The sequence below is a fragment of the Panthera pardus genome, unplaced genomic scaffold (assembly GCF_024362965.1).
Source record: "Panthera pardus isolate Hobbes unplaced genomic scaffold, ASM2436296v1 HiC_scaffold_18, whole genome shotgun sequence".
In the NCBI taxonomy this organism is placed as follows: domain Eukaryota; kingdom Metazoa; phylum Chordata; class Mammalia; order Carnivora; family Felidae; genus Panthera; species Panthera pardus.
The window spans coordinates 23,027,407-23,097,897 of NW_026526743.1; the positions used below are offsets into that span (position 1 = coordinate 23,027,407).

At 50.3% G+C, this 70,491-nt stretch overlaps 2 protein-coding genes across 6 annotated transcripts; both read right to left on the reverse strand.

Moving 5' to 3' along the window:
• Positions 1 to 1,213: 1,213 nt before the first annotated feature.
• On the reverse strand, positions 1,214 to 38,880 carry PLEKHF1 (pleckstrin homology and FYVE domain containing 1). Of its 5 annotated transcripts, XR_002073580.2 has the most exons (3): positions 26,122 to 26,253; positions 17,770 to 18,846; positions 1,214 to 3,645 (listed from the first exon to the last, which is right to left on the reverse strand). XR_002073580.2 is itself a non-coding variant. In XM_019423284.2 (2 exons), exon 2 carries the CDS (start codon positions 18,827 to 18,829, stop codon positions 17,984 to 17,986), a length of 846 nt encoding a protein of 281 aa, XP_019278829.1. In that variant the 5' UTR covers positions 18,830 to 18,846; positions 38,622 to 38,880; the 3' UTR covers positions 17,197 to 17,983. The 5 variants fall into 5 exon arrangements, 4 of the variants coding, with proteins under 4 accessions (XP_019278829.1, XP_019278830.1, XP_019278831.1 ...); XM_019423284.2 differs by lacking the exons at positions 1,214 to 3,645; positions 26,122 to 26,253 and adding an exon at positions 38,622 to 38,880 and having other exon boundaries at positions 17,197 to 18,846; XM_019423285.2 differs by lacking the exons at positions 1,214 to 3,645; positions 26,122 to 26,253 and adding an exon at positions 26,788 to 26,973 and having other exon boundaries at positions 17,197 to 18,846.
• Positions 38,881 to 59,804: 20,924 nt separating this feature from the next.
• POP4 (POP4 homolog, ribonuclease P/MRP subunit) lies at positions 59,805 to 68,934 on the reverse strand. Its single transcript, XM_019423280.2, has 7 exons — positions 68,733 to 68,934; positions 66,711 to 66,763; positions 64,879 to 65,102; positions 63,376 to 63,453; positions 63,201 to 63,262; positions 61,494 to 61,595; positions 59,805 to 60,329 (listed from the first exon to the last, which is right to left on the reverse strand). Exons 1-7 carry the CDS (start codon positions 68,737 to 68,739, stop codon positions 60,193 to 60,195), a joined length of 663 nt encoding a protein of 220 aa, XP_019278825.1. The 5' UTR covers positions 68,740 to 68,934; the 3' UTR covers positions 59,805 to 60,192.
• Between the last annotated feature and the right edge of the window lie 1,557 nt (positions 68,935 to 70,491).

The window sequence follows — 70,491 nt, forward strand, 5'->3', positions numbered from 1 at the left end:
TTTATTTTTCAATAGGTAACACCAGCCTGGTACAAAACTTAGAAGATGTCAGACAGTACAAATGTAAAAGCAAGCCTTCCTCTTGCAGGGACCCCTGTTCCAGTCCTCTCCCCAGAGTATTCCTTAACTCTGTTTTTAAACAGTCTTTTAAAACCATTCATTTCCTTTTATTCGTTAGTGTTTGCTGATGAAAGCTTAGAAAAATCCAGAAAAGGATGATGTTTTACCGCCTAGATTATCACTCTTTGTTTTTTAATGTTTGTTTATTTTGAGAGAGAGAGAGAGAGAGAATCCCAAGCAGGCTCTGAGGTGTCAGCACAGAGCCTGATACCGGGCTCAATCGCAGGAACCCATGAGATCATGACCTGAGCTAAAATTAAGAGTCAGATGCTCATGGGGCACCTGGGTGGCCAGTTAGTTAAGCGTTCAACTTCAGCTCAGGTCATGATCTCACAGCCTGTGAGTTTGAGCCTCGGGTTGGGCTCTGTGCTGATGGCTCAGAGCCTGGAGCTGCTTCAGATTCTGTGTCTCGCTCTCTCTCTGACCCTCCCCTGCTCACGCTCTGACTCTCTCTCCTGCAAAAATAAATAAACATTAAAAAAAAATTCAGACACTCAACTGACTGAGCCACCCAGGCACCCCTCAGAATATCACCCTTAACAAATTTGGTGTGTTTCATGCAAACCTTTTAATGCTATCTGTGCATATTTCCACCATATTTGCGTTCTTACTGTTTAGGCCTCTTTGAACACTTTTACCAATTAACATTAAGTAACATTTGTGATATAATTTAAAATTCCTTGTAAATATGTAATGGCTGTATAACATTCCATCACACTTAACCATATCCCTGGTATGGTTTCCATTGCTGCAGTGAACATTTTTGTGTTAACATTCGTTTCATATTTTACATTATGATAGTCTTTCAGATATATTCCTCAAAGTGAAATTAGTGTATTAAGAAGTATGCAATAGGGGTGCCTAAGTGGCTCTGGCAGTTGAGTGTCCAACTCTTGATTTTGGCTCAGGTTGTGATCCTAGGGTTGTGGGACTGAGCTCTGCATCTGGCTCTGCGCGGAGCGCGGAGCCTGCTTGGGATTCTCTCTCTCTCTCTCTCTCTCTCTCTCTCTCTCTCTCTCTGCCCCTCCCCTGCTTGTTCATCCACACTCTCTCTCTGTCTCTCTCTCCAAAAAAAAATTTTAAGTATGCAATATATTTTTTTACATTTTAAATTTTATTTATTTTTGAGACAGAGAGACGGAGACAGAGTACTAGCAGGGGAGGGGCAGAGAGAGAGGGAGACACAGAATCCGAAGCAGGCTCCAGGCCCTGAGCTGTCAGCACACAGCCTGACGCGGGGCTCGAACTCGTGGACCGTGATATCATGACCTGAGCCAAAGTCAGACACTCAATAGACTGAACCACCCAGGCACCCCAGTATGCAATATGTTTTAAAGCTGTTATATCCTGTCAAAATTCTTTCTAGATAGTGTTAATAATCTGCTTTCCCCACAACAGGGTTTGGGGGTGCACATCTCACTGTATCCTCACCCAGAAATAGGATGATAAGTGTCTTAAACTTTATTTGTTGAGTGATTACTGACATCTTGGCTTGATTAGTTTTTCTTTGATAGTGGGGTTGACAAGGCTGGGGTGACCTCCTGGTGGCCGTCTTCCCAGGTGGTGTTGAAAGCCCCCGGGTCCTACGGCCTGAGCAGAGGGCTGGCAATGGGCTGGCCCCCTGCGGCTGGCAGGGCAGTAGCTGGCTGGGCGGTGGCAGCGGGGTGGCCAGGAAACACTAGGGGGCTGCCAGCAGGGTAAGGAGGCAGCTGAGGAAGAAGCCTTGCTGGTGGTGGGGGGGACCCAGTAATTATAAAAAGAAACCATCTGTTCTGGGCCGGTTATTAACCTGCTTTGGGTGTTGACATGACAGCGCCGGGCAAGATTTTTCACAGGCAGATGGTGTATTTTTAGCTAGAATGAACTTTTTTATTTTTCTGTTTTTTTATTTTATTTATTTATTTTTTTGAGATGTCTGGCTTGGAAGTAAACACGACTGGGGTGTGTTGCAATGCATGGTGGGGAGGCTGTCAGGAATGGGGCTGGAGGTTTGGAAGGAAGCAATTCTCTCCCCATTAGTTATTGAGAGGTGCCATCTAGTGGTCAAGTATGCACATCCTCTGTCAGTTTCCCTCCCAGCCTTCTTGGGTTACCTGACCGGCCAGGACGTGGCTCCACCAGGATGCCTGTTATTGAGTTCCCCTTGGGAGGGCGGCTAGGGTCTTCCTGAGGTTTTAATAAGCCATGAACAGAACATCAGCCATATCTCCTGCAATCTTTTTGCATAGAAACCAGAATGTGTCTCAATCCTGAACAATCAACATATGGCAATTAAGAAATGCCAGGATTCATCTAAACCACACAGGGAAAGGGGGCTGACTGATGCGTTTTCAGTTTGTTGGGAGGAGGTAAATGGCTTTATTAACCGGAGGAGGCTTCTTGGACTATTTGATAACGGTGGGTCAGGAGGTGAAGCTCGAGTCGGCCAGCTGGATTGTAGCCTCAGGGCAGCTGTGGGTATCCCAAGTGCTGGCACACAGAAGGAGCCAGAGGTGATGGCTACTTACTTAATTTGTATGAGTTTTAAGGGAAGGACTTCACTCATTCTCATTTGCAAAGCAAATGCCAGGATAATAGCTTCTGTTACATAACAATTAATTGGTAACAATAAATACAAATGATCAAACCCAGAACTGGCAGGGCTGCAGGAAGACACACACACACACACACACACACACACACACACACACACAGAGTGCTGGAGAAAATACTTGGTGATACAGTCTTTTGGGAGAGTGATTTGAAGAAAAAAAGTCACAGGAACCATAAAATTGTATACACTTTCCAGCCAACAAATTTCACTTCAGGGAAAACATTACAATAAAATAATTCAAATGGAAAAAGGATAAAGATATTCATAGCACTGCTGTTTATGGCAGCAGGAGAAAAGGGAACCAGCCCCAGTGCTGAGCAACAAGGACATAGTCAAACTGCATATGTGGGCAATATAATGGAATACTAATAGCCAATTTTAATAAGTAGTAAATGGGGATGGGTATATGAAATTCGGTAGAACTTCTCCATACACATTGTTTACCTTACAGCCGTTTCACCCTTCCATGCTTGGGGGGAATAAAGAAAAAGGCAAATTCTAACAGGTGCTGGTGACCCTCCAGGCTTCCAAAGCGGTGAAGGCATGGTTCAGAAGAAGCAGTGTGCAGCAGACAAGAGGCCCTGCGTTGTGGGCATCTTGTGCCCCGAGGCGTTCTAGTGTTACGAAGTGTGAGTGCTTTACCTGTCCCTAAACCACACAAGGACCAGCCTGGTCCCCAGCTCCCTGGGGCTGCCTCCTGGGCTGGACTCGAGGCTGAGTCTTCACGAGCGTGCTCCGGGGGCCCTACCTCCTCAGAGGCATGGCCCCACTGTAACATGAACTCCTTGAGCTCCACCCCAGGCACGTGGCACTTGTACCCACGGACTCTGGCAGGAAGGTCAGCCATGCCGGGAACCATTTTGGATGTGGGGTCTTCTCTCTAGTGTCTCACCAACAGAATCTAACACAAGCCACAAATGTGAGCCACATTTCTAAAAAGCAAGAAGAAACAGATGACATTCACTTAATAATGTAACTTAACCAAATAGACCAAATATTATCAACTTGTAATTGATATAAATGATTATTGAGATCTTTTCCTTCCTTTAAAATATTAAGTCTTTAAACCTGGTGTATAGTTTTTATACTTATAGCACATTTCCTTTCTGACTAGCCACATGTCAAGCCACATGTGGCCAGTGGCTACTGTATCAGGCGTCACAACTCTCTAAAATACATAATAGAAAATGTAAAGATGAAAGATTTTTCTTTTCCACTTGGGTCACCAGTGACATGGACATCTCCCTGTAAAGGGCCGGGAACCTCTTTCTGTCCCTTCTTTGTTCTGAAGTTCAGGATCTGGGCTTGTTTGAGGTCCTTGTTAGAGGTCAAGAGAAGGTTGGATGGTGTTGTGGGCTCAATTGTGTGCTCCCCAAATTCATAGGCTGGAGCCCTAACCCCCAATGTGATAGCATTTAGAGGTGGGGCCTTTGGGAGGTAATGAGGGTTAGATGAGACCATGGCCAGGACACCCATGATGGGATTAGTGCCCTTATGAGAAGAGACATCAGAGACCTCACTCACTATCTCTCTGTGAAGACACAGTGGAAAGACTGCAAACCAAGAGTTCTCACCAGAATGCAGCCACACTGGCACTGTCATCTTGGGCTTCCAGCTTCTGGACAGTGAGCAATAAATGTCCATTGTTTACATTAAGTACAAGCCCATTGTTGATGAGTACCCAGTCTTTGCTACTTTGTTGTGGCAGCCCAAGGCCACTGAGACAGATGGGGCACTGGAAGGTTGAGGACTTGCTGGTAACTCCCTCCTCACCCTCTCTAACTAGATTTAGGGGCAAGGGCATTTTCTCTCTGTATCTTGGGATAACAAGCTGGTCTGGTGTGTGGCTAAAGACCTTCTCCCTGGATGAACCTGACCATCCTCAGCAAGAGGGCTGCTTGCTGCAGCCACTAACAACCAGCCTTGTCCAGGGGCACCTGGGTGGCTCAGTCACTTAAGTGTGCAATTCTCAATGTTGGCTCAGATCATGATCTCATGGGTGTGGGATCAAGCCCCACATTAGGCTCTGCACTGCTTCGGATTCTCTTTGGATTCTCTCTCTTGCCCTCTGCCATCTGCTCACTCTCAAAATAAATAAATAAAACTTAAAAAAAAAAAAAAAAGAACCAGACTTGTCCTTCCACCCTGGTACAGGCAGCCCACAGAGGCCTTCGATCCCTCCACTCTTCCCACACCCCTCCCAACCCCTGCCCCCGCACCTGCCTAAAGAACATCTGAACACAGACTGGTCTTACTTTTGGTTCATCATCGCTAAGCTCAGGGAGGTGGCAGTGTTGCAGGCAAGTATCCTGTATTCTCCCAGACCACTTCCACTCCTGCTAACCTCTTCTCCCAGCTCCCACCCCTCCCCCTCTGCCTTCTCTGCAGTGTGGCATGGTGCCTGTTTCACTACAGAAAGGGAAGTGTTTGGGAGAGAACGTTCATTGCCCACACATCTCCTTGCCCTTGACTTGCGCCAGCCCCTCCTCTGCGCACCCCTCTCCCTCTGGAGGCTGCTGCTCCAGTCTTTCTTCTCCTTCCCCTTCATCACCATTTCCCACTCTGTGCAGGGTTTCGCCCATAAGCATGTACACATGCATTTCTTCCATACTAAAAAACAACAAAAATTTCAACAAGGGTACCAGGACAATTCCATGGGGAATAACTGTCTTTTCAACAGATGGTTCTGGGACAACTGTATAAAAAATGAAGGCGGGCAACCCCCCATCTGATACCATATAAAAAATTAACTCAAAATAGATCATTTCTTAAATAAAAACATGGGAATAACTCTTTATGATCTTGTATGAGTCAATGGTTTCTTAGACATGACACAAAAACACAAATGACAAAAAGAAATTGATAAATGGGACTTCATCAAGATTAAAAACTTTTGTATTTCAAAGGACACCATCAAGAAAGTGAAAAAAAATAACACAGGATGGGAGAAAATAATTACAAATCATGTATCTGATAAGGGACTAGTATCTAGAATATATAAAGAGCTCTTGGAACTTGAAAATAAAGAGACAAACAACCCAATTAAAAAATGTGCAAAGGATTTGAATAGACATTTCTCCAAAAAAGATATCCAAATGGCCAATAAGCACATGAGAAGGTGCTCAACATTATTAGTCATCGAAACAACAATGAGATGCCACTTCTCCCCTACTCTGATGGCTAAAATAAAAAAGGCAATAACAAGTGTTGATGAGGTAGGGAAGAAATTGGAACATTTATATATTGCTGGTGGGAACATAAAATGGTGCAGCCACTTTGGACAACAGTTTGGCAGTTCCCCAAAATATTAAACATAGAGTTACCATATGACCCAGCAATTCTACTCCTAGGTATATACCCCAGAGAACTGAAAACATGTCCACACAAAAACCTGTATGTGAATGTCCATTAGCAGCATTTTTCATAAGAATCAAAAAGGGTTAACAACCTAGGTGTCTGTCAGCTGATGAATGGATACACAAAATGCGGTATGTACATTGTCTGAAACATGCGATGGGATGTTATTCAGCAATAAAAAGGAATTATATACCGATACATGCTACAACAGGGATGAACGTGGGAAGATGCTAAGTGGGAGAAGCCAGTTGCAGAAGACAACATATTGTACGATTCCACTTGTGTGGAATGTCCAGAATAGAGACTGAAGGCAAATGGGTGGTTGTTAGGGGCCGGGGGAGGGGAGAACGGGCAGTGAGCACTCATGGGTGTGGGGTTCCACTCTGGCATGGTGAAAATCTCCTGGAATTAGATAGTGGGAACGGGTGCACAATCTTGTGAATATACTAGCAATCACTGAACGGCAAACTTTAAAGGGCAGATAGATTTTATGGGATGTGAATTATATCCCAATAAAGCTGTTTAAAAAGCACCTCTGGGAGCGGCTGGGTGGCTCAGTCGGTTAAGCAACCAAATTCGGCTCAGGTCATGATCTCACGGTTTGTGGGTTCGAGCCCCGCGTCAGGCCCTGTGCCGACAGCTCGGAGCCTGGAGCCTGCTTCGGATTCTGTGTCTCCCCCTCTCTCTCTCTGCCCCTCCCCCACTTGCGCTGTAGCTCTCAAAAATGAATAAACATGAACATATATATATATATATATATATATATATATACACACACATACATAAAGCACCTCTTCCATCTCTAGCCACTGCTGCGTTTCTCTTCCCCTTTGCAATGGAATTCTTCAGATGACTTCACCAGTTTGGCTCTGTTCTCCGGGTGCTTTCCAGCGGGCCTCTGCTCCTACCACCCCACTAAATGTTCTCCTGTCACAGCAGCCACATTGTAGGCGACCACTTCACGTGACATCCACGTTACTGAACACAGGCTGGCTCTTGGTCCTCATGCCACCCGATGACCCCCGTGGGCAGCGTCTGGCACGGCTGGGCCCCCTGCCGGCTGCCGCGCTCTCCAGGCCCTCCTCCGGCCTGGCCGGCTGCTCCCCAATCTCCACCTCCACCTCCGCGGCTCTGGCCTCCGGTCTGTCCTATGGGGTTGTCCACGTGTGCAACAGCGTTTGTCAGCCCGGACTCTCGCCTGCGCTCTAGTCCTTCCCGTACAACTTTGCATTCAGTCTCCAACTTTACATGCCGAAACTGAGCTCCTGATACCCACACTCTCCGCTCAGAAACCATGACAGACAACCACCACTGGTTGGTGGCTGGCCCCCAGCCTTCTCTGTCTCACAAACCAGGAGCTTCACGCTTGCAGCTGCACTGACCTCTTTCTCTCACACCCTATATCCAATGCACTGGCAGATTCTGTTGGTCCCACCTGCAAATATATCGGCGTTTAATGTCTTAGCACCTCTGCACGGAGCCTGGTGCCAGCCATCATCACCTCCCACCTCCTTAGCGGCTCCCAGGTTGCCCTCCCGGCCCCCGTGAGTCCAGTCCATGGCAGCCAGTGGTCCTGCTAAAAGGTGAGTCAGGCGTGCTTCTCTGCTGAAACACCTCCCATGACTCCTGTTACCTCGCTCCACGCAAAGCCAAAGTCCTTACGATGCCTCCAGGGCCCTGCTCCGTCTCCCCAGCCTTGGACATCTCCAGCAGCTCTCCCCTTCTCTCACTCTGCCAGCCACACCGGCCTCCTCTGTGCTCCTCCACCAGCCTGGGGACATCTCCACCCCAGGGTGTTTGCACTTGTTGCTTCCTCTGCCCGGGATGTTCTTCTCCCAAATATCTGCCTCACTTCCTTCAGGTCTTGACCCAAGTACACCTTTTCAGTGATGCCTTGTCTGGCCACTCGATCTGAAATTGTAGCCACCCAGCTCTCACCGTCCCCCTCTCTGTGTTGTTGTTATCTGTATACTCAATCCTTCTCAGATACTCCATTATTACAGGATCGACATCAAGGAGAAGGGTGTTGAGATTATTTCTTCAGAAACCAAATGAAAAAAGGCTCGTCAACAGAGCTGAACTAACAAGGGGCAGGCCGAGTGCCTCCATAGTGCACCTCTCTTGGTTGGGAATATTCCTAGTGCTGGAAAAGACCCCAGAGGTATGAAAGAGTATATTTTCCAGTTGTGCTTGTGGTCTGTCTCTCTCTCTCACACTGTGGTCTGTCTCTGTCTCTCACACTTTTACGAGTGTGAGCTCTGCGAGCGGAAGGATACAGCTCCACAGCTGTATCCCCAGTGCTATAGGTACTCAAGGGGCTCTTGTTGAATGAATGAATAAAAATAACACCGATGGGCTTCCTTGGGGTTTCATTTTCCATCTCACGTGCAGGCCCAACACCAGCACCACCTCAGTCTCCCACACCGGCTTCTCTTGAGCACAAGGAAAGGCCACATCCCACGAGCCCGCCGAGGTGAGCTCCGGAGTCAGGCTGCGTTCCAGGTCACTCCCCAGAGTCGCTGCAGTGAGAGAGCCCTACGGAACGCAGTGCTGGTGAGGCTGGTGAGGTGTGGAGCGTCTGCAGCCCACATCTGCTGGGGGGTGCAAACCGGCTCAACCACTGCAGGGGACAGCCGGGCAGCATGTGCTAAAGCTGCACATATGTATGTCCTGTGGCCCAGCACTGCCACCCCAATCATACCCTTGACAGAAATGAGAGCTTCGTCCACCAAAGACGTCTACGGAATGGTCATGGCCCCTTTTTTCGTGACGACCTGGAACTGCAAACAACCCAAATGCCCATCCACAGTAGAGAGGACATATGGTTGTGGAGGGCCCACCAAATAGAATATTCCACCACAATGCAAAACACCAAGTACACACAGATGCTTACAACAACATGGAGAGTCCTACAGACAGAATTTGAGCAAAGAAGTCTGAACAACAACAACAAATCTTAGACTATGATTCTATCTATATGAAGTTAAAAAAAAAAAAAAAACAGAGGAAAACTTACGTGAACACCAGTCCCTCGGAGGCAGGGACCCTTGGAAGAATCTGAGGGAGGCTTCTGGGTGCTGGAGATGCTCTGTATCTTGACCTTGGTGCTGCTCCTGTGGGCCACCTGTGTGTGTGTGTGTGTGTGTATGTGTGGAGTCTGAGCTGAACACTTAAGATCTGCGCACTTTACTGGATGTAGCTTAGACTTCGATAAAAAACCCAAAGGTCCCAGTGGGTACCCAAGGTGGCCAACTGCCCCCACTTCTGAACTTCATGTCCCACCCCATGCTAATTTCCTCCTTGTACTGCTCTGAAGACATATCGATTTTCCTAACTGCTTACTCCTTGACCTTTGGAGAGGAGATCGATGTTCAACATACCCTGGACTGAACAGTGGAGAACATGGTACTCTCAGAAAGTACATCCTTGCTGAGCTCAGTGGCTCTGCGTCATTGTTGTCCTAACTTGATGGGGACTGGACGGGCTTTGTTTCCTCAAATCAGGTTTGCATCAGAATTATGTTTGTTCCTCAGAGTTTTGACTCATGTGATAATCAGCTTGTGAGACTTTGAGGCTGCCTGAGTGAGATGTCGCTTTGTCTGTGACTTGAATAAAGGAAACAATCACTGTGTCCATTGTGCTTTTGAATGCTCTGTTTTCATATCTCGGAGCTGTTCATCATTGGGTGGGTTTCTCCCTAATTGAATTGAAATCTGCACACTGTCTTTGCCACAGCCTCATTGTGGGATGAATATGGGCCCCATTCCCTTTCCCTGGGCCCTCCTGAGAGCCAGGCTGCCACTCCCTGCCACGTGACTCAGGGCCACTCCTCTCTGTGCAGGTGGGAGACGTGGATATGGACCCTCACACCCCTCAGTATGTCCCCTCAGGCCTCCCAATTGTGCTGGTTGTCCAGACCCGGGTCCTGTGCCCACTCCTAGAGCCAGGATGTGGATGGCTCAGCTGTACTAAAGCCCGTGGCCAAAAGTAAGGAAGAGGGCTTCCCCAGGGGTGTGTGAGAAACACGCCTGTGACCGCCTTTATTCTCATGGCCCTATCACACTCACAACACTTCTGACAGCACATGTGGGGATTCTCCCCCACACCGAGTGATTCCCCACAACCAGCTGGGTGTCCTACAATTCAATTCAGTTCTGACCTTGTCCCCCTGGAGTTAGTGCAAATGCCACGGACAAGACTGCCCCCACTTCCGACGTCGATCGCAAGTCCCAGGGTGTCACCTGGGTCAGGGTTCCCATGACCCCCCTCCTTGGGTTTGATAATTTGCCAAAACAGCTCACAGGACTCGGTGAAAAACATTTACTGGTTTACTATAAAGGATATGATAAAGGACACAGATGACCAGCCAGGTGAAGAGATGTGTAGGGCAAGTACGTGGGAAGGGGTGTGGACCTTCCCCCTTCCCCAGCGCACCTCCCGTCCAGCAGTTCTACGTGTTCACCAGCCCAGAGTCTCTCTGAACCCATACTTCCGGGTGTTTTATGGAACCATCATCGTGACTGATCATTAACTCAGTTTCTGGTCCTTCTCCCCTTCCTGGAGAATGAGGAGTGGGACCGAAAGTTCCAAGCTTCTAATCATGGCTTGGTCTTGTCCACTAAGTACTGCATTAGGACATAAGGCACTCCTGTCACCTGGGAAATTCCAAGGTATTCAGGAGCTCTGTGCCAGGAATTGGGAGTAGAGACCAATATATACAAGTGTATTACTTCACTCCAGGAAACACCAGAGTGTGAGCACCCGAAGGAGAAACGTGTGCACAGATGAGCCATGGGCGCCCACCACCCCATGAACCCACTGCAGCAGCAGGGGGCAAGGAGCTGTGAGCAGGCCAGTGTTTCAAGGTGAGGACACAAGTGCAGAACAGAAGATGTGGGGAGCCTGGGCCTGTCTTGGGGGTGATGACTGCATCCCAGCCCCTGCCCAGACTCCCTCTCACTGAGCTCCTTTGCCTTGACTCCACTCTTTTAGACCAGCTCCAGCCCAAGCCTGGGGAAAGAGATTAGCAAGTGGCTGGCTTGGGCCAAGGCTGAGAGGGTTCATCTACTTCCTGGGTGGGGGTGGGGACCCCAGGAGGCTTGGTTGGAATACAAAGGAAGGCATTTTGGCATTTTAAGAATGTTGGCAATTTGCAAACCGCATAAAGTTTCCTTTTGTACACACAAAGGAAGACTTGTGGGGTGTGTGTGTGTGTGTGGTTCCAGAATCCTGGAACCCTGGGTTTCTACAGCCCTGGGTGTTGCTGTGGGCACCCAGGGGTCCTGTTAAGCCCAGCTGTGCAGAGAAAGAATGGGCAGCACCAGCACTGGCTTCAGGCACCCGACTCCTCTCCCTCCCAACTTGGAGCCACAGTGGGCAGAAACCGTTCTCCGGAAAGTCTGTTATTTGGGGTCAAAACATTTGGCTGGACCCCCTGAAGTGACACTCCAGGGATTGAAATTTCCCCTTGTTTTTGCCCAGAAATATCTGGCTTGGTCTTCGCCCACCCCTCGTCTCTTCCTCCCTGCCTGCCCGCCTGCCTTTCTGTTTTCTGCATTGGAACATTTCAGTCAGAGCTGGGCTCTGTGGTGGTGAAGGGAGCTGGCAGGAGACAGGACTCTGGGAGGGACATGGGATAATGCTCTGGCCACAGCCTCTCATCTGGCGCTGACTCTGACTCGTGTCAGGGGTGCACCTGCCCCTGGGGCCTCAGATTCCCTGCCCCAACAGTGAAGGAAACATGAGCTGCTCCTGAGAGCCTCCCTGGGTTTTCACTCTCCTTGTGTGACACCCTCCCCGCAACCGTCCTTACTCCCTATTCCTCCCTTGCACACTGCTCCAAAAGCTAGTCTGAGGCTTTGACATGGGGAGTCTGGGAAACTAGGAGGGAGGCTGAGAGGAGCGGAAGGTGTGTGTGTGTGCACGTGTGTGCACAGGGCTCCCTCTCTGCTGGGATAAAGACTATCTTGTGGGGTCTGGCCCATGCCCCTCTGTGGTCTTGCCTGAACTACTCCCCCCAGGGCCCTAAAGGAGCTCCTTCTGTGCCCGCTGTGCACCACAGGCTCCCTCAGTTTGGGCCCGGCTTGCCTGGAAAGGTACAAGAGTGGGGGGACAGGAAAGGGAAGGGTCAGGAGACCCCCCAGTGTCTGTCTCAAAGGCCTGGGTGCGGGCACCAGTGGAGACAGGATTAGCTGGTTAGGGGAAGCCGGTGGAGTCAGTTTCAGACACAGGGGCTCTGAGGCCCCAGTGACCCCAGCATCTTGCCATCATCCTCCATGAGCTAGGGGAAGTCTCAAGGCCACCTTCAAAGAAAGGCATCTGCAGAACTCTGCCGAGAATGTGAGGGCTGTAGGTGAATGGTGAATGGTGAATGAGTGGTCCCCCTGCCCTCAAGCAGCCTGGACTCCAAGGCCAGCTTTGGTGGGCACAGGTCTACTCAGACACCTCGTGACAGGTGGAGGGTGGGAGCCACAGCAGAGGCTGCAGGTGTTCTGGGAGCACGGATGGGACAGTCAATGCTGCCCTGGGACAACCAGGAAGGCTGCAGAGCAGAGGTGGCAGCAGCACTGGGGTCCACAGGGAGGCCCAAATTCATGGACAAAGGCAGATGCTGGGTTCAGAGTCGGCAAAGTCAGAGAAGAGAAGCCTGGGGTCTGGCTCTGTTGGGTTTGGTGACGCAGAATTCCTCCTGTGGCTCGTGGACCCAGCCCCAACATCTGAAATCCTGGCACAGGTCTCTGAACCTGCTCAGGGCTAAGGCAGAGCATATGCGTCGAGGGGGTGGGCCCCTTCGTGGGCTCCCTCCCCTCAGACATGGGAGCCTGGGTGCAGAGACAGGCAGGAAGACAGCCCAGAGCCTCCTGGTGCCAGGTGTGAAAAGCCCGACTCAGAGGCGGCCTCTCCCCTGCCCACAGCCCTCAGGAGGGTTACTTCCTGCAAGGCCGGGTCAGAGGCAGGCCAGCAGAAGTGGCTGCCTCAGTTTGCAAGAATGGCATACGAGCTCCAGGATCCTGGCTGAGAACTGGGTCAGCCTTGCAGTCACTCCTAGTCTGCCCGGTAGCCGAGTCCAGCAGTGGCCCTGATGTCCCCTGCATCCTCTTTCTAGCTGAGTCCTCAAGAACAGGCTGAGGCAGGGGAGAGGCCCGGCCAGCTGAAATCCTCTGATATCAGCCTGAATGATGTCCCCCTGCAAACTGGTCTTAACATCACGTCTGCAGAAAGCTCTGCCTGGAAGGGGGTGGAAAGGAACTTCCTGCCCCTGCTGACAGGGCAAAGGTCAGTGTTTGGGGCGAAGTGCTGGTCCCCAATCCTCCAGAAAGAGGCCAGGGCCAACAATTCTCATCCAGCACCTTGACTGGAGGCTCCAGAGGTGAGGCTCAATGAGCATTTCATCATCATCCCTTCTGCCCTGCCTTCAACCCCATTTCTTACTTGATTCATTTATTTAACCAACAAATGTTCAGTGCCAGGGACAGGAGGGCAGTTAATAAAACGACCCAGAGTTCCAGTCCTAATGGAGATTACCATCCTTTCTGATAAAGTCATGACTTCCTTGAGGCTCAACCAAACACCACCTTCTCCAGGAAGCCCTCCCTGATCACACAGCTGTTCTGGGAGCTCTGGCTCCTGGCTTTGTCTATCCTTCTTTCAGGACTCAGGCCACATCCCCTTCAGACTCAGGATGGCCTTATGTAACCTGGCTCTGCCTTCCTGAGACTGATGCTGATAGATGGCTTACTGAGAGACGGCTCTCAGAAAGTGGCACGTGCTGTCACCACCAGCACCAGTACCACTGCCTCCACCATCATCAAGGAGGGATAAGATTCCTCCGGTCCTGTCAACCCCCTGCCTGACTCCCTGCTTCTGGTAATTGCGCCCAGCACCCATACAGGTGGGCCCTATTTAAGAAGACTCAGCACCTAAAAATCCCAATAGTCAAAACTTCCAGGGAGGGGTCACTGGCTTACTGCCCGCAGAGGCCGCCCTCAGTATCCTCAGAGTCCTTCGGGAGCGCCGCATCCCTGCCCAGGGGCAGGTCAAACTCTAAAGGGCCTGCCTGTCAGTCAGTCCCCAAATGCCATGAGGTCACTGCTGAGACTCCACTTTCCACCTGGAGCAACTTCTGTCGGGGCTGATGCCACAAGGGCGCTTCAGGCAATGCTGAGGTGGTGGGGGGCTCCAGTGCCCTTCATAGGCGTGGGCCCGGTCCTTAGAACCTCCCCTGGCCCATCTCCATCTCCCAGGAGGAGGGGCAAGAGAGGCCCCTCCCCGGGCTGAAGGATCAGCCTCTGGCAGGCAGGAGTCCACGCGCAGCTGGGAGGAAGGATTCCCAGGCGGTAGACGGGAGCACTTGGCTGGCAGGACAGCCGGTTCCCGTGCCCTTGCCAGGCCTTGTAAGTGAAGCCCCAGGAGACAGTGAAGGCTAGGACATAGGCCCAGCAGACCCAGTCCTGCAGCCAGACCTCAAGCTTCATTCTGGGGAAAGGGAACATTGTGAAGAGCAGAGGCATCGATTCAGCCTGAGGACTCCTGACCTCCTGCATGTGTGGGGGTGGAGTGGTAGCCAAGGGCGAGGGTCAGTTGTGCGGCCTTGGCTTGGGGCAACTCCAGAGCTTTTCAGGACCACACCTGTTGGGGAGGCAGGTGAGAGAACGCAGAACCCAGCAGCCTGGTGGACAGCGAGCCCCTTTTCAGAACAGCCTGGGGCGGGGGTGGCTGGAGGCAGGGCCTGGCCTGACCCTTGACCCAAGCCAGGCTGACAAGGTTGTCTCTGGAGGGGAGCAGACGTAAAAGAGTGAGAGATGGGGTCTCTTGAGGCATCCCCTTCTCTTCTTGGGCCCAGATCTTCTTTTCTGAGAGGCCCTGCTTCCTCCCAACACATTCCCCTTTGTGCTTTAGTGGCCAGGGGCACTGGTCATCACTCGACCTCACACACTGGCCCAGGGCAAAGTTCAGCCCATGGCATTTATTTAGCTTCCTGGTGCACCATCTGCAGTCATCTAGAACATCCTGTAGAACAGGGGAGGGGCCAGCTCTTTAGGAAGAGATGGAGACAGCCAAGGCCAGCCGTCTGCCACCCACCACCACAGGCAGATGAGGCCTCAGTGGAGCCTAGTTCCTTGTCTCAGGGATCCTAGGGGCCTGGGGGGCTATACAGCCCCTCTCTCTGCCTCAGCCATCTGCACACAGCTATCAGGGCAAGCTCTTGAAAGTCAAGAGCAGACGTGCTGCCCTGCTGAAGGTTCCAGTGGCTCTCGGCACATCTGAGCTGGTCCCGCCACCTCTCTGGCCTCAATCCAGCCATGCTGATCCAGAACACATGGACTCCTCTCCTCCTCAGGGCCTTTGCACTTGTCATTCCCTCTGACTGGAACACCATCTCCCCAGATGGCATTGCTGACTCTCTCACCAATCACAGGGAGTTTGCCTCTGTGGCGTGCTGCCCTCCACCTGCCCACTATGTCATACCTCAGTCCCTGTCCCATTACAGCACATACTAGGACCTACAGCACCAGCTTCTGTGCCTGTCTCCTCCGCTGGAGGAGAAACCTTAAGAGTGGGGACCTTGTGTTACTCACAGCTGTGTCCTCAGCACCTGGCATGGCACAGAGCAATGAATCTGCATGAATGAAAGCCCTCCAAAGGTTGCTGGCCACTCGAGCCTTTGGGTCCTTACAGGCTGTACCTAACACCTTGGGGCTCAAGGAAGCAGCCACCCTCTCCCAGTCCTGGGTGGGGGGAGGTACAAGGAGAGCAGGTCTAAGGGTCCCAGGTTGAGGGACAAGGCACCACTTGCCCAGCCCTGGTGAGGAAGTCATGGACCTTGGTTACCTGCCCTGCATGCCTGGGTCTTGTGCTCTGTGCCCCCATGTCAGGCATCTGTAGAGAAGGCTGGCAGTGCCCAGGATCCATTGCAGGCATCCTTCCTGTCCAAGTGAATGCTGCCCCTGCTGCTTCTACTCCCCTCTACCAGGCAAGGGAGGCTCCAGGAGAGTGCGGCTGTGATCGAGAGGCCAGTGGCTGGAGCTGGGCACTCCCCACCCCCCCCCCCAGCACCAGCTCTGGGGTGAAGGGATGGGGCTGCCTGGCCTGGCTGTGAGAGGGTATCTGATCTGTCTTCAGGAAGTTGTCTCTCATCCTGTGATGTGTCCTGCCCTGAGCCCTCCGCCCAGGCAGAACCAACCTGGACCAGTTTGTGTGGCTCAGGGAGACCAAGGGCTTGAAAACCAACACGTTCTTGGAAGTACCTCTGACCCTCTCCCACCTGCTCCCTCTGCCTGCACAGAAAGGCCATAGGCAGGCCCCGGTGCCTCACACTTTACCTCTTCTATCCTCCCTCACTGGGCTGGAGGCTTGCCGTCCCTGGGATCCAGCGACCTGCCAAATCAGAGGTGGCATTCTAACCAGACCCTCAGGATTCTATTTGCATGTGAGGATTTGAGAACTGGCAGAGGGCAATTCTTCACCTAGGGCCTGGAGCCCAGATAATGGGGTTGAGACCTCCGATCCTGGCCAGAGCCCACTGTGCCATGAGGGTAGGGGATGCTTTCCTTCCCCCAGAGTCACTACTTCTAGCTGACAGTGATCTTCCCCTCTTCTGCCACAGGGCAGAAGCAAATGCAGGAGACCATCAAAGGACCCATGACCCTATGGCCAGCTGCAGGCCAGGCATCAGGAGGCTGGCCTTCAAGCTCCAGTCCCAACACACTCGCTCTGAGTAAGGCCAGTCGCTGCACTTGGGGCTCTCCCACTCAGTGACACGACCCCCAGGAGCAGGCCAGGCAGGAGGCCGCATGGGAAAGCTTTGAGCCTGGAAGGCCCAGGCAGAGCTGGACAAGTGGCTCCGTGTTTATTCACTGTCCATCCACTTAGATGACTCACACCAAGTGAGCAGGGCTACAGGTGCTGGGCCATGGTTAGAGTACCCAGATGGATGGCGAGGTTTCCTTGGGAACCAGCCAAGAACACATCCACGTGGTGTGAATGTCTGACCCCACTATGCTGCCAGTGTTCCCAGGAACACCCAGTGTGGTATACAATTGTTGACATTTGCCACCCAGCATGGTTTCAGCCCCTCACGAGCCATGTCTGAAGCAAAATCCTCCTGAACTTTTTGACCACGCAAGTCCATAAATGTTCTTTTTATTGTTAAATCAGTCTAGGTAGGGTTTCTGTCACTTGCAGTGAAGAGTCCTAACAGAAAACGCTGCCTTCCCCAGCCACAGGGAGAGAGGAGGGCTGGACTGAGAGGCATCAGACTCTTGGACAGCTGGACAGAGGTGAGATGGGGCCAAAGGCCTGGGCAGACTGCCCTGGACCCCCAGGAGTCAGGCTGCACCAAGCCTGGTGGGTACTCGGAGCATGGCTCTCTTGCCTGGCTCAAGGTGAGCCCACATGCCTGGCCTGACAAGGCCCAACCACCCAGGCCAGTGGGCCTCAGCAAGATGCACGGGCAGACGGTGGTTTCTAGGGCTCCCGGTCTTCCCTGGGGGTGTGCTTGTCCCAGGGCCAGGTGCTGTGGTGCACCTCCTCAGAGAACAGGGGACCTCGCGCCAGTCCTACCTTCCCTCTGGTCCTGACAGGTACCCGGGGTTGTCTAGTTCAAGGGGTCATCTGGGGCTACAGCTCATAGGGCTGAGAAATAAATTTGTTCCCAAGAGGCCGAAGTGTTTGGGTTTGCTAACTGGAAAGAGAATTACCTGAAGTGGAGCAGAAGGCTGCCAACGTCCAGCCCAAAGGCACTGGGGGCCGAGAGAGAAAGAGCCATTCCCACTGCGCCTGCCACCCACGGGGCAGGGTCCTGGGGGCTGCTGGGCAGTCTGGGAACTCTGTTCTCTCAGGAGCACGGGCAATGGAGTCTGACTGGGTGCAGAAGGGACCCGGGAGGCCCTCCCGCACAGCTGCAGATTCGGGTCAGCTGTGGAAGGACGACCAGGAGACGCCGGAGGCATAGAACTCCACGCGGCTGGGCCAGTCGCCGTCCCCACTGCCCTCCTTGTCCTCGTCAGAGTCATCATCGTCCCCGCTGGATGCTCCGCAGATGGCCCCGGCCAGGTAGGCCGGCTGCCGGGGGGACCCCACGCTCTGCTCCTCCTCCTCCTCCTCCTCCTTCCGCTTCTGGGCGGCCAGCTCGCGGTAGCAGAGGCTGCAGACGCGCAGGGGCTTGGGCGACAGGCGCGGCAGGAGGAAGCGCTCTCGGGAGCACTCGGCACAGACCACGAAGCCGCACTTGCGGCAGTGGTGGCGCCGCGTGAGGGCCGAGAAGCGCGTCTGCGTGCAGCGCATGCAGATGTCCGTGGCCTTGTCGGGGATCCAGGGCGCCGCGTGCTCCGTGCTGGGCTGGCGGCCCGTGGCCAGCAGCTGCCGCCGCACGCACTCCTCGATGTGGCTGATCCACTCCTGGCGCTCCGTGGTGGAGGCGGCCGACACCACGAAGGACTTCTTGGCCGTCTTGATCATCCAGCGGTTCTTGGCCTGCAGGGTCTCGGGCAGCGGCTCCAGCGTCACCTCCTCCAGCGGAATGATGTGCTGGCTGCGGTACTTGCGCTTGTTGAGCACGATGCTGCCGTACACCAGGATGTCATTGAAGAGGAAGAAGATGCGCGGTTTGGCCTTCTTGCGGCACTCCTTGGTCAGCACGCCCTCGCCCAGCAGCACCCGGCCTGGCAGGGCCAGGGGCTGCCCGGATGCCCCGAAGCAGCTCTCGACCGCGGCGATGCGCTGGCTGTTGATCTCCGTGTTGGCCAGGTAATCCACCATCTTCTCTGGCAGCCTGGCTGTGGGAGGAGCAGCAGGTGAGGGAGGCATCAGCTTGCCCGGCACAGCTGGGGGTAGGCAGGGAGCGGGAGGTGGGGGGGCGGGGGGGAGTGGTGGTGGGACCACACTGCCCACCCCGCCAACTCACTGAACCCACCAAGCCAGACAAGCCACTCATTACCCTACTGCGACCCAGAGGGCCTAGACAGCCACCCAACCAAACAAACTCGGTGTCCCAGAAGCCAACTCTTAGCTATGGAGAGATGAAGGGGGATTCCCCCGTGAGGGGCATGAGGAAGTCGGCTGGGGATGGGACGTGTGGCTGCGCCAGGCTACCACTGTGGGCAGTAGGGGCTCGATTCCCTGGGGAGCCTTGGGATACAGGGTAGAACGCGTCTCAGCGCTGACCACCCCAGTTGAGCCCCAACTCCCATCAGGGGCTTCCAGGGGCACCGAGGACCTGGCACGTTGGGCCTGCCCCAGGTGGAAGGGCACAGGTGCATGTACCAGGACACCAAGTGCCAGGCCACGGGGGTCTGCATACCTAACCCACCACTGACTCCCCCATCCATCAAGCCAAACCATCACAGACCTGCAACCCACTCACTCAGCCTGTGAGCTCAGTGGTCACCACTGCCATCATCGCAGGTACCATGTGCTGAGTGCTTTCTGCACGTCAAGCATGAATATCTTATTTAATCCTCACACCAATCCTAGGAGGTAGAATCCCGCATTGACAGGAGGGAAAGTGAGGCTCTGTGAGTAAGTAGGGGGCCCAGAGCTTGTACCCCGGGAGACAGTGCCTTCCTCCGTGGAGGGTGAGGCCCACTCTGTCCTCCCCTGCCAAGCACAAAATGTCAGTGGCCCAGGTCTCATGCAGGCCCCCTGTGCTCTGTCCACACATATTCCCCTGAGCCTGCAGACTCATTGCTTTGAAGACCACCCAAACACTACTGACTCCCCAGGTCAAGCCTCCGGTCCTGGTTTCTCTCTGAGCTGTGGGTGTCCACCTGCTCACGTGATTTCTCACCCGCTCATCTGAGAAAAGGTCCTCGAATTCAACATGCCCAACACAAACCCAGCTTTTTCCTCCAGCTTTTCTTCTTTTCCATAAACAGAACCATTCACCCAAATCTAGGACTCATCCTTGAATTTCCTCTTTCCTGTACCTCCAACATTCAGCCCATAAGCAAGCTCCGCCATTTTTCTCTCTCACACTGAGCCAGAGGCTGCCTGCTTCTCACCACACAGCTACCCCGTTGAATCTGCAGCAAGGCGCTATCATGCCTGCCTGAGATAGGCTCTCCCATGCTGGCTCCCTCCTGTGACCTCTCAGCTCTTATTTCCCTTCAGAAAGGGTCTCTGACAACCCCAGCTCAGGTAGCTTCTCCCCAGACCCAGGACAAGGTTGGCAAACTATGGCCTAAGGGCCAAGTCTGGCCCATGGCCTGTTTTTGTACATAAAGTTTTATTGGAACATGGTCACTGTCATTCATTTACAATTGTCTGTGGCTGCTGTCATGCTGCAAAGGCAGGCATGACTAGTGGTGACAGAGACTATAGGCCGTAAGGCCTAAAATATTTACTCTCTGGCCCTTTACAGAAAAAGTTTGCTGACCCTTTCTCGAAGATGTTACCCTGTTTTGTTTTGTTTTGTTTTGTTTTACAGGATTTATTAGGACTTTATATTTTCCTGTCTATCTATCACTTGCTTATGTGTTTTCTATTTTCCTCACTCAGTTGTAAGCTGCATGAGAGTAGGAGCCTTTTCTTGTTTGCTACAGTATCCCCAGTGCTTGGAACAGTGCTAAGTGTTTTGTAAGTTGCTAGTGAACGAAGGGACCTTTCCGAAGCTCCCAGACACCCACCGTGCATGAGTTAGCTCTTACTTCTGAAGAGGAAGCAGGTAACAGCTGATGTCACTGCCAGCACCATGTGTACAGGCACACACAGCATGACCTTGGCCAAGCTGATCACACATGTGGTATTTCTGGGTCACCACAGTGTAGTTCTGTATGTCAGACCGCTCGTGGGAAGCTAGAGCAGGGCCCCGTATGGGGGTCGGACACACTGCACAAGAGGGGTGCTCGGCCCCCTGAGTCACATACCACGTGCCCCCTTCAGACCACAAGGCATCCTGAGAAGCTCTGCCCACACCACCTTACGAAAGAACAACTATTTTTAGTTTGCTAATCTTGGCTGTGTGTTGCAAACCTAGCTGATTATTGGTGACAGCCTGGGGCTCTCCTGCCAGGACTGATTACTGGGTCCCTGCTGTGGATAGCCTGGCAAAATTCCAGAGGCCACCCTCCAGCCCTTGGGCTCCATGCTGGGACCCTGGGATGGGCTGGATGATGGCTGCACCAGAAGAGCTCAGTAGAAAGAGACCACCAAATGCAGTGAATGTAGTGCCTGCGGTGGAGACAAGAGAGATGTCTAGCAGCAGGGGAACAGCAGCAGGGGAACGGGTCCAATAGCCAGGTCCGCTCGTACAAGGGAATACTGTCGGCTGTAACTATGACCCAGCCAATCTATGTGGGTCAACATCAAACGGTGAGTGGAAAAAGCAACCTGCTGACTGGTGTGTGACACTATATAGGCAGACATCACACAGCATTTCAAAAGTGTTCAAGATCTAGATCTCTGAATAAAGATGGACAGGATGGAACTTCACACTCATGAGGGTGGCTTCTATTTAAAAAAAAAAAAAAGCCCCGAAACCCCAGGCAATAACAAGTGTTGGCAAGGATGCAGAGAAGTTGAAACCCTGGCACACTGTTGCTGGAAATATAAGTTGGTGGAGCACTAAGGAAAAGAGGATGGAGGTTCTTCGAGAAATTAAAAATAGAAATACCATATGATCCAGGAATCCCATTCCTGGGTGTATAGCAGAACAACTGAAAGCAGGGTCTCCAAGTGGTATTCACAATAGTCAAGAGGTAGAAGTGTCCATCGATGGGTGGACAAAATGTGCAACAGAAGACTGTTCTGCCACAGAAAGGAAGGAAATCCTGCTATAACATGGATGAACCTTGGAGACATTTATGCTCAGTGAAATAAGCCAGTCACAAATATACAGCATGGCTCCACTTACACGAGGCACTTCCAAGTAGTAAAATTCATAGAGACGCAAAGTAGAAAAGTGGTTGCCCAGAGTTGTTATTTAATGGGTGTAGAGTTTGTTTTGCAAGATGAAAAGAATCCTGGAGATGTTTCACAACAATGGAAATGCACTTAATTCCACTGAACTGTACACTTAAAAATGTCGAGGTTTAAAAAAAAAAATGATAAACCCAAACCAAAGTCAGCAGAAAGTGGCCTGGGGAAGGGTGACCTGGATGTGACCAGGAATGGGGGGGATCAAGTCGGACTGCACCTTAATCTATGATATTTTCTTTCTTTTATTTAGAAAAAGCAGCAGCAATGTGATAAAATCACAATACCAGCCAGTTCTGAGAAGTGGGAAGATGAGCTTCTTTTTCTTTCTCTAAATGTAAGGTCCTCAAAAAGAAAAGAGGTCAGGACAGTGTCTGCTTCAGGAGCTCTGAGCTTACTGGCTGGGAGCTCTGGCCTGCAGTGCATGCAGTGGGTCACCAGGTGGGGCCTCCCCTGACCACACAGCATCAGGGTCCAGGGACACAGGAGATGCCAGGAGCCCTGAGCAAAGAGTGCTACCTGTTTCCTCCAAGCACACCTGTGTGTCAGGCTGCCTGGCAGAACTGGATGAAAACCCAATCTTACCACCACAGACTGAGGCTTAACACATTTGGCAGCTGAAGCAGACAGACTTTGTGCTGGGACAGAAGACAGCAGATGGCTCCCACCTGGCTCTGTGGGGTTTGGTGAGCTCTAAGGGGCCAGCCTGCCCAGGTCCCCACTCTGACCTGGCGCTACCCAGGTGGGAGGCATGGAGGAAGTGAAGGGCAGCACCCAGGGAGGGGAGAGGTTCAGGCAGGGGAGGGCCTACAACTCTGTCTCCTTGTCCCTTGTAGGGGCACCAGGATGCCCCATGCAAGACTCCCATACTGCTTGTCCCCAGTCGATGATCTATAGACCCTCTCCAGGCCCTCGTGGCCCCTGTTCAGCTGCTGGCAGCAAAATGTGGCCCAGGAAGTGTGGGGGTGTTTGTGAAAGGGATTTGGGCCCTGAGCTGATCCCACACACTGACTGGGGCATCCAGAAGCCTCACATGCCCTTCTCCTCCATGAGCCTATAGTGGGTCCCAGGTTGGGTGAGGGGCTGGGCAGACAACATTCTCCTGGGGTTCTCTCCATATCTGCCCTCCCTTCCCACAACTGTAATGTCACACCTTGGTTTGACATGGCCTGGACATTTTTCTTGGTAAATATGGCAGCTCTTCACCCAAGCAGATGGGGAATCCTTCTTTTTACCATTCTCACCAAAGAAGTGAATCTCTCTCCTTTAGGACAGGGGAGGGGAGAGCTGACCCCATTCCTCTTGGGACTAGCCTGCCTCCGGACAGCCTCTGGCATTGGGATAGTGCCTGTGCGGCCTCCGCTGTGGTACCCAGCACCCAGGGTGCTGACAGAGGGGGGACATTCCTGGAGGGTTGGTCAGTATCTGACAGCAGGGAAATTAATAGACCTGGTTTTGTTGTTGTTGTTTGCTTGTTTGTTTGTTTGTTTTTGGAAGGTTTGGGAGGGTGCCAGGCTCCTGGGCTGGCCCTCTTGAACACAAGTGATCCCACCACCTGAGCTGGGCTGAAGGTGCTCAGTGAGCACCAGGGTCTGGGGAACCATGCTCCAAGTGTTGCTGGATGGCCAGGGTTCTGTGCATGACGGACGAGGTGTCTGTCAAACCTACCTCAAGTCTGACCCATTGCCGGCTTTTCTAAATAAAAGTCATTGGAACATGACAACAGAGGCTGGTTGCAAAGCCTAAAATATTTACATTTGGCCCTTTATAGAAAAAGTTTGCAGACCCCTGATCTATACTACCCCATACTATCAAATGCATAATACAACTCCTTCAGGGATGCACCTGACACAGGGCTGTGTCCTGAGGGAACTTGTTCTCTCCTCTCTTCTACTCAGAAACAGCCTTTGTGTTTTGAGAGAGATGTCTGGGGCCCCACCCTGGGAACCCTGGAAAACAGGACCTAGGAGGGACACCAGCTCCACCCTTCTGTTAGAGTTACAGTTGGGGACACTGCTTATAAGAGAGGGAGGAACCTGGCCAAGATCACAGAGAGGGGGAATAAGGATACTAGCCCCTTGGACTATCCTTTGGCTTCTGACTGGGGCCAGGCTGATTCATCACCAGCTCCTCTTCCCTCCAGCCCCAACCAGGCCCATTGGGCTTCCACACCTGCTTGATTTCACCTTCCAAATATTTACTGTAAGTCTGACCATGTGCCAGACACAGTCCTACTGTGTTTTGCACCAGGTTACAGCAAGGAACTAGGGACAGGTCCTCCAGTAACAGACTTCCTGGTGGGGCAGCCAGACTAGTAAGTAAATCAACAGGTAATTTCTGACTGTGAGTGCTAAGTGCCATGAAGAAAAAGACAGAGGATCTGCCTGGCACAGCAGGGGTGGGGGTGGGGGTGAGGCAAGGTCTGGTGAGGAAGTAACCTGGCACCAACCTTAATACTGTGAAAGAGTCAGTCATGCAAAGGCTAAGGAAAGAATGTTCTGGGCCTTGGGAATAGCTCGAGAATCTGACCCATGGAGGCTGTAGAGGACGGAGAGAGAGGTAAGACATAAGGTCAAAGGGACGAGCAGAAGCCAGTCCTGAAGGTCCAGAGGCCAAAATGAGGGTCTGAGTTTTTCTCCAAGTACACTGAGGAGAGTGCCATGATCCAAATGTCCTCTCCTTCCAGAGGGGGCCACCCCTCAGCCTTGTCCAGCCCTGTGCTTCCCCGAGGCCCTTCTCCATGAAAAAAATAGTAATAAGGAAAATAAACCAGAGGCACCATTAACTAAGAGCTTACAGCTCACCACGTACAAAAGTAAGCACATTATAAGTATTATCTCACTTAATCCTCACAAAAGCCCCACTGGGGAAAGTATCACCTCCATCATCAAAATTACTGCTCAACGGCTCAGCTCCAAAAATAACCATGAGCTGCGGAAGGCTGTTGTTGTTGACCGAAGACAGAACCAGAAATCCTGAAGTCCAGAGCGCAGGGCTCCTCTCCAAATGCCTGATCCCCTGCGTACACTCCAGCTCCAACCCAGGGATCCCTTGGGGGTGGTGTAGGCAGGTCCCTTAAGCTCAGCTGGACTGCCTCACCTCCTGTCTTGGGGCTGACGGGTGCAGGGACACAGGCTGAAGTTAGAGTCATCTCTTGGCCAGCACAGACCCCAGTGGAAATTATGTGCCCAGGAACACCCCAGTACTAAGTGGAAACTGTGTGCCAAGAATGACCCCAGCAAGGACAGTCCCCTCCTTGCTGGCTTTTGACCCTCTGGGGTGAGATAACAGCTTTGCTCAAATTGCAAATGATATTTTCCTTGGACTGTGGAGATAAAGTTTCAGAGTGACTCTGAACCTTGGAACCTTTAGAACCTTCATTTTCCCACCTGCAAAGAGGGCTGATGACACCACTCCCCTGCCTAACTCTTCCGTGTTCAGGGAGAGAGAGAGAGGGAAAGAGATTCCAGTTCATTCCAGGTTGGGACTATCTCTATGGGCCTGCCTCGGTGACTTCCTCTGTGAAATGGGAGATTAAGCCCCGCCATTTCCTTTGACAACTCCTGCCAAAAGTCACAAATTCCAACGCTTCGGGGTTCAGATTGTTCCTCAGTGAGAGAGGCCAGAGAGGACCTAGGCCACTTGGAAAACACTGCCACCTCCCCCACCCCCACCTCCCCAGTCCACTGGGGCAGTTGCCTTGGTCCACTTGTGCAGACCCCGAAAACCGGGACCAAGAAGTGAGACCACGACGATGGCGTCAGGCCAGGTCTCTCAGAACCATCACGGGAAAACTGGCGTGCAGAGATCACTGTCACCCAGGGGGCAGATCCGGGGGCGCCTCCGTCGCCCGTCGTGCATTCCCGGGGATCTTGCTTTGATTGCCCAGCTCTCTTACCTGCGCTCACCCCTCTCTCCCTGGAGCCCCTGGAGCCTCCACCCCGCGTCCAGCACCCCCAACCAGCAGTAAGCGCCCTTCTCCGCTCCTCTGCTGGGGTCAGAGTCCGAGATGGCCCTGGCTGCGCTCCCGCCCGGCCAGAGCCCCGGAGCCACCTGGACAGGGTGGCCCGGGGAGACTGGAGGCGGCGGGCACACTGCTCGCCTGCTCCGCGCGCCCCGGCCAGCCCGGGGGCACTTACCTCCTCCGTCTGGTCCCCGCGCGCCTGCACCCTGCCCAGCGCCCGTCTGCGAGCCCGCTCCCCGGCGCTGCTTTCCGCTCCGGGTCTGGGTGCCCCTGCCCCCTCCCGCGGCCTGCGCTACGGCCGGCCCACTCCAGTCAGACACGCCCCCCACCGCGGCTCCGCCAATCGGAGCCCGGGCGCGCGGGCGGGGGCGGAGCCTGGACGCCCCACACTCAGAGCCCAAGTGCGGAGGAAGTGTGCGCGGGCGGGGTGTCCCAAGTTAGAATCGGCCGGACCTGCATGAAATTACTTTTCGGAATCTCTCAGGGCTGGTTCTCCAGTCTAAATCCCCCAGTCGCCTGCCACCAGTTTCCCCTGCCGAACGCAACACCGCAGCTCCGCACCCTAGCTGCTCGCATCCCGCTGTGGACGCGTCTTCGCTGCGGGCCCCCGAACAGTGGGGGGAGGAAGGGAGGCGGTGGAATTATTGTGCCGTGTGCTGCCTCTGGCTGGCTTCCCTGCTGCTAGCTGACACAGTCATCTGCTCTCAGCCACCGGAAATTAATAATCATAATATTAAAAATCAGCAGCATTTAATCTGTTTTAAATTTTAAACTTTTTTTATAGTGGAAACTTGCAAACATACATTGATTGAGTCCAGTTTAATGGGATCCAGGTACTCACCACCCGCTCCAACATTTCCAGCAGGGACCTCCCCTCCCAGGCCATCGCGTGCCTTCTAGGACCCTGGACTGAAATTCCCAGCCTCACCACTCCAGGAGGTCCGTCTCAGACTTCCTCTGGTACCCTCCCTGCACTTCCATCTCACACTGGCTTCTTCCTGTTCCTCAAATCCCCAAGACTGTTCCCACCGCCAAGGCTGTTAGACCACTTCTGGGCCTTTGCGCTTCCCTTGCCTCCAGATATTCCCATGGCTGCATTTTTGGCATTCAAGTCTCAGCTCAAACTGCCATGTCCTCAGAGGCTTCCCTGGCCGCCCAGAGCAGCTTCCTGCCTCCACTCCATCACCCTCAACTACCTCACCCAGTTTTATTACTTTGTAAAGTATTTCTCCAGCCCGAAGGCATCTTATTAGATCACTTGTTTACGTGTTCATGGCTGGTCTCCCTCACCTAGGCTGAGCCTCATGGGCTGGACTATACTCCTCTCATTCATTCCTTTGTCTCCAGAGCTGAGATCAGAATTCAGCACTTAGTAGAAACAGTAAATGTCTGTGGGTCAGATGCAGTTTGTCTTGCCAAATAGGGCAGACCCTGGGCACTTGGGAGAGGAGCTGGCTCAGGCCCATGCAGGATCTGTGGGCCAGGACCGAGGCAAGAGACAGCAGCAGGAGCCAGAGTGGATCTTTGCCTGGAGGCTGGAGCTCGGAGGCAGGAGCTGAGTGGCGGTGACCTGGTGACCTGCTCTCCTGGGTGGTGTGGGCGGAGCCTGTGAGGTGAGAATGTGCCTCTCCAAGCCCAACAGGAGTGAGGCCAGGACTTGGACTAAGAAAGGAAGGGGATGAGGCAGGGGAGGAGAAGGGACGGAGAGGCCTGGAGAAAGAAGAGGGTGGAGGTGGTAGGCAAGTGAGGGGGCCACCGATTGTGGCCTTGGAGAGCCCACATCCCCACCTCTATCACCTTCTCTGCTATTACCTCCTCAGCAAAGACAGTGTTTACTGAGCATCTGACAGAAGCTATGGCCTCATAAACGTACTCAAACATTATAAAATGCATTGCCAACATTTCATATTGAGAGATTTCATATAAAAATCAGGATTTTGACCTTCTAAATCAGAGGATTTGAAAACACTGGTCCCCCATCTCACTGTGGAACTGTCCCCTTTAGATTGCGCACATGACCCCATTCACTACAGTCCCCACCTCTCTCTGTGGTTCCCCTCTTGCCCTACTTTACCCATTTATGTGCCTCCGGTTGAATAAGCACTTGAACTGATGAGTTCTGGTGGTATAGCCAGGCCTCCATACAGTACAGAGGAGGAGACAAGGCCCACCCACCAGAGGCTGACTTATAACCAGAGAGGTCGGTTGGGACTTTGAGACACTGGAAAATGCCATCCCAAATGTATGCACTGCTGGTTGCCAGGGGGTAGTGGTGCTGGAGGGGGACTTCGAGCAGAACCTTCAAGGCCAGGTTCCATGGGTGCTTCAGCACCAGGTCCCCCACATCCTAGCAAGAGGGGCCTCTTGGGGAAGATAGGCCCTGCCTGGCGTGAGGTAGCCATGGGAAGGGAGCTGGATAGCCTTTGAAGGCAGGGCTTTCTGGTTTGAGACAGCGCCCTGGCACCCAGCACTATGCCTGGCATGGAGCACGTGTCCAGGAAGGGACGCCTTTCCCTGGTTCTACAAAACCGGAGGGAGGAGGCATGCCCCGTAGGTCCTGCGGCTGGGAGACCCCAGCTAGCCTTGTCACAGTGCTGGTCCAGGGCCCACTGGGGCCTCAGTCTCCTGGTCTGTCCTTCCTTCCAGCATTGACATTGTGTGGATTTGGGTGGAGCTCTGGGAAATCCCCTGGAGGCGGCACAGACTCTGACCAGCTAGTCGTCCACCCCTTCCCAACTGGGACGAGCTGTGGGTGGAGAGGACCTGGGTGGAGGGCTGTGCTCCTCCAAATACGAGGAAAAACTCGTGACTCAGGGAAAGGCAGAAGTTGACTCAGCCAAGCCACAAGCTGTGGAAAAAATGAGGTCTCCCTGAGGCTTTTTTTGCTCCTCGGGTAAGAAGCCCTTTCTGAGGGAAAGCTGGCTTCCAGACTTCAGGAACCAGGCCTTCAGGAAACTGCCAAGGCTTATGATTTTCAAGCTAGCAGTTCCGGCAATCACCTCAGTGGAAAACACCAGGCATTTATCTTGGATCTTCTTCTCAAGTTTGTCTAAGTGCCAAGCACTGTGTGCTAAATACTTCATACTTCATATTCTCTTATCTGTCCTTAGGCTGGACCTGTCATTCCCCACTTTGAGTCTAAGAAAGTGAGGCAGACACAAAGCATTTAGGGCAAAGTATCAAGACCAACAGAAATGCTGCAGCAAGAGAGGGAAGCAAATGAGGCTAAGTATTAACAGGTGAGGTCTCTAAGTCAGAGGTCGGCAGGCTTTTTCTGTACAGTCAAATAGTAAATATTTTAGTCTCTGTGAGCCAGGATCCCTGGCTGCTGTTCAGCTCTGCTGTTGCACAGTGAGAGCAGCCCTGGATGGTGCTCAGGCCCATGGGCAAACTTGACCTAGGGACCCTAACGTTTGCTGTCCTATCAGGTTATAAAACATTATTCTCCTTTTGATTTTCTTTAAAAAAACTTTTTTAATGTTTATTTTTGAGAGAGAGAGTGCTAGCAAGCACAAGCTGGAGAGGGGCAGAGAGAGAGAGGGAGACAGAGGATCTGAAGCGGGCGCTGTGCTGAGAGTAGAGAGCCCATGTGGGGCTCGAACTCAAGAACCGGAGATCATGACCCGAGCTGAGGTGGATGCTCAAGCTACTGAGCCATGCAGGTGCCCTTCTCTTTTTGATTTTCTTTTTAGCTACTTAAAAATATAAAAGCTCACAGGTCATGCAAAAACAGGCCACAGACTGGAGTTTGCTGACCCCTGACTTACAGATGTTCATCATACCTTTCTTCTTATGGTTTGAAAATATTCAAACCAGTGGGGCACTTGGGTGGCTCAGTCTGTTCAGCTCAGGTCATAATCTCACAGTTCGTGGGTTTGAGCCTCACATCAGGCTCTGGGCTGATAGCTGGGAACCTGGAGCCTGCTTTGGGTTCTGTGTCTCCCTCTCACTCTCCCTCTCTCTCTCTCTCTCTCTCTCTCTCAATCTCTGCCCCCCCCCCAACTTGTGCTCTCCCTCTGTCTCAAAAACAAAGAAAGAAACATTAAAAAAAAAGAAAATATTCAAAACCATAAGTTGAGAAAACAAGAAAAAAAAGGAAACAGTGGTTGTCCTACTTACAATGGGCAGGTCATGAACTCGACTTCAAATTGGTTTGATTCCCATGATTCTGCATGCTGCTTTCTTTATCAGTAATACACATAATGCACCCAAGGCAGAGTCTCAAAGCTGTGGAAATGTGGGACATTTGGGAAAGATTTCTATTTGAATGGTTATGGAGATTGATTTTAAAGGAGGTGATCTTGAGAGGTTTGGAAACTGATTTCACAAGAAAATCTCTCCAGATTGCTGGATTTAGGATTGCTGAAGTATTGGATTTGAAACCACAAAAGAGCGGTGGCTTCCCGTCCGCCACACCCCTGCCTCTGCAGCGTCAATATTTATCCCTTTCTGTGTGTGTGTTTGCCCAGGTTTGACAAGTCTGCACGTCCTTATGTTTGCGAGCATTATTGTGCCTGCTTCCCATCCTGCGTGTTCCCATGAGGCTCTGACCAGGCCAAAGGCGAAAACGAGAAAAATGAGAAGAGAAACATAATCCCTTGAAAAATGCTTCAGGTGGATAAAATAAACGCTGCATCTAAAGACAACATTCAGAATGATCTAGACACACCTAGTTCCTAGAATAGGGTAAAGCAAGAGGCCTCTGACAGCACTAGTTTGACAAAGTTACCTCTGGGTCATTTATTCATTCAGCAAACAGTCATTGGACACTGTGCCATTGCCAAGCAGTGGAGCCAGAGATGGACGCAGCACTGCCTTTGCCCTTGGGAGACTCAGAGCTGAGCAGGGGGCAGACTTGTGAAAACATCTATCCATGAGGAGCGAGAACGCTCACCCAGGGCAGAGGACAGAGGTCATCTCAGGTGAGAACTGTCATAGTTGGATAACACAGCTTGGAGCACAGTTTTGGCACCAAAAAGTCAGCCTTTGGGGCCTTACTGGCAAAGAACTCTTCATCTGCTGCATTTAAGGCAAGAATGGGAATTTTAGGGAAGGAACTTGCAAGCTAGAGAGAGACAAGGGCCCAGCATGTGGTGTGGGGGAGGGCCAGGGGAGGCTTTCCAGCTGAGAAGTGGGGCTGGGGCAACCAGGAAAGGCTTCAAAGGATGGGGATGGCTGATATTGAACTTGAATTACTTGCTGAGCTGCCTGAGATGCCCCACATTTTTGGCCATTCCCCTTTGAAGCTTCATGAAATCCATAACTTTGCTGCCGGGAATGCAAATCGTTATATCCAACTTGTATGGTGGGCAATGTGGCGACATCTATCACACTGAGAAAGGCACAGATCCTTTTGTCCAGCTGATCCACTCCCAGAAATTTATTCTTACACATTATTGTGTGTTTGCAGAAGGATATATGCTCATATTTATTCATTGCAGCTTTGCTTATGGTAGGGAAATAATGGGCCGGCCCAAATATCCATCAACAGGGGGCTAGTTAAGTAAATTATGGCACATCCATACAATGGCAGGGCTTACCACAGGCAAAGGGAAGAAGGCAGGTCCGTATGTCCTGATGTGGAAGAATTTCCAAGATCTGTTGAGCAAAAAAAAGTAAGGTGCAAAAAAGTGTGTGTGTGTGTGTGTGTGTGTGTGTGTGTGTGTGTGTGAGACCTCCTGCGTGTGTGTGAAAATTATTGCTGGCAGAATTCACGAGAAACTGGTCAGAGTGGTTGCCTCTGGAAGGGCAAATGGGTGGCATGGACCCATGGGAGGGGGACTCACATTTTATACCCTTGTTTGGTTCCCTCCCACATTGGAAAGATGCACCTGTGTAACCAGCAGATATTGTGGAAATGACAGTGTGTGACTTGCTCTCTTGGATCACTCGCTGTCCCTAGTCATGAGGATGGTCAAGCAGCCATGTGGAGAAGCCGTGCCGTGAGAGACTGAGGCCTTCCTGCCAACACCAGCACCAGCTTGCCAGCCACGTGAGGGATTGTCCAGTCCCTGGGAAGCCCTGAGGTGGCTGCAGCCTAGAATGACACTTTAACTGCAACCTTCTGAATGACCTTGAGGCATAACCATCCAGGGAAGCCCCTCCCCAACTCCTGACCCGCAGAAACTACATGAGATACTAAACGTTTATTATTTCAAGCCACCCAATTTTGAGATAATTTGTTATGCAGCAACAGATCACTTATACATCTTTTTATTTCTTCTAGACTTTGTACCTTTTGCATTTGTGCATTTCCAAATAGTGGTGATTGATGATAATAATCATAATCATAACCTAGTACACACCATGGACTGTGCGTGCAATAATTCAGGAATGTTACCACTGGTGGATATGGGGTGAAGCAGCGGAAAGCAGTGCAGGGCAATGATCCCTGGACTAAGTAGGGCTCCCCATGAGTGGTCAAAGAAGATGAGGAGCCTGACTTCCACGTGTGTGTGTGCGGTGGGGGAGGGTGGTACCTGTGCAGGGCACAAACAGCCCTTAGGTGCAAAGGTTTCATACTAGCTGCCTGCAGGTTCACAGGCCCTTTCCGTTTGGTCAGCACACTGAATGTTAAAATCTGAACTTGATACCCACCAGAATTGCTAAAATTATAGATGGTGACAATGTCAAGTGTCGGCAAAGATATAGAGCAAGTGTGTTCTGGAGGGAGTATAAATTGATATAACCACTTTGGAAAACCATCTGGCAGAGTCTACTGAGCTCAACATAGGCCGTCCCATGGCCTAGAAATGCTGCTCCTAAGTGTATATCCAAGAGAAATGAGGGCATGTGTCCACCAAAGTAAATGTGTAAGAATGTTAGAAAAAATGTTATTTATAATAGCAAATTAAACGAAGCCAAGGAGGGGTTCATTGAAACCTCTGATCTCTAACCAATCAGCCAGGAGCACAGGGGACAGCCTGTACTTGTGCCTGATGTCTGCAGTGGGAGGGGTGGTCTTGTGGGACTGAGCTCTCACACTGTGGGATCTGATGCTGAAGGGTCATGGTGGACTGCTTTTCTCAATTCACTCCTTCCATGCCAAGGCCCTACTTCCTGTGGGCTGTTCCCAGCCAATGTCTGTGTGTGCAGGGTGCTCGTACTGGTCCGTGCCTGTGAGATGTGGGACCCTGGGCAATGTCTTAGTTGGGGCTGACCTAACGGGTTATAGACAGGGGAGCTTAAACAGTAAAAATTGATTTCTGACCCTCCTGGAGGCTGGAAGTCTGAGATTGGGCACCAGCACAGTTAGCCTCTGGTGAGGCTTCTAAGTTGTAGACGGTCTTTTCCTTGTGTCCTCACACGAGAGAGAGAGAGAAAGCTCGCTCGCTTTCTGGCCTCTTCTCATAAGGGCCGGAAGCCCATTCCCGAGGGCCCCGCCCTTGTGGCCTGTGTACCTCCCGGAGGGCCAAATCCCATCCCACTGGGATTAGGTTGCCACATAGGAATTTTAGAGGGGACACACTCAGTTCCCCACAGGCGGCCTTGGCTCAGAGATTCCCCACTGGCCTGGCCCACGCTCTCCTGGAACTGCTCTGCGGTTTGACACTCTCTACCCAGCTCTTCCCACTCCCTCTCTTTCCAGGTGTCCCAGGGCAGAGTAGCCCACAGGCTCTCCCCACCTTTTCTGGAAACCTCTTCTTTATCCTTCACCGGTCTTCTCTCCAGTTCATGTGCTTGCATGTCTGCTCTTGCCCCCCTGTCTGCTTCCTGGAAGGATGTACGGGTGGTACTCCCAGCACCTGAGACCCCAGCCTCCAGAGGTCCTGCCTCTGCTCTGCCCTCCCTTTACCCCCTGTTTCCCAAACCCTCAGCTCTCTCCTCCTTTCCTGCTGAGGTGACTGAAGAGCTTTGATTCATCCACTCTTCACATCTTAGGGAAGTTTTCTATTTCTTGTTTTAATTAAAAACTAAGAAAAAAATTTTTTTTTAGTTTTTAATTAATTTATTTCTTAATGTTTATTTTTGAGAGAGAGAGAGAGAGAGAGAGAGAGAGAGAGGCAGAAAGAGAGGGAGACACAGAATCTGAATCAGGCTCCAGGCTCTGAGCTGTCAGCCCAGAGCCCAATGCAGGGCTTGAGCCCATGAGCCATGAGATCATGACCTGAGCTGAAGTTGGACACTCAACCAACTGAGCCACCCAGGTGCCTCTTTATTTATTTACTTTTTAGTTTTAATATTATTTTTAATTGAGATATTGTTGACATTGAACATTAGTTTAATTTCAGGTATACAATAGAGTGATTCCATATTTGTATATATTGTGATCACCACAATAAGTCCTGCTTGTTTATTTTTGCTTTTGTTGCCTTTGCTTTTCGTGTCAGAAACAAAAAATCATCAGTAAGACTGATGTCAAGGAACTTAGCACCTGTGTCCTTCTGGGACTTTGGTGGTTTTAGGTCTCATGTTCAAGTCCTTAAGGCATTTTGAGTTAATTTTTATACATAGTGTAAGGTAGTGGTCCAGCTTCATTCTTTTGCATGTGGCTGTCTGGTTTGCCTACGTCATTTATTAAAGAGACTGTCTTTTCCTCATTGCGTGTTCGCAGCTCCTTTGTTGTAAATTAATTGGTCATATATGTGTGGGTTTATTGCTGCACTCTCGATTCTGTTCCACTTACCTATGTGTCTGTTTTTATGCCAATACCATACTCCTTTGATGACTATAGTATTGTATAGTTTGAGATGCGGGAGTGTGATGCCCAGGCTTTGTTCTTCTTTCTCGAGATTGCGTTGGCCAATGGAAGTTTTCTTGAAACAGAAAACTCATCATCTCTTCCATGATGCATTCTACTCCTGTTTCTTGAGACAAACTCCAGCAGCATCTTCAAAAAATGCTTCATCAAACCTCCCTGCTTAGACTCCATAAAGAGGATGAGGAAGGACAGTGTTTTTAACAAATGGTGCTGGAATAACTAGATGTCCATATGTAAAAAAATGAACCTCCAGGTAGATCTCATGTTTTATACAAAAATGTACTAACGATGGATTGGTGACCTAAATGTAAGACGTCCAAGTATAATAGTTTTAGAAGAAAACATTGGGAAAAACCTTTGGGCTTGGGTCAAGCAAAGAGTCCTTAGATAGACACCAAAAGCATGATCCAGAAAGGAAAAAAAAAAAAAGGAAAAATTGGACTTTATCAAAATTAAGCTTTTGTTCTGTGAGATACACTTTTAGAAGAAAAAAGCCACAGGCTAGGGGCATATATTTGCAAATCACATACCCGACAAACAGATATATATTCAGAATATGTAAAGAATTCCCAAAACTGAACAAAAAGGAAATAAACTGTTCAATTTAAAAATGGTCAAAATATTCCAGTAGGTGATTTACCAAAGAAGATATATGGATGGCAAGTAAGCACGTAGGAAACAATCAATATCATTAGACATTAGGGAAATGCAAATTAAAATTATAATGAGATACCACTGCACACCTATTTGAATGGCTATAGAAACCAAACCAAAACAAAAAGTGATAATACCAGGTGCTGGTGAGGATGTAGATCAACTGAGACTCTCACACACTGCAAAATGGTACAACCATTTGAGAAATGGTTGGACAATGTCTGAAGAAGCTGAACATACTCTCACCATATGGCCCAGAAACCTCACTTGTACTTACTCAGGGGAAATAAAGACTTTTGTTCACACCAAACCTGTTCACAAATGCATATAACAGCTTTATTCATAAAAACCAAAAATTGGAAACGGTCCAAATGTCCTTCAAGCGCTGAATGGATGAACAAAGTGCGGTATATTCATACAGTGAAATGAAAAGGAACTCAGTCCTAATAAGGAACAAACCACTACAGACCCAGTAACAAGGATGGAGCTCAAATGCGTTAAGTTAGAAGAATCCCAGACTCAGAAGTTCCATACTGAATGTTCCAATTTAAATGGCATTCTGAAAAGGTGAAACTGTAAGATGGAAAACATACCAGCATCGTTTCAGGTCAAGTGTGGGGTTACTACACAGGAGCAAAATGAGGGTAATTTTGGGGTGATGGAAATGCTGGTGTATTCTGCTCGTGCTAATGGTTCCACAGCACACATTCGCCAAAACACGTGGAACTGTACACTAAAAGAATGTGGATTTTACAAGTGAAAACAGATACATAGTTACATAGTCTGTAATTTAGAATCTCCTAGCACGTAGAGTATTTCCTACATTTGTTCTTCACATGGTTGTCAATTACACTGGAATTTGTGTGTGTTTCAAAAGCTTAATGTATTAGATTTAAGAAAAATGGCAAAGTCTGGGAGTTGGGGTTTGGTGGCTATCTAGGTAGGAAAGAAAATCATGCTGGAATAGACACTTGTCCAAAGAAGACATCCAGATGGCTAACAGACACGTGAAAAAATGCTCCACATCATGCATCATCAGGGACATAAATATCAAAACCACAATGAGATACCACCTCACGCCTGTCAGAATGGCTAACATTAACAACTCAGGCAACAACAGATATTGGTAAGGATGTGGAGAAAGAGGAACCCTTTTGCGCTGCTGGTGGGAATGCAAACTGGTGCAGCCACTCTGGAAAACAGTATGGAGGTTCCTCAAAAAATTAAAAATACAACTACCCTATGACCCAGCAACTGTACTACTAGGTATTTATCCAAGGGATACAGGTGTGCTGTTTCAAAGGGGCACATGCACCCCAATGTTTATAGCAGCACTATCAACACTAACCAAAGTATGGAAAGAACCCCAATGTCCACCGATGGATGAATGGATAAAGAAGATGTGGTGTATATATATACAATGGAGTATTACTCAGCAATAAAAAAGAATGAGATCTTGCCATTTGCAACTACGTGGATGGAACTAGAGAGTATTAGGCTAAGTGAAATTAGAGAAAGACAAATATATGACTTCAGTCATACGTAGAATTTAAGATACAAAGCAGATGAACATAAGGGAAGGGAAGCAAAAATAATATAAAAACAGGGAGGGGGACAAAACAGAAGAAGCTCTTAAATATAGAGAACAAACTGAGGGGTTCTGGAGGGGTTGTGGGTCGACAGATGAGCTAAATGAGCAAGAGGCATTAAGGAAGACACTTGTTCGGATGAGCCCTGGGTGTTATATGTGGAGATGAATCACTGCTTTCTATTCTGAAATCATTATTGCACTGTATGCTGACTAACTTGGATGTAGATTTAAAAAATAAAATAAAAAATAATTACTTTAAACTAAAAAAAAAAAAGAAGAAAATCATGCTGGAAAACTTGCAAGTTACCTATTGTTAGAGAGCAGTAAAAAAAAAAAAAAAATAAGAAAGCACGCTCAATTTTCCATTGTCAGGAACTCTTTCCCTAAATGCATTAGGTAAAGGTCTTTCTTGCATTCTGCTAGGAATTCTTTAGCTATTTCCTGACTGGGAGGCCAAGGTCAGAACTTCCCCTCCCCTTTCCAAAGCCAACAAGAGGGAATTTCCCAAGAGTCCCAGTTTCCCTCACCCACACCTTAATAAGCAGAGCTCTGAATAAATAAAATAAATCAGCAAAATCAAAGACATAACAACAATAACAACAACAAAACGCAAAACCTCTCACACCAAATGAAATAAAATACAGCTAGAAAGAAACAAACAAAACAAAACCAATCTAGGCATCAAAACAGCCTTACAAAGGCCCTGGGGAAAATATCATGCCAAAAATCTTTCTAAAGGGGCAACTGGAGTTAAGAGAAACAATATTTCTGAAATGAGCCTAGTTCTTACTGTTGCCCTGACCCCTAACTCCACCCCTGACGCTGCAGGGGGCAGAAAGGGGAGCTGAGGACAGAATCCTATGGGGACAGCTCAGTAACACCTTCCAATCAGAGACAAATAGATGGAGGTCAGGAGTGGCCTTGGGAAGAGACGTGGAAATTATTAGTGGTTTCCATGTCCCCATGGTCTCCAGGGTCTTATGGAGGCAGGTCAAACCACCTGGCCTTTGTTTTGATTTTTGCTGGCTGGGGAGCACAGCTAGACACAGGAGACAGAACAATCATGTCACCATTTCTCTAATTTGTCGAACCACAAATTCCAAAGGGATTCAGGAAATGGATGGCTTCTTCTGGGTTTGACAAAATGTAGGAATGTCTTCTCACCTAGAGTCGAACTGTTCTTTGAATTCCTTTGATTGCGATGAAAAAAACAACTCTAGACGCCAGAGGCAAAAAACCGTTCCTATTTCCCATCAAAGTCACTACTAAGCTGTACCTGGGACCCACATGCCCTTCTCCTGCCCGTGTATTGATGGGGGGGTATCTCATCATCCCAACTGCTTTGTGATCCAGAGTAGGCATTGTCTATTTGGTACCCAGGGGGTTTGTCTGGAGCCTATGGCCAGGTGCCTGCAGGAACTATGGGGCAACCAAATGTCTACTGACCCCTCCCCTAAGCCCCCTCTCGCCAGGCTGTCAGCTCACAGGGCTGTCCTGAAAGTCTGGTATTAATAGAAGAAAGTACAGAGAACTTGAAACAGCCAGCACGTAAGGGCCCTTTAAAGAGTGCATGTGAGTGTACGTGTGTGTTAACAAAACTTTAAAATACTTACTGTAAAATGAACAACAGCTCCTCCCCCCTCCAAATTGCAACAAAAACTCCCAAATGCTTCATCAAATTAAGTCTCAAGGTTTAAAAAAGCAAACAAAACAGCACTCAAAGGCTTACCTTGAATCCTTCCCTCCTCCTATCCTCCTCCAGCCAGCCACTTTGATCTCTTTTGGCTGATTTGTCTCCACCATGCAGGCTTTTCAAAGCGTTATAGTTAGTCTCAGTCGGGGGGCTGGGGGTTCCTCAGCACCTTGAGCCCAGGTACTGTGTGTGTGAGGTCAAAGACTGAATCTGCAGCTTCTCCGTGGGAGAGAACAACCAGCTCAGAGCATGTGGATTAGTGCATCAGAGGCGTTCCAAGGCAAGCACATAGCAGCTCTCTGCGCTGTGACCAGGGAGTGGTTTTGGAGTATCTATTTCCTGTTTAAGAAAGTGGGTCCCTTCTGGTTTTCATTCTCTGGTATTAAGACTGCCCTGAACCCCCTGTACCCTTCCCCCACCCCTCCCTGAAAGGAGCACTGGTCACATGGGCCTCTGGCTACCGTCAGTGTCAATTAGGGACAGGGTTTCACCTGGCCAGAGTGTTTGTCTGGAGTCCAAACTTTCTTGCTCAATTTACATTTTTTCCTGAATTCATCATGTAAAGCATAGAGCAGACTTTCCCAATGGGCAGTACTGCATCTAACTAAAACCCGGAATGTATTTATTTGCCTTTGGTTTGGAATATTTCCCAGTTCTGAGCCCAGAAGGCAGTTTTCCTCACAAGGTCATTGCATACAGTTGAGCAGGTTGTTCACTGCACAAAGTGGTCAGCAGAGATGAAAGAGAGCCAAAATCTAACCTTCACTCCACTTGCCAAGCTGTGCCCAGTCCAGAGGGGGCCCTTCTTTAAGTTGTCAGTCTAGAAAGGGAACTTGGAGATGATGGAGATTCTTTTTCGATCCACTAACGACAATACACCCCCGTTGAATTATTATAGGATCTCTCATCACATAAACCAACCCTTGATGCTTCTTTGGGAAGGTCAGTCTCCTGGGTCTCTTGGAGAACTGGGAGATGTTCTCCATGAGATTCATGCTTAAAATCCATGGTTCTCAATTGTGGGCAATTTTGCTCCCCAGGGAGATTGCACAATGTCTGGAGACATTTTTGGTTCCACAACTTGGGGTACTCCTGGCTTCTAGTGGGTGGTGACCAGGGATGCTGCTAAATGGCCTACAATGCACAGGACAGCCCCCATAACAAAAAATCCTACAGCCCAAACGTCAACAGTGCCACTGTTGAGAAACTCTATCCGAGATGAACATAGCAAAACCACCAACTCAAGCAGATTGTCCCGTTGCAGTTCTGTCGAGTGCCTGGCTCATTGCCAGCCCCAGACACGATGGCAACCTGGCAACCATCATGATGACTGCGTCTATGTTTCTTGTTTGTTCCTGCCCAGCTCTTGGGAAGGCCTCACCTCACTGTCGGGGCCTTGGCCTGCGTCCTTTCTCAGGTTAGAGTACAGCGGATGAGTCTGGCCCTTCCTTACTTCCATCCCCGCAGGGGTCAGTGAGGCCCTCCAGGGAACGGGAGCCCCGGAGCAGGGGCTGCAGGGTTCAGGGGCCTCCGCCCTGCTGGGCTCCTCCCCCTGTATCCAGGTTTGGGCAGTCAGGGAAAGCTGTGGTTTCTACACATACTTGTGGCCCCCAAAGCTGCTCCTCCCTGAGCCCTCAGAGGCTTTGAAGCTCAAAGGTCGGATTCTGGATTGGGGAGTGGTTCTTTGCCGTTAGCGTCAGCATCCGTTCTTTCTCAATGCGCAGGCTTCCGGCTTCCTGCCTACAGGTGGTCTGTCTTTCGTGTCTGCATTTTTGCTGTTTCCTGGAACACTCTTCCCTGTGACTGTCACCTGGGAAATCCAGTCTTCAGGCCTCAGGCTGAGTGTCCCCCCAATTGCAAGGCGCCCCTGGCCCCCAGATAGAGGCGGAGGAACGGCTACTCTTCGTTTATACCCCACAGCGCCCCCTGCTGGGCCCTGTTCCTGCTCTGTCGCTCAGCATCCTGAGTCCTTCTGTGACTCTGCCTCCCTAGAGACTAAGGGCCTGAGGACAAGGGCCTTGGGCTCAGTGCCCATGTGCACACGCACAGTGGTTGCTCAATACTTGCTTTGTTGATTTGAGTTTCCCCTTAGAAGCACAGCTAGAGTTAGGTTCTGAGGCCAACTGCCTCCGATTTCAGCCACACTTGCTACATGCAGAAGCTGTTCTCTGTAAGAAGGGTCTCTTTGGACTCTGGCATCACAGTTGCATTTGTAAGGGCTTGCGTGTGTCTGCTGTTTATGACCAGTTTCTCTTTAGGTTTTCTGATGGAGAAAGAAACCTAACATCCATACCTCAGTTCATTACACGTGCAGGGGGTCCTTGTTAACTGAGGACAACGACTCTCAAAAATCCCTGAAAGCAAATCAACTCAATCAGAAAATAAAAAAGGAAAAAAAAGTGACTTGACCTTCAAAAATGAAATAAAGTTGTGAGAGTGTTTATCTTCCATTTAACAAAACATAGGATACCCTTGCAACTGCCTGAACATTCTCAGAGTGAACAAAGCTTGAATCATGTTGGTTTGGAGAAGTATATGCTTTCAGACACAATGTCTGATCACTCAGTAAGATATCCTTCACTTAATGTTTGACTCTTCCTTCTTGGTCATAAGAACCAGTTCTGTGAAAACATTTAATTATTTTATCAATTTTCTTAACCCATCGAAATTCAAATCATTCTCTTTTGAAGCACCTGTTATTAGCCTAACTGATGTTCTCCAAATGTTATCTATTACGTTTTTTCTTGACGAATTGTTCATTTTATCAAAATGAGAAGTTAAAAAAATTTTTTTAAATGCTTGTTTACTTATTTTGAGAAAGAGAGATCACCAGCATTGGAAGGCAGAGAGAGGGAGAGAGAATCCCAAGCAGGTTCTGAGCTGTCAGCACAGAGCCTGATGTGAGGCTCTAACTCATGAACTGTGAGATCATAACCTGAGCTGAGATCAAAGGTCAGGTGCTTAACCTACTGAGCCACCAGGTGCCTCAAGACATTTTTTAAAAAAGAATTTTGCCTTGAATTTTATTTTTTAAGTTTATTTATTTATTTTGAGAAAGAGAGAGAGAGAACAGTGAGGGGAAGAGAGAGAGAGGGAGAGAGAGAATCCCAAGGAGTCTCAGTACTGACAGCGCAGAGCCTGATTCGGGGCTCAAACTCACAAACCATGGGATCATGACTGAACTGAAATCAAGATTCAGATGTTTAATCTACTGAGTCACTCAGGAGCCCCTTGAATTCTGTTTTTTAATGATAATATCATTACATCCACCCCTCATATCATTAGTATTTGGTACACAATCTTTAGGCACACAAATATTGCCAAAACAATCTTTTTCCATTGCTTTAATTTAATTTTTTTTCCTAGCATGAAAAGATACGGTGAATTTCTCATCTAAAATCCACCTTCTCTGTCCCCAGTCTCTGCCCTGGTACCACAGCGCACAGTATCAAGGAGAAAAGACTCTTCCTAAATCCATCCATCTTCAGGGGAGTCCTGAACAGATCTTGTGGCCTTAGAGGTCACATAAGTGACCTCTGACTTGCACTTCTGAGTTTGGGGCTCCTTAAAAATGCTATTTCAGTGGGATCATTGTAAGGCATGGGCAGCTTTCAGTTAACAATAGTAATACCTGTGAACACTTGCTGGGCATTTTCTACATGCTCAGCAGTGTGCTCAGCGCTCTTGTCCATAGTTCACTCAAGCCTGGAAATATCCCAAGAAAGTTAGTTCCACTATCAACCTCATATTCAGTCTCATTTTGCACGTGAGATAAGTGAGGCTCAGAGAGTTCAAAGGACTTTCCCAAGCCACCCTCCTGGAAAGTGGCAGAACTGACACTCTAATCCAGGGCTGTCTGGCTCCAAAGCTCTTGCTCTTGGCTATTTATGTGTATGAATGAGCCCTTGCCTTACCTGGGTCTGCCTCTGTTTCCTTCTGGCTGCGTCCTGTATTAGCATTCATGTCCCTTTGTACAGAAGCTGGTCCTAGGGATTCCTGTGTTTGACACTCTAATCCCTAGGTCTTCCAATTTGCCTTCAACCTTGTTAGTGTAACCCAGATGTAACTGGGGTCCCACGTGGCTCAGTCTGTGTGTGTGTGTGTGTGTGTGTGTGTGTGTGTGTGTGTGTGTGGCAGTCAAAGAAAGATGGAACCACATCCACAAAGTACTTTAGAGAACTTCTAAATCTGGGGTCAGACTCTTGAGGACATGTCGCAAGAGAAAACACATTCTTACGGTTCAGCAAATGTTCAAAACTCCTCTCCATCACCGCTCATTTCCACCTCCTAGTAGACAGTGGCAGCTCTCCAAGATTCCTTTCCTTCCCCACTCTGGTCTCCCGGCCCTCCAAATTCTCCCTGACATGCAGCCAGGCAGCTGTCTGTTCCTTTTCTTCCTCATCTTTTCCCATCTCAGCTTTTTATTATGTGGACCAGCTTCACTTCTCTGGTGTCTTTAGTTTTCTGTTTTCCTTTGTCTATTATCCAGGTCCAGCACATCCAGTCGTAGGTCAGCGTATGACTCAGAAAGCGAGAATCCTTTCCCCTGGGAAGCTACAGAGAGAGAGAAAGGGGAGAAAGAGAGAGAGATTTAGGAGGCCAAAAATGTGTTTAGTCTCTGTAGCGTGCATGAGATGCAGTGAGCTGCCCTGGGGGTGAGGACGATGGCATGTAGCTTCTGGCAGGAGAAGAGAAAGTATCTCAAAGCCACATTTCCTTGCATCTTGCCCCCTGGCTTCTCCGTTGAAACATTCCCTTCCCTGTGCACAGGGACCCATTTATTTTGAAAGATGCTAGCGTCCGCCCAGCCTGGTGGGCCAGCCAAGGCCTCTACCGTTGGAGCAGGTGTGTGTGGGGGACGGGCGCTCAGCCCCGATGGCTGTCCTGACAGCTAGAATCGGCGTTTTCATCTTCTCCAAGCAGCAAAGCTCCCCTCCTGCCTGCAGACTTTTTATAATGGCAATAAGACAACTCTGGGGAAGATCATCTTGTATTAACTCCGGGGAGTAATCATCTAATCACATTCCAGGCTGATTTGAGGCACTCATCTGGACCAAATGCCTCCCCACACCCCGGGAGCGGCTTTATGAGGCAGCAGCCAGGCCCCATCGAGCCTTATTGCTTAATTAAAAACAAATTCCTGAGTAATTTATTTTTTTGTTTTTTATTATTTTTTTATTTTTTGTCTTCCCATAAAACTGCCAGCCACACAAAGGGTGAGGGAGAAGCCCAGGAGTTGGGAGAGGAAGCTGAGATTTATGGCTTGGCTGCTGTGCTGGCCACCTTGCCACTTGCTCAGGGTTCACATTAAGTGAGAAACCATCTTGTGTGGCTGGACGCTGGCGGGTTCTTAGAGAGTGAGAGGGTACAGCACACAGGCCCACGGGCAGGACACCTGGGGTTTTTAAGTGATGTCAACCCTCAACCCCCGACCTGGGGTGTTGGTACAGCTTCTCTGGGCTGTGCCAGACCCTCCAAAAGGCCACCACCTAATTGGGGCCTTAATCTACCTGTCTAGGGCTGTTGGAGAGGCCAAGTAGTGCCACCTGGCCCCTGCTTTGGACCCTGTGAAGAAACGTACAATCTGCACCCTAGGATTCCCACTATTCCCAAGAGGAGTGTGGTCTTGGTTTCCTCACCTGAACTTGAGGGACAGATCTCCCCTGCATCACAAGGTGATGAGGGGATCAGAGCGGATAGTGGCGTCAGAGAAGCTGACAGTTCCCTCTCGCTTGCAGGGGATGGGAACGTGGTATTGGTGCACTTTCAGCTTCAGACCAGGAGACAAGAGTCCCAGCTTCCCAGGAGAGGCTGCAAGAAGGGAGGCATCCTCTGCCCCTTTGTATCAGGATTCACAGCGGGGGCAGAGCCTCGGGGAGAGCCAGCAAAAAGGAATTTGTGTGCTCGTGCGAGCGAGAGTGCAGTTGGCAGGTGTGTGTGTGTGGGGGGGGGGGGCGGGGGACGGCGTCAGTGTGTGTCTGCAGAGGCCCAAGGGTCTCCTGTGCCAGCGTATTTGTCACATACCCTCGGGCCAAGCTGCGGTTCAAATCCCAGCTTCACTCGGGCAAGTGGCTTAACCTCTCTTGGCCTCAATTTTCTTATCTGCAGCATGGAATGATAGCATTGATCTAATCAGGTTGTTGTGAGGATGAAATTACTTAATATGTGCAAAGCGCTCAAAATAGTGCCTGGCAAGGGCTTCCTAAGCATTCGTACACCTGTGAGCACGTACACGTGACTTCTTAAAAATTTCATACATATAAACTTCTTCAACTCAGTTCACGTTTTCCCATAGACTTTAACTTCAAAAATTAGGGGTGAGCCTTCTAGAAATAATTTTGTGCCTATGATAAACCCAGATCACCAAGAAACAGTGGCCAATCTTTACATGACAAGTCATGATTTCTGCGGGAATGGGTGTGGCTTATATTAGGGTACAAACCGGGGGTAAATTGGGCTTAGAACTGAAAAGAAAACAGAGTTCTTTTGCCTATTACAATTCTGATCACCTAAACACTGCCTCTGGAGTCACAGCTTCTACAGGGGAGCTGAGCCTCAAATGCGCTTCTTCTCACTTTCCTCTCCTCCCACATCCATCAACACCTCAGAAATAAGAGCCAAGTGGCCAAAATGAGCTCTGGGAAGATTGCAATTAGGAGTGAAGATCTTGAGCCACTTCAAATGAGGGAGGCTTTCCTGGGAAATGTAAGGGTCATCCATTAGCATCTGCAGAAAAACATTCCTGAGAAGACAGTCTGCAAGAAGCTGTTGCCTCAGAAGGGAAGGCGTGCCTGTTGACCACAGTGGGCACCCAAGGGGCCCACAATGGGGCCCCCAGAGAGTGACCATCACCAAAGGCGGGCCGCTGGAGGCTCTCCAAAGTGGCCTCTTGCTTTCCTTCTCTGAGAAGCTGCGGGGCTCGGCGGTGGCCTAGAATACCCTGATGGATTTGGGGGGGTTTGTGGGGAAAGCAGTGGCCCCGGAGCCAGTCTTCTGGGGTCCAAATCTCTGCCCTTTCATCTTGCCAGCTGTAGGCCTCTTCTCAGGGCTCCTTGGTGAATTTGGAGGTTGAGCGTTGCCTCAAGGGGGTTTTGCTAGGATTCGAGGTTACTCGTAGAGCACACGGTAGAGGCCTAATCATGTGAGTTCTGCAGCAGATGCCATTGATACGCTGCCCACATCGGGCAGGTCAAAGCCCAACAGCCAGTCTCTGCATCTGTTTACCTGGGGGCTTTCTCCAAAGCTCCAGAACTCACCTGTGTCCACCAAAGAGCAGTCCAGCCATGCCAGAGAATCAACTTGCTGGGATGGGCCCTCACCAGCCGGCCTTGGTGGACAAATGCCCCTACTTCCTCTCCCTTCAGAGGGCTACTCCGAGATGGGCTCCCCTCTCTTCCTCTGGTGAGAGATCCAGCTCAGTGCCCTGCAGCTGCAGCTTGCCTGGCAGCACACCCTTTGTTGGCTCCCTTCCCTTTTGTCTCACCCCATTTCGCCCCTCCCCCCCATCCTGCCCCATTGCCAGTGTTTATCTTCACCTCCCAAATAAACTACTTGCATTGTTTCTGGCCTTTACTTGGATGAACCTAAATGCAGACAGTTCCTCCCCCTGGCCTTACCCCTCTCCTCCTAGCTGCTGGACTGGCAAAAACTTGACATAGCAGTAATGTCGTCACCCCAAGCCCAGCCTTCTCACTGAAGCCAAGTACACCTTGTATACTTGTATACACCAAGTATACCTTGTATACACCAAGTACACCTTGTATACACCAAGTATAGCCAAGACTGCCTATGTTTACACAGCTTTATCTATGATTTTTGCCTGCCTGGAAACCTTTTTCCCTTCTGGCAGAAATACCTGTTTTCTTGGGGAACTATACCCTTCTCTCTCTCCATCCCTTTGATTCAGGGGGGACTGAGTCTAGTCTTGGCTCCCAAGATAGACATGAGATGTGAGTCTGGCCGGTCAGAGCACAATGTTCTCTAGTCATAGTGGTTTGGGGATGTACGCACGATCCAGGCTAGGCCAATGAGAACCCAACTCATGTCCTTTGCTTTGCTAATGGGAAAGAGATATCCTTGCACTGGGAAGCTCAGGCTGGTCACACGTGAACCAAATACTTCCCACCATCAGTTGGCAGGATGCTGAGTGACAGCAAGGCTGACACAGAAGAGAATATAACTGAGGAGGAGAAAGGTCAGATTTCTGACAATGCCTTTTGGATCCTTGAAACCAGCCATGTCTGAAGTTACAATTGCCCCCATCCTTTCCAGTCATATTCCAGGGTATTGGGCACAAACCAATACCTGCCCCCCCCCCACACACCATTTTTTATTAGGCCAATTTTGAGTTTGGTTTCTGCACTTCCAACTGATTAATACAGTTGACGCTTGAGCAATGCAGAAATTAGGGGCACTGACCACATGCAGTTGAAAATCTGTATGTAGCTTTTGATTTCTCCAAAACTTAACTACCAATAGCCTGTTGACTGAAAGTCTTATAGATAACATAGTTGATTGACACCTATTTTGCATGGTATATGTATGATACACTGTATTCTGACAATAAAGTAAGCTAGGGAGAAGTACACATTATTAAGAAAACATGAGGAAGAGAAAATACATTTATAGCACAATGCCATGTTTATGGGAAAAAAAAATCCAAATGTAAATGGATCCATACCAGTCAAACCCATGTTGGTCAAGGGTCAATCGTACAGAATTCAATCCTGCTTAGCTTTCTGATTGGGAGGAGAGAATGTGACACCTTGATTGAGACTGTGTATCTATATCTGTGGGATGTAGGTTCTTCATGGGCAAAGTTGGTTTAAAACCATCCAAGGGTTGCCTGAAGAAGAAGTGTGTCCACAACATTTATCAGTTAAGATGTTTTCATCCCTAAGCAGCAGAAACTCAAACCTAAATTGACTTACCAAGAAGGAATTTTATCTCATATAGCAGGAAGTCAAGAAGTAAAAAAATTAGCAGGGTTCTTCACTCAAGAATTTGGCCATACCCTCAAGGATCCTGGTTATCTCCATTCCTCTGCCATGGGTTCTTCAGGGTGGGATCTTTCCCTCAGACTGGCTTCTGGTCTCAAGATGGCAGCTGAGTTCCAGGCTTCCCATCTCCGAATAGCACCATCTAGAGAAAGAAAAGGGATTTATGGGCTGTCTTTCTATTCTTGCCTAGAAACAAAGAAACTGCTCCCTTACCACCAGTAAAATTGGGTAACAGGATAAATTAGATCACACCACTGTAAGAAGAAGGTCTCAATGTCTCTCAGTGACTTTAAAAAAAAAATGTTTATTTATTTTTTAGAGAGAGACAGAGCATGAGCAGGGGAGGGCACAGAGAGAGAGAGGGAGACACAGAATCCAAAGCAGGCTTCAGGCTCTGGGCTGTCAGCACAGAGCCTGATGTGGGGCTTGCACCCACAGACCATGAGATCATGACCTAAGCCAAAGTCAGATGCTTAACCAACTGAGCCACCCAGGCGCCCCTTTATATCTCAGTGACTTTAAAGGACAAAAGTTTATTTTTCATGTATGCTACACGCCTTAGCAGGTCAGTAAAGGGGCTCTTGCTAAACTCACTCGGGAACCTAGGCTGAGGCATCAGCTGTCATCTTGGATGTTGTAGGTGATTGTGCCAAAGGGAAGGAGGTCTGGAGGGTCTCATACCCGCAGGTAAACACTCTAGCTTAGAAGTGACACACATGCCTTCCGCTTATAACTCATCGGCTAGCGTTGGTTTTATGGCCTCACTTGACCATAAGGAGACCAGGAAATAAATATTTCCCTGCCCAAAGTGGGGAGAACTGGAAATACTGGGCAGACGGCTCTAATAATCACAACAACTGCTCTCATGGGCTAGGATGAGACCACATGTCCATTTCTACACCAACGCCTGGCCAGCAGAGCAGGATGACCATGGTTGGCTTAAACCAGTTGTTTAGGTGGGTCATGGATGCTGGCCAGTCAACACAAAGGCCTCTACAACCTGTGACTGCTGCTGTAACTAGTGAGATACACATCGTGAGCGCATTTTCATTGGCATTAGATGGGGGAAGGGGCTGTAGGGAAGATGGCTGTAGCGCACATGATCTGAGTCCTGATGGGGCTGAGTCTAGTCCAGGCTTTCTACAAGGGCTAAAGCTACTTCCAAAATGCACTCGGGTGCCTGGCTTCAGTTTCCCGCTGATGGTGCCTGGGGTGACTGTGGGAGTCCCCACCAGCAGGGGGTACAAGGCTGTTCCTGACACAGGTCCTAAGTGTCATGCCTGAGCTCACCAGGATGTTCCAGAGCAGGCAGCTCAGGGGTCGCTTCTGTCAGGGATCCATCAGGGGAGCAGAGCCACTAGGAGATTATATGTCCTAAAGGATTTGTTACAGGGATTTGACCTTATCCCATCGTGGGAGCCAGTTAAACAGTCTACATGAAACTATTACTTCTGTGTCTGGTCCTGGGACCCACAGCCTGAGGGGCAGGTGATTAGGAAGGAATGGATGTGATGGGGAGGACACGAGGACAACCTGGCTCTGTGTGAGCCTCTCCCTGTCTCCCAGCCTCTGATTTCACCCATGAGGAGGGACCGACACCCTTCGTCATGGTCCAGAGCCAGAAAAGTTGAAGGAGGACCCAGCAGGGGCTGGAGGTGCTGTAGGCCTGGCTGCTTGGCTGCTGCCCACACCAGTCAGATGAGCCAGGAGGTCTGCTCAATGTGAGCAGCAACCACACCCTAAACCCTGCCTGACCTCCAGAGCCCCGAGAAGGAGCCAGCCGCCACTGCACTTCCACCTCCCAAATCTCAGGCAGTGTCCTTGGGGCCCACCCTTGCTAACTGGGAACTGTGCATGGAAGGGAATGCTGTGAAGTGTAGTTCCAGCTCATGCAAGTTGCCATGACACCAATCCATCCTAAGAACCCTTTGCTGCCTTGCAACTCTTCCCTCCTTCAAGAGCTCAATGAAGTGGACATTTATTATTATTATTATTATCATTATTATTGCCACTAACATTCATCCTCCCTTCTTTTATTTTTATTTTTTATTTATTTTTGAGGGAGGGAGAGAGGGAAAGAAAGAGAGAGAGAGACAAAGGGAGAGAGAGAAAGAATCCCAAGTAGGCTCCATGCTGGGCTCCATTTCACAAACCGAGAGATCATGACATGACCTGAAATCAAGAGTCAAGTGCTTAACTGACTAAGCCACCCGGGCGCCCCCATCCATCCTCCTTCTTTTAAAAGTAACACCTTGGTGTCTTTGGAGGAACAATCTCTTTCCCACAGTCCATCCACATGTTGCTAGGGCAGGAGGATTTGACCCAGGCTTGGCCAATCAGCCCCTTGGATGCTTTAGCCACAGTCTGATCAAGTGGACAATTGAGGGTGAAGGAATTCTAGGTGCAGAAAGAAACATTTCTTTCTTTCCAGAAAGACTTCAGCTATACTGAGAGAGTGTGAGGCTTGTGCAACCACCTTCTTGCTGTAACAGGGAAGCCTGTCTGAGGAAGGAGGCAACACAGAGCAAAGATATAACAAGAGAAAAGGGGTCCTGAAGACATTGTTTCATCCTCTGGATCAAGCCATTCCTGAAGGCAGTTCTACTCTGACTCTTCAATTGTGAGGGCCAATAAATCCACCCCTGCTTTAACCAGTTTGCTTTGGGTTTTCTATTATTTATAACAAAAATAGTCTCAACAGATATACTTAATAGCCATAAGCAAACTCAGTGTCTCTTGGAGTGACAGCTCAGAGCCTTGTCTACATGGGACCACAATGGAGAAGAAATACCCACCACAGTGCTCCTGAGCCAGAGAAGATCATGGGCTTCTGCAGAGGGGTGGATGAAGCAGGGTAATGGAGCAAGAAACTAGGCTGGAGTCCAGCTCCAAGCCTGACACTCTGTAGCACCTGGGGCATGCCCCCCTCACTCTTCTGAGCATCATTTCCTTACTTATACCCTTGTCATCATGTCTTATGTCAGGTGTTCATACAGAGCTCCCTAGAATAGACCCAATCTCATGCTCCATGCATCTACACAGCCCCATTTTTACAGCTAGCTGAAAAAAAAAAACCCCACAAGGAAATAAAATGATCTGACATATGTGTGACTTGCTTTGGTATTTTATTTTATTGGTTTTTGACATCACTTTTTAAAAAAAAATGATGATCACCACCTGCTATATTGACTGTAAGACTCATTAAAGTTGTTTGCAAATGACTTTTTGAAAATAGTCCCATGCATCTTTGGCAAGGCACGCTGAGACATGCTCCAGGCTGCGGATGGGTGACCAGTTAGGGATGTCAAGAGAAACCTCTTAGAAGCACAGTCCACAGAGGTGGCCCCGAAATGACCATACCAGCCATGGGCACATTCACTGATTCACTTACTCATTCTCTAGACACCTACATTGAGCTGGCCTTTGTGCTGAGCCTGGGACTCAGGGGGATTTCTCTGAGATCATGGTCAAGGAGACAGGTGTGTGTTTATAACACCGTATAGAAGGGGTGTGACAAACCTTGGCACCCAGTATCTGGGCTTGGCTGAGGGGCACCTGGCCCAGCCTTAGAGACAGGGGCCATGTGTTTGGGATGGCAGGGCACTGTGTTGGCAAAGCCCAAGCTCTCAGACTGGTTTGGAGCTAATGAACTATCCATTCAGTAACAGAAAGAGTCAGGACAGAGCACATCTTAAATGAGACTTACTGTGTGCCTGGCCCTCTACATTTCTTACAACATGGCATAGATAGTCCTGTTTTACAGAAAGGAAGCTCAGACTCCCAGAGGCCAACCGACTTGCCCAGGGCCATGCAGCTTGGAAGTGTCTGAGCTGGGATTTGAACCCAGATTTTCCTACCACTGATTAAACATATACAGATACCTGGGTCCCATCCCCAGGGATTCTGGTGTAATTTTAGGAGGTGAAGCCTGGGCTTTGGTACTATTTGGAAAGCGCACTATGTGGTTCTACTATGCAACCAGGATTGAGCAGCAAGAAGGGGGACCAACTGAAATAGGGTGGTCTGGGAAGGCCTCTCTGAGAAGGTGGTGTTTGGTTTGCTCCTCACCTCTGCAGGAGCTAAAAGAGCTGGGTATTAGACAAGAAAGACTGCCCTGGTTTACCTGGGACTGTGCTAAAACCTGGCGGCCCCAGAGAAACCCCACCTGGAGCTCTAGGACAGGAGGGAGCTTGGAGGTGGGCTGGAGGGAGGGCTCTGCGGCCCTCATAGGATTTTATAATGTGCAGGAGGCTGGGAGAAATGTTCCTTGGTCTCCCTGACGGAAGGCCTAGGATATGTCACCCACCTGAGTTTCAGGGAGCAGTTGAGCCTTTGGGTCTGAGAAAAGAAGCTTCAAGAGAATGCCTTTGATTCGGGGACTGGAGTCTGAGCTGCCTGATTTCTGGGGGCCCATTAGCACTCTGTCTTCATTATTTAGGGCCATGACTTACCTGTTACTCAACCAAGCCAGAATGGGGCTGCCACCATAAACACCCCTGGAATGGGGCCCGGGCGGCTGGCAGGGCCTCCTCCGAGAAGCATCAGCCTCAGTGAGCGGACGGTAACTATCATTTACATTAATTAGGCAGCCAGATAATAGGGTGTTCAATAGTTATTGCAGTGTTTAAATTCTGCAGCAAACGCCGCTAGGAGCCAGGAACTGGCAGGGGTTCCTGCCTTGCAAAAGAGAGACCTGTCCTCACCCTGGCAGACAATGGGGCTTGAAATTCAGGGGGAAAGGGAGCCTCCCTCAATCCTGATTTGGGGAGAGGGGCCCAGCCACAAGATCCAGCCCCAGCTGTGTGAGCCGGGGTGAGTTGATCTCAGTGTCCTCGGCCAGCAAACTAGGGCTGACTTCTTGGGGATAGTCCAAAGTTCTACCAAGACTGTGGCCATGGAGGGGATAGCTTTGACAAGTGACAGGTCCCATGTATTTGGAAGATGAGACCATACACCACTGGAACTCTGAGTTTTCTGGTGATAGCACACAGTAAACCTTGTCCATTGTGCTTTGTTCAGGACAGTTATTTACAGATGAGGACACTGAGGCACTGCGAGGTGGTTTGCCTAAGGTCACAGAGCCAAGCCAGGTAAGGACATCAGAGATGTGCCCACACCACTCTCCATCCCTGGCCTAGCTTTGCCATCTTCCTCCTCATTTCTGACCACCCCAGGCTTCCTTCTTCTTCCCCCACCTGACTGTTTGCCACATGCCCCCTCTGCTTTTCTCTGAGAAGACCTCAGCTGTTGTGCCCACCACCTTGGCCCTGTCAGCCTTTCCCCTAGCCCCGCCCTTTAAGAGGTGGGCCAAGCTCCGCTCATCCAGCTGGGCTGCAACCTTATGGGCCACTTGGCTGTAAGTGTAAGCTCTGGCGGAGACCTGGGGGTCGGCTTGTGAACCCAAGATCTTGTTGATGGGGTGGCATGTGCACCCCTCAAACCTGTTCCCGTGTATTCCTGAGGCCGACACCCTGGTCCAGGCCACAGATGTTCCTCATGGGCCACGGCCTCCTTGCTGGTCTCCAGCCCTCACTCTGGCCCCTCCCTGGGCTGGCTTCCCATTGCCCTGCCCAGTGCCTCAGGTGCTAGCTGCTCATCCATACTCTCCCCTCCCAGCCCTACTTCCCACCTCCAGTTCCTCTGCCGGAGGTCCCTTCCTGCCTAAAGCCAGCTCAGCTCTCTGGCCTCGTCTTAAGGTCAGGTCCCAAGAGAAGCCTGTTCCGTCTCCAGACCTCTCAGGTGTCCCTGGCATGGACCCTGTGTCCCTCCCCCCCCCCCCCAACCCCTGCACTTGTGAGGCAGCCCTCAGCCCATGGGCACCCAAGGCGTTGGGCCCAGGTGGCATGTTTGGTCTCCCATGGGAAGGGAGCTGCGAGGACAGACCCTGCCCTCTCTGGAGGCCCCGCTCACTGGGCTCGATGGTGCTCATTGCCTCTCCTGAACAGGGGGAGCTGGTTTGAGTTCAGGGTGGTGGTGTGCTAGTAACTGTTGAACGAGCCCTGATGCGTAGCATGGTGTGAATACTCCCACAACGGCCTGTTTCGAGCTGCCAGCATGAGCGGGGAGGAAGGCAGAGATACACACACTGGCTCTCCTGAGCCCCTCCAGCACACCACTGGTTTAGGTCCTGTGTTATTAGGAACACCATCGCGGTCACACACGTTTTGGGGAGACGAAGAGCGACTAAGGACGTTTTTCCACCTCAGCCACTGCAAGGCAAATGTCCACCGAACGGAGGGGCAGGGCACTGGGAGCTCTATCCCTGCCGCTCCCCCGGCTTCTGGCAGGGGGTACAGCTTAATTCACATAGATTAAATGAATCTACCACAAGCACCACACTCCCTTATTCATGTCATTTGTGTTTGTAAATTAAGGTCAAGGGTAAGTTGGATCTTGAACTTGGGTTTTCTGACTGTACGCCAGGCTCTCCGGGCCGGGTTGCCCAGCACCAGCCACACCTGCCTCTACCTACACCCTAGGTCTGATGGGCACAGCTGGAAATGACAGAGAAAGTGCCTGCCCCACACAACGCATGTCACGGCTGTTCAGGGAGCGAAAGCCCATCTGGCTGGGCAGCTGGGAAGGGCAGGGCTGCGTGGCACCTGGGCACGGCCGCTGTCTGGGTGCCTGCTGGCACAAACTGGTGGGGTGGCCTCTGGGTCTCAGGACGCAATGCCGCTCTGCTGTGGAAAGCCACAGAGGAGGAGGCATCCGTCTGGGCCAGATGGAGGTGTGGGGAGGCCTTCTGACACAGAAGGGCTGCTGTGTGCACCAGCCCTTATCCACCATTAGGGCCCCACCTTTGGCTCACTGTGTGTGTTTGGCCAGACAAGTATTTAACTGAACACTAATTATGAGGAAGGCAGCATTCTAGATTGCACACAGGTTACAATGGATATAATGGTGTACAAGACAGGCCAAGTCCTGGTGCTCATGGAGCTTACATTCTAGTGGAAGAAAACGACAATAAACAAGCAGGAAAGGTTACTGGGAGGTGCTGCATGCAGTGGGAGATGAGGTCACACTGCTAAGCGATGGGTGTGGGGGCCTCTGAGAGGGAGGCCAGCCGGCTGTGGAGAGCTGAATGTGGAGGAGGGAGCTGCCTTGTGGTTGCGGGCCCAGGGGAGGAGTCCCAGGCAGGAGGTACCAACGCTCTGAGTGGGACAGAGGTAGGTAGAAAAGGCACAGGGGCGGGACACTGTGGAGGTGAGAGAGGCAGGCTGGCTTAGCTCTTGGGGGGCCCCTCGACGACCCTGGTCAGAAGCTGGCTTTAACGCTAAGTGTACTGGGAAGTCACTTGTGGGCTCTGAGCAGAAGAGGCGGCCCCACTTCACAAAGGGCGCCTGGACTGTGGTGGGGCCACACGTGGAGGCAGGGAGGCCGCGAGGGGCTGTGGCTGTGAAGTGGTGGGTGGGTGGCTGAGAGCAGGAGCAGGTGGAGGGAGAGCCATCAGGACATCAAGACAGATCAGAGAGGGGGCAGGTGTGAACACAAGGGAGGGGTCAAGGATTGCTCCTGGGTTTCTGGCTTAAGTAACTGGAGACAGAGCCCATTCGCCGAGGTGGGACTGAAGGGGGAGTGCCCTTGGAGAAAGTCGATAATTCTTGTGCAGCCACGTCAGGTCAGGATGCCATTGCATATCCAGGTCAATGAGTGGTGGCTTCCGTTCCCTCAACAACTGTTCACTGAGTACCCATTCCAGGTCAGCAAGTGCTCCTAGATCACTGGGGATACACCAGCCATCAAAACAGTCATTGTGAGTTCAAAGGAGCTCACACTCAAATTAGGGGAGGCAGACAATAAAGTTCTGGATTCCGGTCGAGGGTTGGGGGAAGCTAGGCTGCTGATAGGATCTTCTAAGCCGAGTGTGTTGGGAGATGTGGGTGAGACCGGCTATGGGGAAAGGTGGGAGGGAGTCCAAGGATGGAGTTCAGGGCGTTCCAACATTTAGAAGCTTGGAAGAGGAGGAGGATCCATGAAAGGGCAGAGAGGGAGTGGCCAGGAGGCAGGGGACCAGGGAGTGTGGGGACACAGAAGGGCTTCAGGAGGGAGGGACTGGTTAACCCAGTCAGGTGCCCTGAGAGGCCACGTGAGATGTGGAGAGGGGGACCGCACTCTGAACAATGTAGTTCACCTGAGTGAGACTGCTCAGTGGAGAAGTGGGGGCACAATGGGCATGCTCCCCGTTTCATCCTGTCTCACCCCACTCTACCCACCCAGCACAGCCTGTTGTACCCTGCCCTCGGCTGTCTGTCCCCTCTCATGTGATCCATGCAGTTACCTGGCATTTAGGTCCATCTTCCTCCCCGCCTCGCGCCCCCCAATCCCAACCAGGACTCACTCTAAAGGACCAGGCCAGCAAGCTTTGCCTGTGGAAGGTGCATGAAGGGCAGGCCAGGACACAGAACGATTGATTCCCACCTGGGGCCTTGCAGGTTCTGGGTCCCTGCTGGGGACGCCAGCTTTGCCACTCCTCTGTGCCGCCCATCTCTGTGTCTGTCTACTTAGCAATGCTCGTCCTTCACAGCTCAGGAAAAATTACCAAGAATGTTATTGACTCTAATTTTAATTTGTCTAGCACTCTTGTTAATGATGTCTATTTAAGACATCCATTAAAGGCCCATGAGGTTAATTAAATGGACAATTCCAATACAGTTCTATTAGAACCCCCCCTATTAAATTAATATTATAGGCATTTAACAGATGTCTTAATTAGGCATTATAGCTAAGAAATGCAAACTAAATTAAAACGAAAGCCATTGTCCAGAAAGAAAGCTTTTTACCATAATTTATGGCTTTTTTGGGGAATGTTCATGTTTACTCTTCAGAACCTGAGAGATCAGTCATTTGACAATCTTTTCCAGCATCCAGGAAACACCATCCTGAGAGTCCCAAATCTTAAATCACAGTCCAGACGCCACAACTGGAAGAGACTTTAGACACCATCTGGAGTCCACGATCCTCAAACTTCAATGACTAGAGGAGCCGGCTGCGGTGTGGGAGAAACACGAAGCTGGAGTCTGCAGCCCAGGGGCTGGCTGCTTTAACAGGTGTCCTGCTGACCCTCACGCAGAAGTTCTAGGACCCCACCTCAGGAAATGCTGGTCCAGTCTCATGGCCCCATTTGCCAGGGGCTGACAGGGAGGCCCCCAGAGACTTCTGGACTGGGCGCATGGGTCAGTGGGATTCCACACCTTGCCCTGTGGATTAGAACTTCCCTAGTATCTCTCTCCTCCACTGAATTGGACAGAACCTGAGGCACCTCCTAGGGTTTGGGGCTGGTAGCCATAGCCCCGCGACCCCTTCCCGCCTTTCTTCCTGCTGGCCCGGAGCCTCGCGGGGAGGTGATTTCCTTGGTCCTCCATGACTGTCTGCAGTCCTATGTTCCCACTCTCCACATCCCACAGCTGCCTGGATCAAGCCTCCCCCTCCAGGGGTCCTCCCTGTCCACCCTGCCACCTGTGCACATGTCCTCCCCCACCAGACTGTGCCTGGCCCTGGTGGCAGGGTGAGGGAATCTGGCAACGGAGAGGCAGCTGGACCTAAGTTCCTGTACGAGCCAGTCACGGGACCCAGTGGTGATGGGCTGGCTGGATGAGCTAGTGGTGCAAGTACCCTGGACAGGGGTGTGGCAGGCCGGGCCAGTGTGGGGGTTGGAGCCTGAGGGACTCCAGCTGGGGCCTCCTGTTCTGGTTGGGACAGCTCCGTGGCTATTATGTACTGAAGTACATCCCCACAAATTCCTGTCAAAGCCCTAACCCCCAATGTGACTGTACTTGGAAATAGAGCCTTAACTAAGGTGAAATGAGGTCATAAAGGTGGAGCCCTAACCCATAGGACTGGTGTCTAAGAAGAGAAAGATACCAGATTGCTCTCTCTCTTTTCCCGCAGGTATGCACAGAGGAAGGCCATGTGAGGACACAAGACGGTGGCCAAGGAGAAAGCTGTCACCAGACATCAACTTGGACTGCAACTTATCTTGGACTTTCAGCCCCAAGAATTTTTTGTTGTTGAAACTGTCCACCTGCAGTATTTTGTTAGGACGGCCCAAGCTAACACAGTGGCCATGACCCAGGCCACCCCTCACTTTCCCCTCCAGGTGTTTTGTCCCTTTCTTCCCCTGGAGAGGCTTTGGCCTGTCCTCCACAGAGTCGGCCCTGGGGAATGTAAAGGGCCCTAGGCTCTGCTCACTTTTTGGAGAATAGTGGGTCCCTGGGCTGATGTCTCCTGGCCCTGCAGCCCCCTGAGACCCAGGGAAGCACAAGTCTCTCCAGCACATGAAGGTTTATGCATGAGGTGGGTTTAGCTGTGTCTCACACTGGCCTACACATTCAAGGCCTCAGCTCCACCAGGATCCTGCTCCCTGCACAGGGGAGATGGGAGGCTTGACCACAAAGTACCACACTGGCCTCTGTGACAAACCTTGTGCCACAGCTGTGGGAGCATGGCCAGCCCTGGTCCACTTCCCTGGGCTTCAGGCCTTGTTCTGGGGAGCAGTTAGTGCAGCCTCATCAGGATGCTCACTCAGAGCCAGTGTCCTGCTGGGCCTGGGCCCTTCTCTGCCTAGGAGGACGTAATGGGCCTTAGGGCACAGGACCCAATGGACCCCAGGTGGGCTGTGGGGACCACAGGGCATCCTAGAAACAGGCATGCACAGCAGCGGCTTCATGGCAGGTGAGTGTTCTTGTCAAGTGTCCTTGGGGAGAGGGGGAGAGAAGTCTACCAATTACACAGCCACTCACATGAGAACTTGAGTCTGCGCCAAATGAAAAACAGATTTCATGTGGCAAGTGGCACCAACAACTTTTCCGGAAAGCAACTGTGTATTTACACATTGGCTGCCTTTTACGTTACAGAGGGGAAGGCAAGAGCAATGTGCTTTAGGGGGTTATAGCACCTATGCTGTGACCAGAGTGGCACTTTCAGATGGTCAGAAGGACCAGCCACTTCATATGGGAAGCAGCCATTCCTTCAGTGGGAGCCCGGGCAATAAAGGGACCACGTACACGCTCAGAGCAGCGTCTTTTCGTCAAAAGCATGGCTGTGCAGCCAGACCACGGGGTTCACACCAGCTCTGCTCTCTCAGATGGTAAGGCCCTGGGCAGGCGAGCGCGGAGTCTGAGTCTTTTGTGGCAAAACAAGGCTGTTAGCACACAGGGCTCAGTCGCCGGGCCAGGCCGCCCATTGGAAGTGGTGCTGGGGCCTGAAACCTGCCCCACAGGCAGCGATGGCCGCAAGGGGAGAGCATCCACACCACCTCAGGACCATCCTGATGAGCAAGGACACCACACAGACGGAAGCAGGCACCCTCTGAGCCTTTGGGGGGGGGGGGGGCGTGTAGTGGCACCGAGCAAGGTCTTCCTGCTCTCCTGTCATAAAGTTGGTGTTTACCTCTCCCTGGGGTGTCTCTCCTCCAGTGTGGAGGCCAAGTGGGACATATGACAAAGCTGCTTCTCCTGGAGTAAAGGAAGAGAAAACTCATGGATTTGCTGCCAGTTTGTCACTAGGCATGTTTCTGGTTGGTCGGCAAAAGCCCACTTCTCAAAAGGAAAGGGGCCGTGGGTCCTTCTGAGCTCTGTGACGTTCCTAATACAGAACACTGGACGCTGGTCCACGCCCTGTCCTTGCTCATGCCTGCCTAGAAGGACGTCAGCTAGCGGCCTAGAGGCACACACCACCACACAGGGCTGGTCAGACAGAACAGCCAAGGCTTCAGATAGCAGAATGGAACCAGAGGCTCAGCTGAGGTGGCACAGCTGGGGACTCAGGCTTGCCTGGTAGATCAGAGCTGCAGTCTTATTTCCCCTCAGCCTACCTTCCCTGGAGCCCAAGAGTCACAGGAATACAACGTTCTGTATACAGGTCCGAGCTCCCAGTACCGAAGAGCCGTTAAAGCACACCCTGACGCGGCATGCTGCCTCCGTGTCCCATCCCAATTCTAATCCCTAGAGTGAATGAGTCCAAAGCCCCTCTGCGACGTCACCCCTCACTCTTCTGCTTCCTTGGAAAAGCAAGGGGAACTCCAGTTAGGTCAAGGAGTTCGACAGTGGGTGTGATGTAAAACAACATGTCAGATACACTGACTGACCCTGGGAATCGGGTGCCTGATGGCAGCTGTCTAAGGGGTGAAAGTGAAGCCGCCACCCAGGCACAGCCTCCGGCTCACTTCCCTTCCAAACCAGCTGCGTTGGAGGGACTGTTTCTTCCCAACAAGAGCCTATTAGTGCCTACTAATATTTTATTATTACATAAACAACGGATTCATCACAGACCATTCAGGAAACACAGAAAAGTATGAAGAAGAAATAAAAATCTAATAATGCCACTAGTCAAGTCAACCGTGGTAATCCTGGTGTTTTCTGCCAGTCTTTTCTCTCATGGGAGCAATACAAGTTCAAAATCACCTAGACAAAATCACCTACGTTCCCTGACTTCTTCGTTCATTGTGGTGTGTTTTTCCCGGATGATGAATTGTTCTTAACTCCAGTGTTAATGGGGTAGAGGTGGTCTATAACTAGAACCGGCCTGGCCATCTTTTCACCGAAAGGCGGGCACTCAGGTGTTTCCAGTCCTTGGGGTCACAAACAATTGCCTCCATAGCAAAGAGCTCACAGGTCAAATGTTCCCTTTGCTTTGAATTTCTTTGCAGATCGCTCACTTGACCGAAGCTGGAATTTGCTTCCATAAATATAGGAAATGAAGCCATCAATTTCCACTGTGAACACACAGTTTAGCTTGGGGATAACTGGAAAACAAAGGAGGAAAAAGGATGAGAAAAAAAAAAAAATCCTGACAGTAAGTTCACGTTTATGCAGAAACTATTCCTAAAATGTCTGTATTGGAAAGTAAGCTAAGGGGTGCCTGGGTGGCTTAGTCGGTTGAGGTCTGACTTCAGCTCAGGTCATGATCTCGCGGTCTGTGAGTTCGAGCCCCGCGTCGGGCTCTGTGCTGACAGTTTGGAGCCTGGAGCCTGCTTCAGATTCTGTGTCTCCCTCTCTCTCTCTGCTCCTCCCCTGATCGCGATCTGTCTCTCTCTCTCAAAAATAATGAATAAACATTAAAAAAATAAAAAAAAAAAGTAAGCTAATAAGAAATGGGAAACCCACAAAGGTTAGCAGTACCAGGATCACAGGGCATTATTCGGTCATGTGGCCAGTTTACTCAGACCGTAGATATAACTCAACACCCAATTTTCAGGGTCAAAGGCTCAAGCCAAATTCCCAGAAAAAGTGCTATAAATAGGTCTTCCCACATCACCTTAAGATGGACTCATGGCCTGTGCTCACTGGGGACACCTGTGTACCATTTTCTGAGGTTTAGAATGAGAATACAAGGAAATGGAAGGCAGCAACAAGAAAAACCAAGCTCCAAAATTTAAGGAACCAAAACCTCCCACTGTGGTTCTGAAATCTCAGATTTGCAGGCAAGGAGTATGGAAATCTCGACAGACCAGTGGTGCACACCCATCTCTGCTACAACAGTGAGCTCTAGCACATCAAGTGGATGACCCAAAGGGTCACCAGAAAGGGAAAGATCTTGGAACACTCCAGGGACAGGCACCACCTTAGCTCCCCCCATTGTCTGCTTAGCCCCCTTCCTCTGAAAGGCAGTAGCCTTTGGGCAGGGTGGGGGGGGTCTCCGTCATAGAAGTAGACTCAGGTGTCTGGGGGCAGACCCTACAGCCCTTCCTTCCATCGTATCAGGCCGAGGCTGCTGACTGGGTGCAGGGATGCCTCAGGGAGAGCCACAGGGGCAAGGATGCCCTCTGAAGGTGTGGACTGCATGGTCAGCAGGTATCTGTAATCTGTGCTGACGTGAGAGACCAAACTGACCCACTGAAGCCACTAGTAAAGGGCTGATGAAGCTGGGGAGGCCACAAACCACAACGCCCTGAGACACAGTTACGTACCTTTTAGGCGGTCTTCTTTGGTGATAATTTTGAAAACGTGCTTTGTTTCCTGTAGAAGGATTCCTGTAACACCCACGTAGGAGGGGCATTTGGATTTTGTGACTGCAAAAGAAAAGGGCGTTTGAAGCCTTGGCCTCTGTGGTGCTGGGGGAGCCACAACCAGCTAGGCAGGGGGAAGTTCCTCAGCTCGACAGGGACCAAGCTGGATGAGAAGTCAAAGTCCCAATCCCTTGCCTGTGGCTTTGTAGCCTCTGGGTTGCTTTGCCAAGGTGTCCTTTGGAGGGCCTGCAGCCATGGGGTCATGGGAAGGACTCTGGAGCCAAGAGGTCACGTGTATGTCTGGCACCACCAAGACCCACAGGCTGCTGGGAAGGGGCCAAGTGTCACTGATGGAATCTGAAGGGACACCTGTCCATCATGGTCTTCCCATGACCTCCCAAACTCTGGTCAGAATGGAATCTTGCTACCGGCCATCGAGCAACGAGTAGGGTGAACTGCCACCACAGGGAGCCAGCCCCTCACCTCTCCTGACCCATGCCCCAGTATAGCCAGCGGACTGAGCGCTTGCTATGTGCCTGGCACTGTTTGAGGTAGCTGCTAGGCACAGCAGTGAATAAGACTGTCCTAGGTTCTGTTCTCAGGGAGCTGATGTTCCAATGGTAGGAGGGGAATGTGTACCAAACCACAAAACTGTGTTTTGACAGCGGTAATTGCTATGAACAAAAAAAGAACAAGGTAATGGGGAGGAGGGTTTTAGTGTTGGTAGACCCTCGGGGGAAGTGACATCTGAGTAGGGGCCTGAATAATGAGAAGCAGTCAGTCTGTGAACACACAGAATTCTGGGCAGGGAGAAGGGACAAATGCAAAGGCCCTGAGGCATGGCCAAGCTTGGTGTGGGAGAAGCAGAAATCAGGCCACTGTGGTTAGACCTGGTGTTCAATAAAGTCACAGGGGCCTTTCAGACCACAGTAAGGAAGTAGAAGAGAAACATGGTCTGATTTCTGGTATAAAACCTTCCCTCTGGCTGCCTGGTTGGGGGAGAAGTGTGTCAGCAGCTTCTACAGGAATCCAGGGGAGATGGTGGAGGCTTAGATTTGGGGACTAGGACATGCTGATGGATGGAGGTGAGGGATTAAGAAAGAAGAAATGTGATCTTTCCCAGGCTTTTGGCCTGAACAGCCAGGGTAAACACTGGTACCATGAACAGAGATGGGGAACCCCAGGGAAAGGGCTGATTTATGGAGAGGCCTGGAGCTGTTTTGGATATGTGCAGCTTATGACACCCATGTACATGTGGGTGGCTACATCCAGTGGACAGGACAGCAGGATGAACAAAGATGTTCAGGGGAAGGTCTGCATTGGAGAGGACAACCTGGGAGCTGTAAGTCCATAGCTGACATTTAAAACCATGGGGAAGTGGATGAAAGGGACTTTCTGTTCAAGGCTGTGGGCAAGTGCCAGCAGCTGCTGTGCCCTCTGGGATAGTAGGTGGGGTCCTTGGGTGGAAAGGTACACAAAGACCATTTAGAGTGTGTCCAAAAAGTGTCCATAACTAGCTTAGGTAGCTAGTTGTCTCCCACTCTCAGTGTTGATGGTCTGGAAATATCCACATGGCAAGGAGTGTGTCTAACCCTGTAGCACAGAGCTATGGTGCCACTGAGTGATGCCTTGGGCATTCGGGTGACCATATGATCTTAGGCAAGTTACCTGAAACAAGAGCCCCATGAAGATCTGCCTTTAACAGCTTGGCCTGAATCATCTGTGGCTGCCTAGGAGGTAAACAGAAGCCCTTAACATACACCATGATCAAGAGTTCTGAAAGGATCAAACAGGTCTACAAACATCTGTGGCCAAAGGGCAAGGCTTCAGAAATGCAACTCACGTGTCTGGCTTGAGACCACCGCACAGATCCCGGATGTACTGTTTCCAGAGTTCATGTAGAGGGAGAAAAAGATTGTAACTGTGGAACCAAAGTCAGAAAGAAGTAAAAAGTTAGGTGACATGAGCCGGGCAATATAACATCGAGAGAGCACAGAGCATGGCCTGATGCCAAGGATCCTGACGTGGGTCACTGGGGACTGGGTGCAGATCCTAGTTCTACAGCAGATAACCTGACTAAAATCAAGTACCTTCACCTTTTGAACCTCAGTTTCCTCACTGCTAGAACCCTCTTGAGGCTAAGTGAGAAGAAGGTGTTGCCCTCCTTTGCCCCTCCACCCTTCTTGCTGGCTAGATACAGCCTTGACAGCTGGGGCTCAGACACCTTAGACCATGAGGCAACATCCACAGATGACAGAGCAGCCACGATGCACCCGGGGAGGCACTGCCTGGGTTTCTGCCACACCAGCCCAGGGTGGTGCTCACACAGACTTCTTTTCATGAGAGAAACAAACTTCGATCTTGCTTAAGCCACTGCTACTTGAGGTCTTCTGTTACAAGAGCTGAACCCGGTAACCCAGGAGTAAACAGGAGTTGCTGGCTGTCATGTACACCTCCATGGAAGGTAACAGGTGTCTGGAAGGTGACTGAGCAGGTGGTGGGACCAAAGGGAGGGAACAGGTAAGAAGACCTCAAAGGCTGTCCTCTGGGGTCATCAGTACTGGTCCTGTTACCTCATGGGGAGTCTGTTTACATGACACTATTGGTTAGAAAAGTGAGAACCTCAGGCTCACACTTGAAGTGGGCTCTATGGGTGCAGAAGCCAGTGAGGAAAACTGGGCAGGCAGCGGCCCCTTCCTCCACCCAAAGGCCAGCTCTTTTTGCAACAGGGGCCATGGACAAAGTGAATGACTTTGTTTTGTGGGATATGGGAGGCTATCTGGCTACCGGTGTTGGCATGAGAGTCTAAAACCAGTCCTAAGACGCACATATGCAGAACCGTAGCCAAGGAGAGATGCAGTGTCGGCTGGAGGGAGGAACACATCCTCCCACGGAGTGATGCGTCCCTTTCAGAAACTTCTACAACATGTGGGCAGCACATTCTTTGGCAATAAAACCCCAGTGGATGATTCTGTCTAGTACTATTAAAAGCTATAAAGAGTATATATTAAGAAATATCAGTTCCTCTTTTTCTAGGAAAGCTGAAAGACAAACAGCCTGTTGCCATGGGTAACAGACTCACTTATGGTACGAGTCTCATTAGTTAAGGCTAGGACGGAAGCCAAACACTAAAACAGCAAGAGCCTCACCGCGTCTCACTTTAAAAGCCAAGCCCAAACACGGTCTGAATTGGTAAAGGAACGCTGCCCCCTTGTGGCAGAAGTGGGAGAAGCTCCGATAGCTTAAGAGGAAAGGGGCTGCCAACTGGCGCTGGGCTTCCCAAGTCCAGCAGAGACAGGGAAGATTAAGCTGCCCTACGTAGAAAGGCAGGAAAGACTTGGCGTACCTCTGCTGCTCTGGCTTAATGTCAAAGAGCCTCAGCTCCCTCCTCTGCCTGGCAGAGAGGCCTTTGGATTTTTTTTTCTTCTCTTTTCGCTTCCGGCGAGCGGAGTACTCCAGAACGACAGCCTTGCGTTGCAGGTGGTCCTCGCGGGCTTGCTGGCTCATGTGGGGCAAGCTGCGCTTCAGGAAGGCCCTCACGAAGGCCTCGGCCTGCTGGGCTCCCGGAAGCTGCACGGGGACAAGGTGGCACGGTGCCCACTGCTCTGGTTGGGACAGCCCTGGAACCCACGCCCTCTTACACAGCACTGCAACCGCAGATGGGACGCCATCGCGGACCCATCTATCTGCCCACTGAGCCTCACACAGCCACTCATGTGCTGGATGTTAGCTCCCACAGCTGTTCAGATGCGAAAGTCACACTCAAATGCCAATTTGTGACTGCCACACAAAACAGCCACGTCAAAATTCGACTTTCTGCCCTACTTCTTAGAGGTTATTTTGAGGATAAAAAAACCAAAACCCCTTTATATGTGGAAGAAAAGACTTCTCTGACCCTTGGCAGGGAGGAAAGCTTGGGAAACGTATGACAACACTTAATCAGTCATGACCAGAGGAAGGCGAGTTCAGAGAACCAAGCTATGGCCTCAAAGGAAGTGATCTGACGCTTGGGAAGCTGGCACCACCTGCTGCTCCAGGGTGGGCCATGCCTTGGGGGGTAGGAATTTTGACACTGTGCCCACGATGCAATCCTCTTTCCTTGGGTTTGGCCCCGTGGACATGTCATGGCTACTCACTAAGTCTGCTCCCGCACCACTTGGGGAAAGGAAGTGCCAATGCATCTCAGCCTCCTGTGCTCAACTTCTCCCACACAGAGCAGAACATCAATTCACTGTACTTAGCAGAGGCTCTTAGGACCTCTGGGCAAAATAACTGTCATAACTATCGTAATTCTTGAAGGAACTCCAAACATCTCTGCCTCTCAAGCTGGGAGCTCCACCAATCTACTCCTCATTCAGGTGGCTCTGTCCTAGGTCTGCCACAGCCCCAGCGAGCACTGTGTACTGAGGCCCTGCCTCTTCGCTGGGCCATCTCCTGAACCCTGCTGCACTAACCGGGCTGCGAACACCTTGAAGCTCACGTGTCAATAATAAGCTCTCCCTTATGGAGGAGAAGAAGGGACAATGGGGGGCATCAAGATGTGATTCACCTCGTCTTCAAGGTAGCTCACAGTAAAAATGGCAGTTGGCTTCAGCTTTGCACCTTTAGATACTAACTAAAGACTCATGATCATCATCATTATTACTGCGAGAGGACAATTATTTGCTTCTTTTAAATACCTAAGTAGTCCCTCTTCATGGAGAAGCCAGATAAAGGAATATCAATCTTTTAAAATCTTGGTTTCATGTTAACTCCCTCAAGAGGAGTCACCAGGGGAGCTTCTGCCAAACTGACAAAGCATGTGTGCAGCATCCAAATATAATCCATATATTCCACTTATGAAATGTGATTTGCCTGCCCTCTTCAAGAGAAAAGGGGGCACAGTGACAAAGTCAAATGATAGTGCTCACCGCGCCAAGTTTCAGGTGGGCATAGCCCAGTGACCTCAGCACAGTGAAAGATGACACAAGATTAAGAAGTCTTAGTTTACCAAACAAGATAAGAAGAGGCGAGCATATGGAAACAGGCCATCAGAACAACAGATCTTGGCTGAGCCTAACACATCTACTAGAAAGACGAGGAGTAAGATGTGGGAAAGGACATCTAAAGCAAGACTGGAGTACTGAGCCATTCTGTCATCACCTCTGTTGTTCCCAGACTTCCTGCCATGCACAGTACCTGAACATCGAACTCTTTTGCCTCTTTCTGAGAAAAGGCGTGGTAGATCACACCTGGGGGATTAAAGCAAACAAACAAATAAGAAATGATAATTCCTATTGGGTATGGCTATAAAGCAAAGACTTTTCTAACTATGAAAATAACTCTGCTTACTTAGAGATAGAAGAAGATTGGGTGCTATAAAGAGCACAGCTTCAAAGCTTTCTTGGATGCCTCTTATTCCCCCCCCACCCCCGACCACCCATCTGAGAAGTTCCGAAGGTGTGCTTTAGAACAGTGCTTCTCAACTGTTAATTTACGTAAGCATCTCTAGGATCTCATTAAAATGTAGACACTTGGGCCCCAATCCCAGATTCTGCATTTGTAACAAGTTTCAGATGCTACTGCACTTCAGCAGACCACACTAGGAGCTTGGTTAGGAGCTTGAACAGTTGCTCTAGAAGTCTAATTAAGCAACTCATTTAAAAGTTATATGATACAGGGGTGTCTGTGTGGCTCACTGGTTAAGCATCTGACTCTTGGTCTTGGTTTCAGCTCAGCTCATGGCCTCATGGTTCTTGAATTTGAGCCCCACATTGGGTTCTGTAATGGCAGCGCAGAGCTTGCTTGGGATTCTCTCTCTCTCCCTCTGCTCCTCCCCTGCTCTCTCAAAATAAATAAATAAACTTAAAAAAAAAAAAAGTTATACACTAGAGAGTCCCAGGATGCATATGGTAGGAAATATTACACTTTGTTGACTGTAAGATGTTAAAAAAAAGATTTTTCACATTTTAACATCTATGAAATTGGGATGTATCACACAATAGATGGTGTCCTAAACTGATAAAATACAGTAGGTCTTTATTCAAGTTCAAAATATATATATTGATCAATGTGGTTTTGACCTCTAAAAACTTCCACATTTCTTAATTTGCCTGAAGAATAAAAAGATGGCTGTAGGCACAGAGTACGGGTGTGAATGGAATAAGAATAAGACAAAGGCCTGGTTTAAGGGTCAAAAGACTAGAAAATATGGTTTACACAATGCTCTATCAATCTCACTCCAGGTCCCTTATGCTTCCTTGAGGACATATGAAAAAGCAAACTAATGTGTTATATATTATTATATTATATTATATTATATTATATTATATTATATTATATTATATTATATGAGTCTGGCTCTCCCTCAGATGGAAGAATGGGAGTAAAACTTATTTCTAAAGAGCACCCCAGGAACGACTTTGCTTCAACTGTCACAGTTGTTTCGACATGAAAGTCTTTTCTGAAGCAATATACGTAACGACTATCCAGCATTCATTACTTGCCATGTACCTGGTTAAAAGTTACACATATTTTCCCAACAATTCTTTAAAGTGGTTATTATTCCTATTATGCACATGAGAAAATTGCCGCTCATATAAGCTGAGACACGTAACTTGGTAACAGAGATAGGGAGTGGCACAGATCGAAATGAAAATACTGATCCAAAGACCAGCTTTAACGGTGTCTACACTCCCCTGGGTGCTTGCTCCCCTCCTTGGCACTGCTATCCTTTGCTCAACTCCCGAGTCCTGGGTTAGCGATACCATTCCCCAGCATGCTCCCTACGCTTTCCACCTGACAAGGGTCGTTCACAGAACAGCAGGAAGGCTGGGCAGATACCACTACCAGTACCTTACAGAAGGGGAAACCAGGTCGTAAAGAGTATCTGGGCCTTAACCACCGTCACCAAGTGGGAGGCAGTGGGAAGAGAGGCGGTGGCCCAGTCGGCGGTAAGGTCTTGGGCCCTCCTTTAACACCACACACCATTGAGCAGGCCCCTGTGGGGGACCTGCCGCCAGCTCTGACATCAATACTTGGCTCAGACACCGAGCCAGGCCAACCGGGACTCTGGGCCTCAGTTTCACTTATGTAAGGCAGGACAATTCCCACACCAGTTCCGTTTGGACTTCGCAGTGACCCTGTTCACCCACTAGCACCAACTCCCCGACCACTTACATCCCACCCCACCCCAGTTTCGAGGCCCTGCACCCCGCTTACTCTTCATCCTCGGGCCGCTTCCGGTGCGCTCTGATGACGTTTCCTGCGGGCGTCGCTCACTCTTCTTCACTTTCTTCAGCAGCCCTCGGCCATCAGAACTTCTCTCGCCAAAGTTTGTAGTGAAGAGACTTCTTGGGCCCAAGCTCGCAAGGCACGCTAAATCGCCAGACGGACACGCTCCAACTCTGCTGGGATCGCAGGCGCGCAGGGCTGCTGTCAGATGGCGCCACCCGTGACGTCACGGACGCGCGTCGACCTAAGCTAGCGCATGCGCCTGGAAGCGGGCCCCGCTGCGGCGAGAGGTGCTGCTGGTCCTGAGGGTGTATCTCCTGTATGGAGGTTTTTCAGCTTGCGTGTCCTATAGACGGAGGAAGGTCAGAAGCCGTGGGGTTGCGGTTAGGACTTGTGGACTGCTTGTGAAGAGCTGGAGTAGAGCGAGGCGAGCCAACTTGAAGAGGACCGCGGGGACGTTGGGGACCAGGGGAGGACGGCAATGGTGGGAATGAGGTCCATTGGAGTCTTTAACCAGCGTTCTCTACAGATTAACCGAGGCGCTGAAGTTGGGATAGAAGGCTTAGGTTATAGTTTTGTCCTGCTGTGTGATCTCGCTTTAAGTCACTTCCCATTTCCAGGCTTCCTTTTCCCCAACACTTGTGAGTGGGCTGGGCTTGATAGTCTGAACGTTTTCTTGAGACGCTAGTGTCTGTCAGGAAGTTAAAAGGCAAGGAAGGATTCTTACTGCTCTGGAGAAGGGTCCAAGAATTGTGGCTTGGAAGGCCTGATGCAGACCTCTCAGAAGTGACCTGGTGTGCAGGCTGAATTTCTGCTGAGTGCTGGGCCTGAGCAATATGGTCCCTGTACTTTAAGTCAGTGAATTTCAACTTCGGGTGAGGTATAAAGTCCTTTTAAAGGAAAAGAAATTCTCAGGGAACCCGGAGAATTTATGTACACAGATCCTAGTTTGAGAAACTGATTTGTTTTTGGATGGTTAGCTTGTGCCATTTTGATCTTAAACTTAAAACTGCAGGCCCTGAAATTCAGTGGCTTGTCCTGGTGAGCCTGAACCTTATATATGTATATTACCATCAAAATGGAAACACAGCATTTAAACGTATTGCACTTGAAGATGCCTGAGAATAGTTAGGGGTTTATGGGACTAAGTTTAAGAAACTGTTCTTGGGGATCCATACCATATGAACTACTAAATGTGAATTTTAAAATAGTATCATGAGACACTCAAAGATAGTAAGAGCCAATTTCTGTGCTGTAGACTCAAGGGGGCCCTTTTGAGCAGGACCTTTGTGATTATGGAGATAAGGGAGAAGGCAGACTTCTGTCTTTGAGAGCTTCTTTTTTAGGGGTGTTAGGATTATTTAGCTCCCAGCTGACCCATTCTCAAGTAGTCCAGTCATCCTTGGCTGACTGCCAGTCTTCCACGGAATTCTGTACTTGTGTTGGGATGAGCACTCTCAGAACTGCAGTTACTTCATAATTCCCTGATCACTAAATCTTTTTTAAAACAAACAAACAAACAAAAACAAACAGGGTTGCCTGGGTGGCTCAGTCGGTTAAGTGTCTGACTTTGCTTCAGGTCATGAGGTTTGTTTGTGGGTTCAAGCCCCACGTCGGGCTCTGTGCTGACAGCTCAGAGCCTGGAGCCTGCTTCAGATTCTGTGTCTCCCTCTCTCTCTCTCTGCCCCTCCCCTGCTTGTGCTCTGTCTCTCAAAAATAAATAAACGTTAACAATTTTTTTTAAACC

Bases quoted from the DNA above. Each gene is read 5' to 3' on its own strand.
- PLEKHF1 (XM_019423284.2), bottom strand. From the start codon at position 18,829: ATGGTGGATTACCTGGCCAACACGGAGATCAACAGCCAGCGCATCGCC.
- POP4 (XM_019423280.2), bottom strand. The intron at 65,103-66,710 runs GTACTGTGCATG...GTCCCCGTGCAG, and splicing joins CAAAAGAGTTCGATGTTCAG to CTTCCGGGAGCCCAGCAGGC. The intron at 60,330-61,493 runs GTACGTAACTGT...TTTGTTTTCCAG, and splicing joins CAAAGAAGACCGCCTAAAAG to TTATCCCCAAGCTAAACTGT.